The 71,715-nt window shown below is 33.1% G+C and overlaps 6 protein-coding genes and 1 non-coding gene across 10 annotated transcripts; 3 read left to right on the top strand and 4 right to left on the bottom strand.

Annotated features, from left to right (window-relative positions):
* The first annotated feature begins 15,720 nt into the window (after positions 1-15,720).
* LOC115977524 (transcription factor TCP8-like) lies at positions 15,721-18,238 on the top strand. Its single transcript, XM_031099413.1, has 2 exons — positions 15,721-17,790; positions 17,921-18,238. The coding sequence occupies exon 1, from the start codon at positions 16,062-16,064 to the stop codon at positions 17,763-17,765; it is 1,704 nt and encodes a 567-aa protein (XP_030955273.1). The 5' UTR covers positions 15,721-16,061; the 3' UTR covers positions 17,766-17,790; positions 17,921-18,238.
* A 5,518-nt stretch (positions 18,239-23,756) lies between these two features.
* LOC115977523 (protein EI24 homolog) lies at positions 23,757-32,026 on the bottom strand. Of its 4 annotated transcripts, none has more exons than XM_031099410.1 (11): positions 31,800-32,022; positions 31,617-31,682; positions 29,731-29,881; positions 28,512-28,564; positions 27,985-28,119; positions 27,729-27,792; positions 27,448-27,512; positions 27,259-27,341; positions 25,889-25,965; positions 25,655-25,770; positions 23,757-23,859 (listed from the first exon to the last, which is right to left on the bottom strand). In XM_031099410.1, exons 1-11 carry the CDS (start codon positions 31,919-31,921, stop codon positions 23,793-23,795), a joined length of 999 nt encoding a protein of 332 aa, XP_030955270.1. In that variant the 5' UTR covers positions 31,922-32,022; the 3' UTR covers positions 23,757-23,792. The 4 variants fall into 4 exon arrangements, 3 of the variants coding, with proteins under 3 accessions (XP_030955270.1, XP_030955269.1, XP_030955271.1); XM_031099409.1 differs by having other exon boundaries at positions 27,427-27,512; positions 31,800-32,020; XR_004088561.1 differs by lacking the exon at positions 23,757-23,859 and adding an exon at positions 26,177-26,263 and having other exon boundaries at positions 25,756-25,770; positions 27,427-27,512; positions 31,800-32,026.
* Positions 32,027-42,184: 10,158 nt separating this feature from the next.
* Positions 42,185-44,546, top strand: LOC115963462 (cx9C motif-containing protein 4-like). Its single transcript, XM_031082465.1, has 2 exons — positions 42,185-42,308; positions 44,166-44,546. Exons 1-2 carry the CDS (start codon positions 42,223-42,225, stop codon positions 44,269-44,271), a joined length of 192 nt encoding a protein of 63 aa, XP_030938325.1. The 5' UTR covers positions 42,185-42,222; the 3' UTR covers positions 44,272-44,546.
* A 2,557-nt stretch (positions 44,547-47,103) lies between these two features.
* LOC115977520 (COBRA-like protein 6) lies at positions 47,104-52,645 on the top strand. The gene is made up of 6 exons (XM_031099407.1): positions 47,104-47,458; positions 47,578-47,657; positions 49,495-49,954; positions 50,513-50,666; positions 51,327-51,604; positions 52,155-52,645. Exons 1-6 carry the CDS (start codon positions 47,401-47,403, stop codon positions 52,436-52,438), a joined length of 1,314 nt encoding a protein of 437 aa, XP_030955267.1. The 5' UTR covers positions 47,104-47,400; the 3' UTR covers positions 52,439-52,645.
* Positions 52,646-55,355: 2,710 nt separating this feature from the next.
* Positions 55,356-63,375, bottom strand: LOC115977522 (uncharacterized protein At4g06598). Its single transcript, XM_031099408.1, has 5 exons — positions 63,160-63,375; positions 60,116-60,851; positions 57,834-57,909; positions 57,597-57,723; positions 55,356-56,134 (listed from the first exon to the last, which is right to left on the bottom strand). Exons 2-5 carry the CDS (start codon positions 60,829-60,831, stop codon positions 55,932-55,934), a joined length of 1,122 nt encoding a protein of 373 aa, XP_030955268.1. The 5' UTR covers positions 60,832-60,851; positions 63,160-63,375; the 3' UTR covers positions 55,356-55,931.
* A 1,978-nt stretch (positions 63,376-65,353) lies between these two features.
* LOC115978498 lies at positions 65,354-65,456 on the bottom strand. The gene has a single exon (XR_004088769.1). It is a non-coding gene; the product is annotated as a U6 spliceosomal RNA (small nuclear RNA).
* A 152-nt stretch (positions 65,457-65,608) lies between these two features.
* Positions 65,609-71,481, bottom strand: LOC115977519 (magnesium transporter MRS2-4). Its single transcript, XM_031099406.1, has 4 exons — positions 70,943-71,481; positions 69,103-69,545; positions 66,880-67,167; positions 65,609-66,198 (listed from the first exon to the last, which is right to left on the bottom strand). The coding sequence occupies exons 1-4, from the start codon at positions 71,247-71,249 to the stop codon at positions 65,920-65,922; spliced, it is 1,317 nt and encodes a 438-aa protein (XP_030955266.1). The 5' UTR covers positions 71,250-71,481; the 3' UTR covers positions 65,609-65,919.
* Between the last annotated feature and the right edge of the window lie 234 nt (positions 71,482-71,715).

The raw sequence follows: 71,715 nt of genomic DNA, 5'->3' as shown, positions 1-71,715 counted from the left end.
TAATTTTTTTTGGCAACTATTATATAGTCCATTATAATATATGGTTTCAATGGTGAGTCCATACGAAAGTAACTTAGTAACGTTACAATGTTGTGAACAAAAAAGTTACATCCTTAACATTTTTTGTTTATATAGCATCACTTCTTCCCTCCTCTTTTGTGCCTTTGACAACAAAGCGTGCACCTATTTGATTGTAATAAAGTTAATTAGTGGTACAAAAGTTTTTATAATTTTTTTCAATATTGTTGAGGTGATTTTTGTGATTAATACATAATAAAATTAATATATGTAATAAGTTATGGTATGTCCATATGAAAATGATGTTATTTTAATCATAACTTATCGCATTAATTTTACTCAAGACAAAATTATCTTAACCATGAAATATATTGTAAAAATTATTTATTAATCTAGAGGTGCCAGTTAAGCTACAAGTCTTATGATCATTTATTGATCTCTTAAAAAAAAAAAAAAAAAAAAACGTTATTCATCAAGTTCATATTTGAAAAAAGAGACAAACATTATTCATCGAATTGATATTTGAAGTATTGCTTCTTGTAGAGACTAACTGATTAAGACATTTTTATTGGTGGTATTTACCAACAAGAATTGGTTTAGTTTGATGACAACTATAAAAATTTTGGTGAATATATATATATATATAATTCTTAAACTCCAGTATTGTGAAAATGAGGTACTTTGACAATTGGCAATTAGAGCCGGAGGATATACACAGTTTCCGCTTGTTATTATGGAATAGTTTAATATATGGTCAGTTTATTGACAATTAAAGTATGACTTTTAATTAATTAATCTATATATATATATATATATAAAACCGAAGTCTTTGCTGGCACAACAATTTTCCACGACAGCATAATATTTAAAAAATAAATAAATAAATAAAAATTATAACTCTTCAAAACCCTAGCAACCTTACCCCTCTCTCAACTTAAGAAATATAAAGTCACGGTTTCTGCAAACTCTCTCTTTCTCCAGACGTAGGAAGCCCTAAAACATTTAAGATCTACAAAACCCTAGCAACCTTACCCCTCTCTCAAGTTAAGAAATATAAAGTCATGGTTTCTGCAAACTCTCTCTCTCTCCAGACGTAGGAAGCCCTAAAGCATTCAAGATCTACAATACACGGTATAGATTTTAGCTTATAAAGTTCAGCTTTTGTAAGATTAGTTTTGTTTATATATTGATTAATACATAATACTTTGTTCACCATTGAATACTCATATAATCAATTTCCAATTCAGTGTTCAAGAATTAAACCAAAATTCTAACTGCGCTATCATAAAATATTATTATTAGTATGAATTTTATGGAGTTGCGGTGTTCAAGAATAAAACCAAAATTCTTTTAAATTATCTATAATATCTTGTCCTCTGAAAATTTTATCTCTTTGATTTTAGCATATTGTGTTTCTTAAGCTATAGAGAGATTTTCTTTGGTTTCTGCAAACTCTCTCTCTCTCCAGATGTAGGAAGCCCTAAATAGCATTCAAGATCTACAACTCACGGTATAGATTTTAGCTTATAAAGTTCAGCTTTTGTAAGGTTAGTTTGTTTATATATTTAGTCCTTACGTTTAGGTTTAGGTTTAGGTTTAGGTTTTAAGAGATTTATATATTACTACTATGTGGCTGAATTTCCCGTGACATCAGTTTTATGTTTTTTTTTTTTTTTTTTAAATTTGTTTTATGTAAGGTTAGTTTGTTTACATCAGTTCTTTATCTCAAATATAAGGCTTTTATTTCTACCGTAAGAACTATTTAGGTATGTATCCCTTGCAAGCACACATGAGCTTAAATTGTCTTTTAGTATATGCATGCTTTATTATTTTCTAATAGTTTTCCCGTGCATCGCACGGGTTAGCGACTAGTTTTTTTAATAACGTAACTATACTTTTATCTATTTTATTTTTTATACAGAAAAAAAAATTTATTCTCAAAAAAAAAATTTATATTTAGGTTAGAAGAGACACATGATATGCTACGTTTTTATTTTTTATTTTTATTTTTTTTAAAGAGTTTCAACTTATGACATCCGCTTCTGATAATAACTCTTTATCATCAAATCAAGACACAAATCAGTTTTTGGTGTAAGTGGAGATTGAACCCTAGATCTCTTATACAACCATCAGAGACTTTACTAGTTGAGTTAACTGGAACTCACAATATATGCTTCGTTTTAAGTGCATTAGAAATATTGTAATGAAATATAAATGCACTCTAAACTGTTATGAATAATAATATTATATATTTTATAGAATTTAATTTTTTTTTTATTTTGTGTAAGAACGAAGTTTAGCTAATAATATTTGTTGTAGCCTAAAACTACAACCTTATTCAATATCTTTTTATTGGAGGTGAATTTTGACAAATCCACCGTTGGATTACATCTTTTTCTTATAAACTCCATACTTGCAAAATTTGTAGAAAATTAAAGATCAATAAATATGTCATCAATAAATTTTTTAAATTGCAAGTTTTTGTAGTTTAAAATTAGACATAAAATATAAGTTTATAAATCATATAGTAAGTAATATCCATTTAACACAAAATTTGACATGTGTATTAAGAGAGTAAAGAACAGGTAATTCAACGATTAGATTTTCAAAATATGCAGTAATTTTTATTTTGAGTAAGGTTGTAGCGAAACTTTATTCTATGTGTAATTGGCATTTTATTCTCTAAGACTTGCATGCCATATCATCTTCTTTTTTTTTTCCTTATTTCACTTTTTATTAAGATTAACATGAAAAAATTTATATAATAATGATACTTATAAAATTCTTTCCTCTTTTTTCGCCCTAAAATTCTTTCTGGTCTCTCAAAGACTTGGGTCATAATAATAATAATTATTATTATCACTTTAGTTCTTTAGGCATCAAAAAATTGTAATTCAATTCATGTCAAGAGCTTATAGTTCAACTGACATCTCATTGTGTTTCCAACAAAGATGTTTAGAATTCAAATCTTTTCTCTGCCAATTATTGAATTAATTAGTGGTAAAAAAATCATTTCACACCCTTAACTTTAAAATCTTTGTCAATGTGAACCTTCTGTCATGATTTGTTAACTTTGAACCATAATATTATCCAAAACTTTTTTTGTTTATTGTTGATTATCTTGAAAAAGGACCACGTTAATAAGAATTTCAAATTTGAGGGTGTTAATCGTAAATTTTTAGTTAAAATTTATTTTACGTTCTCTAAGTTTGAAGTCATTTCGAAATCAGTTTATAAACTTTTAGAGTTTTCTATTTACACCTCGAACTATCACAATAATATTAATGCACTCCGTATGTTATTTCATTTTATTTTTTGACATTAACTTATCTAAAAATGTTTTTTTAATCTTCTATCCAAAACAACATTGTTTTCATGTGGAGTAATGGCACGATTAGAATGAATGTTAACAAAAATGGGCACATTATATTCTATATATATCTAAAAGCTGAAGCATAGTATTTATTGTTGCTATATTCCAGTTGAGCCACATCAGCTCCACGTCATTATCTTTTTTCTTTCCAATTTTTCTATAATTGTTTTTAACATTTATTTTTTAAATATTTACACTTCTCCAACATTTCTCATTCCCTTACCCTTTTCATCTTTCCACTACTTCTCCAACCTTTCTCCCTTCCTTACATTTTCATCTCCCTACTACCCTCTACATTAGTATCATTCTTCCTATTTTCCTTCATCTTCCTTTACTTTTATCTCTTCTTATTCACACCCTCTTACTATAAATTTGTCACTACCTCTTCCATTTTATACATAGTTTTCCCTTACAAAAAAAGGGCTCTCTCTCTCAATTTTTTGGTGGATTTTTTTTTTTATTTTTCTTGCATCTCTGCTTTAGGTTGATAATTTTTTATATTCTTTAAAACTCTACTTTGGGTTAATGTGATTTAGTTTTTTTTTTAATTTTTATTGTTGTTGTTTTTTTTTTTTTTTTTTTTTTTTTTTTTTTTTTTTTTTTTTTTTTTTGATTGTTAAATGTTATCCTATTGCGTTATAAAGAATTAAATATAGCATATAAAAATATAATATTATTCTATTACATAGTATGTGTAAGGACTAGATTTAGGTTCCCTAGCCCAAAGGTTGGTGGACTTAGGCCCAAAACGCCTAAAATAATGAATTTGTAGAGAGTGGGTTGGAAAAACTGGGCTTTAATGATTCAAACAAATACTAAGGTAGATTTCCGTGACAAAAGAATGAAAACAGGCGGGTTTATTTTGAAGAAAAAATGTTCTTAGCAAGATCCGAGGAGCACAACTCTTATATATTGCTCTTAGGTTTGATTACAAGATTGGTTCCTGGTTGCTACGATATTTTCCACTTGATTTTCTCGTCCCCCACTCTCCCTGCCTTCTTTCTCTTTTATACTCTTGTTTCCCTTCACTTCGCCCTCCACGTGCATGCTAGATGGCTGGTGTTGATACTTGTCCCATCAGCCCCTTCTCTAATTCTCCGTGTAATAGTTGTAAGGCTGATAACTACTATTCAAGCATCACCTCCACATTAATGTGGCCAGAGAGTTAGTTGGGGAGAAATTAATACGGTGGTAGCAGTTTTTCCCTTAAATATTTTAGGACTCTCCTTCGTACCTTGTTTCTGTAATGTTTATCCGTGCTAGCAGAACTTCCTGGAACATTCCCCTGGACAGCAACCCACGTATTTGGACCTTGGCTTTGGATAGCTGAGGATACATTTATCCTCGGCCCATCCTCTCAAGCTATTATGACCAAAACAAACTTCTTTATTTAGTAACACAATCTCCTTTGCTAAATATTTATCCTCCTCGGACAACCCCTCGTCCCCGACTTGGGCCATGGGCCCATGAAACAACCAGATAAAGAACTCCTGGGCCCAAAATCCCTACAGTATGATTTGGATAATTTGGTATTTATTCTATTACATAGCATTATTTTTTATAGTGCTCAATTTAGATTTTAAATTGTGAGACTTTACTAATTTTTATTTATTTTTTAATCCTTTGTGGTGAACAAAGTATTCTTAATAGTTGTATTAGAAGTACTCTATAATGCCATTTATTTAGAGAAAAGCAGAGGTTAGCCAAACGAAAATAATCGGATGATGAAAACTTTTAGCTTTTGCAATTTTATTTTAATTATTATTATTATTTTATAACAATGCATATATAGAAATTTAATTCTTAGATTTTGCTAATAATTTTTTATTAAATAACATGTTTTTGGTCGACGAAATTACATATTTTGCAAAAAAAATAACCTTAATAGATTATCAACAACAATTAATTTTTTAGATTTCTTAATTGGTCCAATTAATCATTGTTAAATTTTATTAATTTTTTATTTATGTTTTTCGGTGTTTTGGATTATAGGAAAAAAGAATAAGGTTTGAGAAAGTTTGTTTAAAACTAAAAAAATAATTTTCAAATTTTATATTCTTTTTAATGATTTACAAAATGTTATAAATAAATTTTATTAAAAAATGAATATTTTCTTTGACTTGCCTTTTGAATTTCTAAGAAAAATTGTATTATTTACATTAATTTTGGTACCACAAAATTTATATTTATAATTTATGATTGTTCCTATATTACATTTATGATTATTCTTATAGATTATGAAATACATTACTCATTGTTAGATTAGTTTAAATTATTAAAAAAAATTAATAAAACTATCATAAAAATAATTATCACGCACAACGCGCGGGTTTGTGGCTAGTTGTTTTAATAATCAAAACTTTTAATTGCAAATTTTCATCATCAAATGGCCAAGGTAAAAGTAGCACCAAATTTGGATGGTGGAAATAGTATTTTAACCTAATTTATATAGTCAAAGAATCAAAATGACAACTGTGTGGGGTCCAAGGACCGAGGAGTAGTTAGCCGAGGATCAACTTACCCAATCCAGGCCCAGAAGGGTAAACGAGCTCCGAGGACTCCACCTACCCAAGGAGAGTAAGAGAATCAGGACAATTGATATCCTGTGAAGGCCCAAGGAAAGGAGAAGAGATAACAATGGGGGCAAGGATGGTGAGAGAAAGTTTCCTGAAGGATATATCTCTCACCTTCGCATTTAATACCCTACACCAACCTTATCAGCTGCATTAATGTGAAAATGACCCCTAAACAATAACCTCATAGTTGGCAACCCCTTCTATCACCTTCAGCAGAGTCTTGATGAAACAAGTATCTTGAGAAGTGCCTAGAGACATACAGGTGGAGAGTTAGGATGCGTGAAAAAAGGATACAAAAGGAAGGGACCCCCCCCCCCCCAAGAAAAGAGGGTGGGGATATTTTTCTAAGGACTAATAGAATTGGAAAAATATATAGTGAATTGTCTTGTGTAAAACCGGAACGAAACATATATATAAGATATCGATCCTCGAACTTGCCAGAAGAAGACACATTATCCTCAATTGCTGTTTAAATTGTGCTTATTTGTTACTCTGGGCTCTTCAGCCTTAGACTTGGACTTAGCTTAGAATTGCACTTGAATTAGTTTCTTACTCTCTTTAAAAATTCTATTGTTTGGGTCTAATTTGAAAGATAAGGTATCACTAATCTAAGTGGACTTGGACCTTTATTTTTAGAGTCCCTACAACAACATAAAAATTAGAGGAACAAAAAATTATTTTAAATTTATTTTCCCTTTCAACTTAGAAAAGGTCATGGAGTTCATCATAAAAGAAGAAGGAAGAAATGGTCATGGAGAGTAGGTTTTTTTTTTTTTTTTTTTGGGGGGGGGGGGGGGGGGGGGGTTTCATTTCCATAATTGGAGAAGTGAAATTTCTTTGAGCTCCCTATTGCTTCCCTAAAAATAGGTAAGCTATATATATTTTCTTAAGATTGTGTGAGAATCAATCAATCTATAGTAAAATTTTCATACAAAGAGCTGCAAGAAATTTTTTTCAAACCAAATGATTATAACCATCTATTTCGAAATGATTAGGACACAGCTACTACGGCCCTAACAAAGGTCATAAAAGCTGTCCTACACAACCGTACGTGTACCTCATGTTTAGCTGTTGTGCATGAAGAGCCCTACAATAAATGGTTGATAGTGACATGAAAGTGTGAAAACTATTAAATTTTTTTCTAAATTTTGGGCCATTGGACAAATGTATCAAAATATTAGGGCTGATGCCATAAAGTTTGCATCATCTAGTTTTTAACTTTTACCGTCCGCCTTATGTGAGGGACTGAAATTGAGAATTACCGAAAAAGGCAAGAATGCAGCTTTCTTTGCCATCTTGGGGTAGATGCTCATTTTGGTTGCAGCTTTTTTTAGTGCTTATTATTAGCTTGCCAAGCCAATATTAACTCTAAATTTATTCAACTTGTTTTAGTACAATACTTGAGGCTTTTTTGTTAGGTTCTGGTTAATATATGTCTTTAAAGCATTCTTTAATTATACATTTTATGAAAAATTTGATAGATTATCAAAAAAGTTAGTTACTTTTTTATTTTTTTTAATAAAAAGTTTTTTAAAATTGTTTACTAGAGCATATATTAGTAAAACCTTTTTTGTTATATATTTTAATTAGGGTTTGAAGTATTTGAAAGATAATTATGAAAGAATTTAATGATCGGATATGAATTTGGTGCGATTATTGTACCACGCAATAACTATGTTGTTATATTTTTTATGGGTCCAGTTAATGCATGCCTTTAGGGTACAAATTAATCATTCATTTTAAGAAATTTTTTATAGAAAATTGAAAAACCTGTAAAAAAAGTTAATTACTTTTTCATTTTTTCATTAAAAAAAAAATTCCTAAAATGGTTTACTAACATATGCCCTAAGGGCATACATTAGTAAAACCCATTTTTTATTAGTAATTGATGCACTAAGGGTGTTAGTTTATATATATATATATATATATATATATGTATTTTTTTTTTTTGAGAAACAGTTTATAAAATTTTTTAAAATACTTTTTATGGGCAAAAGAAAAAAGTTACTGATTTTTTGACAGTTTTTAATATTTCTCATAACAGTAGTTTTAAAACTTTTTAAAAAGAACTAATCAACAAATGTCCTAAGGGCACCCGTTGACCGAACACTTAGTATTATGGGCAATGTTAGTGTCAACACTTTTATGATAAGGGTTTACAAAATTTATTATGATTTTTTTTTTTTGAGAAAATTATTATGATTGACCTGAGTAATATCATTTCTTACTCTTTTTTTTTTTTAAAGAAAAATGTCATTTTTATCTTTTTTTTTAAAGATAATTATAACATGCTGCTAACCCTGCAGCTCGAACTCTTTCTTCCCAAAAGCTCCAACACTTTATGTATGGAGAGGTGTCAATTTAGTTACAAAACTCTTAGCATATCATTTCTATCTATGTATATTATCGATATTACTTTTAAGTTGTATTAAAAGCTATACACATTTGGCTTTTGAGTGGAGTTGTGATTTGTCTTTGTGTTAGAACCCCTTTCTCTCTCTCTTATATGTGTGTGTGTGTTTGTTTTTTAAAAAAAAGAATGGGTAATTGTCTCACATTACTTAAGAGAGTGTGTTGTGTGTAGTATAACTTACCTACCCTCCTTGGTGTGTGTGTGTTTGTTTTTTAAAAAAATAAAAAATAAATAAAAAAGCTATACACATTTGGCCAAACTGTCACAAAATTATAAAAAATATTAAAAGCTATAACCTTGTTGGAGTATTTATAGTAATAACAAAACCATGAATCGAAGAGAAAGTAAATTAGTGGAGATGAAAAGGTTAAAAAGGTAAAGTCAACGGGAACAGAAAGAAATGAGGATTACCAGTTCACCACTGCACTAAAATATCATTGTTGGTGGGCATAGTAAATATAATTTGACAGCAGCTCACAATTTTAAAAATAAAAAGGACCAGTTATTCAATGAGTCTTTATTTATTTGAACTAGTCCAAGTGGGGCTGGTATTTCTGACAGTACTGTGACACCATCATCTTGGAATGTGGTGTAGTTTTATTTTTATTTTTTTGTTAGTTGGAGTAGAATTTAAGAGAGAAATAGAGCAAAAAAAAAAAAAAAAAAGAAAAGCTTGGACAGGTCACTATCAAGAATCCCTTTATTTATTTATTAAATATGGAGAACCAAACAAAGAGGGTATGATTATAAACACTAATTCCCACTGTGACCACTGTCCTAGCCCAGCAGGCACTACAGTAAAATTAATATTGCTAATATCACTGAAATTACATATCCACCCATCCATCATATCTCAATCTACAATTATACCCATCACTGAAATTTAATAGCATGCAGTGTTATGATTTCGTCTAAAATAGGCTATCTGACTTTTATATAGGCTCATTATTTTTTTCCACCGTACGGAGTCTGTTAGATGTAAAGTTGTAACATTTTATGTGGTCTTATTGAGAGAGAGAGAGATCTTATCTATTTTTTAATTATCGTGGAAGATCATGTTAATTGATTTTGTGAATTGAATATTGTTGATAGGATAGAGATAAAGATGTGGGTAGGGTTTGTGTGGTTACTGGAATTAATTAAGTATATTAGATGATTATCACTTCAAATTATAATAGTTTTTAAATAGTGAAAGTGGGTCATGCCCGGTTGATTAGTGATTTGATATTAATATAAATATATATATTGTTTGGTTTGAAGTTTAAGAAAAAATGAAAATGATATGAGCAACCCTTCAAAATTCTAGATTTGCCCGCTCTAATGATGAGAGGACCAATACTTTTCTTAGGGCCAAATAATAATAAGCAGACTAAACTGTACCTTTCTAGTCAATAGTTAAAAAAAGACATACAAAATCATGATGCTCAGAACATTTATACAGGACAATTTCAACTCAACAGTGACAGAGATTTTGAAAATGCTTGTAATGGAAATGGTTCGAATTCAAAACAATCAATTCTTTCCTAGGTTTCTTTTTTTTTTTTTTTTTTTTAGATTGTTCAATCAATTTTGTACGGGGGTAGTTGGAATACTTGCTGAGGTGAATTTTAGATCCTCCAAAAGTTCAGTCTATTTATTTATTATTATAATTTTTTTGTGAGAATCCAGAAATAGAGTATTGGTGTAGTTTTTTTTTCTTTTGGTTTTCATATGGAGTATTTATAGGCAGCAATTAGTAGAGCTAGTGGACACTTTCCCATGATAACCCCTTTATTGTCCCCTCAAGACTATTGATGGATATGAACAACAGGCTGAGGTCCCCTCTTCTTTCACTGTTATAACTATCAAATTATATATATATATATATTTTTGTTGTTTCTAAAAAAAATTATATATTTGTTATAACTATCAAATTATATTATATTTGTTGTTTCTAAAAAAAAATTACATATTTGTTATAACTATCAAATTATATATATGTATATATATATATATATATATATAACCCTGCTTTAAAAGTAATGCAAAACTTAAAATTACATTACCAACTTTAATGTTGCATACAAATACGGACAATAATCCACTTTAGTTTTCAAAAACTCTCTTCTGTTGGAATTTGGTGAAAATTTGTCTTGCAGTGGTCCATATTTCATAATGATCAAATATGAACTAGTTTTCAAAAAAAGGTAAAGCATTTGTCTAGTTTATAATCCCGTGCTCATTTGTATTCACTAAAAGAAATGAGGGCTATAGCCGTGTTTCAAAAATGTGGCTATAGGCCCCAAAAAACGCAGCTAGCAAAAGTGGAATTGAGGGGACTTTTTTTTTTTTTTTTTTATTGGGACCTGAAGCTGCATTTACCAAAACGCAGCTCTAGACATGGGCTCAAGCCGCATTTCCTAAAAACACAGCTTCAGGTGTGCCTAAAGCCGCGTTAAATAAACGCGACTATAGGAAATTGTGCGCGCCAGAAATGAAATTATTGGGCCTAACTTCACTTGGGCTCACAACTTATTTATGAGGTGGGTTTTAGGATTTCCTACTTTGGGTCGTTCTCAGCACAAAGACTCAAAGTAATATTCCCACTCTCTTTCTCTCTCTTGCTTTTCCCTCTTTTTTTCTGAACCCCCTTTTCTTCCCCAACTTCTTCTATTTATAGTTCTAAGTTAGTGGAGAGGTCATGATTACTGCCATTGTTAGTGCAATCAAAGGTCCAATATTATCTGTTGTAAGTGGGTGTTTAGGTGAGAGTGGAATGCTGAGATTATGGCTTTGGAACTTGGTTCCAACTCAAGCTAATATGCCTGGTAGTGATGTTTCCTGGGAACTGCCGAGCACCCTATGGTATGTCTGGATAAAAGACTTTCTTAGTTGTTCGGGAAATTTATGCCGAGCACCAATTAAGGGACGAGATTAAAACTCACAGTTTATGAAGTTAGTTTAAAGCAGAGATTTGAAAAATGGGGCCATGCTATTGGGCCTGAACCCAGGGCCCAATTGGGTCTGGGTACCCCGGTGCTGTACAGAAATTATTAAAAAAAAAATTTATATATATATCGGCTGGACATATAGCCGTGTTTTCTAAACTCAGCCATAAGCCCTACACAATAAAAGCCGCTGCAAACATTATAAACGCAGCTACATATATAGGATATAGTTGCATTACGAGCAATGTGGCTTGAGTTCTAAAGCTTTAGCCACATTTATATCAAACACGGCTACAAGGTGGCTATAGCCACGTTTTTTACAAACGTAGCTAAAAAAAACGTGGCTATAGGTAGTGTTTTTTGTAGTGATTACACACAATCCAAACCCTTTAAATATGTATATATAAAAATGGAAGGCTTACTAATACTTACGGTCTTTGCGCCACATCTCTAAACATACCAAACTAAACTAATTTACATAATTTTAATCATATAGAATAATAGTTAAATTTATTAAAATATATTTCTTAATAAAAGATATCACCTTTGTATTAAAGAATTCACACACACACATATTTGTATATTGAGAGAGAGAGAGTCATGTCCAAAACTCCCAAAGTTGGGGCTATAATTGATGATTATAACTTGATTTTTTATTGGTTAATTATACCATCATACTTTAACATCTCAGGAATGATACTTCACCCCAAACTAGACGAAATGACTCTATTCACGTTGATGTTTGAATAAATGCATTAAATAAGTCTATGCTGTCTCACATTGTGATTTTCCTAATGTGTATGTGTGTATATGCACACTACTCTTTTATACAAACCTCAAAGTGGAGTGTAATTATGTCTTAGTTAAGAGTGAGTTCCAGTTAGTTCAACTGGTAAAATCTCTAATGGATGAATAAAAGATCTAAGGTTTAATCTCTGTTTACATCAAAAATCGATTAGTGTCTTGGTCTGATGATTAAGAGTTATTATAAAAAAACGAATGTCATAGGTTGAAATTCTCTAAAAAAAAATGTCTATAATTTGGGTATGAATATTTTTTAAAAGAAAAGTAGAATATTCTACTAGGGTAGTCAAGTAATTACCTATTAGGTGCATTTATACAAATTTAAAGAGGAAGATGGTCATTTTGTTCATAGTGTGGAAGGTGTCATTTGGCGATTTTTTTGATACGTTTGGTTGATGAAAACTTTATTGTGATTGTTGTGTTAACTTCACTATTATATTATATATATAATTCATATGTAAGGAAAATGAATTGACAATGACAACTAAAATTATTTATCTAGTGCCATTTTTTCATGTATATAAATACTAATCAAATCCTATATCACACCCTGATTCATCCACTTTATACTACTCTACCAATAGTAGTAAGTCACAAACCTTTTGTTTTTTCTTTTACTTATAAAGTAACTAAAAAATTATAAATAAATAAATAAATAAGATTCATGACATACTACAAAAATAGTTTTAATTAAAAAAAATAGAATATTAGGAGTGAGAAATGAGATTTTTACTCCATAAATATTAAATACATACGGTTAGAATCAAAATCTTTTATCCCACTAAGTGTGTGATTATATTTTTCCTAATTTTTTTTCCCTCACAACAAACACTGTTGATATAGATATTTTCAATGGTCACTGTTGATATTGTAGTGAACAGGAAATTTGATTATGTGTGACATCAAAATCCAGAATGGTATGCCAAGAGGATCCAAATCCAATACCCGGTAGCCGGTAGGCCACACTCCATTCCAATGCCCAATTTTGGAATAATGCTAGTACGGTTTTCACAACATTGCCGAAAAACATTTCTAGATCTCATCAAAAAAAGAAAAACATTTCTAGAGATTTTTTTTTAAAATATTAATTTTAATTTTAGGGTACGAATAAGTCGTACTCTCCAATTTAATATTGAAATACGTTCTATGCTAGTACTTTTTTTAAATTTCTTTTCAAAATACCAATTATTACTCCTTACTTTCCTTGCTTTTCCCTCAAAGAAGTTTAAGTCTTTAACTACTACATAACGAAGTTATGAACTTTTTTTTTCTTTTCAATCAAATGTGCATCACATTCTTCAACTTTTCTTAATGTAAGAGAATTTTTATACATACATATACGCACACACAAAAAAAAAAGGTACAATGTAAGACAATTTATTTATGTTTTATGCTTTTAATTTGTATTTTTTTTTTTAAAGCAAAAATGAAACTACACTTGCCTTGAAGGCTTTGAAGTATTAGGAAACAAAATGTTTATGAATAGAGACTATTTATGCCTATGTAGGCTACGCTTTATTCTTAAATTAATTGGGAAAAATTACACTCTAGTTCCAAACACATTGAAACTTGGGAAATTTTCCATCACGAATATATTTTCTAGAAGTTTTTTTAGAAGGTATTTTCTAGAAGTTAAACACAGCCTAACCTTTATATATTTCTTAAAAAAATAATATATATTTTCCTTTGTTAAACATTTTCTAAAGTTAACAAACAAATTCTTGAAGAGTTAAAGTTGCATTTGGACCTATTATTGAAGGACAGTGTAAAAATATAGAAAGAATTGAACTTCTTCAAGAAAAGAGATTTAAAGCAAGAATTAGAAATGTCTAAAACATTTAAAATAAAACTTGTTAATTCAGTTGTTATCTTCTCCACAAGATGCAAGAACCATCCATACAATAAGAAATCTAGCTTGTTTGCATATTTGAGTTAAATATATAGGTAATTATCTTATCTTTCTTTTAAATTAAAAGTAATGTTAAAGACACAACATTTTTCACGACAATTTTTTTAGATATAAAGAAGTGGTGTCTTAGCCGTTGGCCAGACCATTCCACCCCTTTGTCATAATATACTTTGGAATTCTCATAAACTAATAGTGTGGTGAATTGAGCCTAGAACCAATGAGCTCACAACTCAGATACCCTATAAGGGTATTTTTCATAATTGTTAATATGACTTATTTGTGATTTAAGAAATATCATTTTCACCTAAGTCAATTATAGAAATCACTTGAAAGTTCCTATCATATATATTATATTAAAGCAAAAGCACAATTATAATCCAAATTGAATTCAAATTAGTTTCTATAAGTTATCTAATTTTGTACACATGTTCAATTTCATTTTCTTAATTTTAATGTCAAATAACTCATTCATAATACTTAACACGAAATCTCAAATAATCACCTCATTCAATTAGATAAAATCACCCCCATAATCACATGTTTTCCCGTGTAAACATGAGTTACTAACATAGTACAACTTATTGCTGAATCATAACATGCCATTGCCACATCAAAGATTGTGAGAAATATTTGTATCAACAAAATCTATTGTCAAATTCAAAACTCTTTCTAATACATTTGACTATTTGTTTGGCATAATTGATCTTTGCACCCTTTAACTATTTCCAATGGTCCTGGCAAAGTAGTTTTCAAAATTATTTCCACAAATTTTCTGGCACTTTTGGCTTCTTGCTTCCATTTTACATGGCACATTTTGTCTCATTAGCCTAGTTGATAAAAATTTGTGAAACGTGTGATTATTAAAATCAGTGAGCAAAGGGCAATAGAGTCCTCACCAATCCCAAATCCTCCAATAAACAAAAGTAAAGGGTGCCCCAGTTGACTACAACCCAAAAGAAAAAAAAATTTGAAATAAACAAATGTGAAAAATTAGAAAAAGAGAAGCAACAAACACAGTGTGGGGTTGGGTTGGGATGAGCTGTACTACTGCATTAGATGCTTTATCTGATGCTCTCACCTGTGTTGTCTAGCTGCTTGCTACTCTGGACACGTATATTTACCAATAAGCCACTACTCTCACAAGCAAAACCCAGTTCTTTATTCACATTTTTTAACCTTAATTTACATAACTAATTAGCATTTGCTAGTCACTGTTCAAACTTCAAAGTTTACCACATATAATGCTTTTATGGACTAGGGTTTCTACATGAGAATAGGAAAAAGAAAATCCTTCTGTATATTATGGACTGCAGAAACTGTTGCACCACGGCATGTGAAAGAAAGAGTAGCTACTGTAAAAAATTGCAGTATGTTTTTTGAAATTTTCAAGGTCATTTTTTTCTGGACATGAACATCTATTTTTGTAAGTTGGGGCACTTCATGTAACTTAGAAGACAATATTGACCCCAATTCAAGAGTTTTCAGACGACTTTGGTCAAAAAGCATTGAAGGACAAGTTTGGGTTTTCATTGATGAGTTTCTGGATTATACATGTAAGAACTAAAAAGTGCTCCAACAAGTTTTCTACTTTTCTCTACTAGGTTTTTACTAGGGTAGTAAATAGTATATTTGTGTTGTGTAAACAAACAAAGGCCAATTTTTGACATTCCTTTTACGAGACCCCACGAGTGGGCTTCTGGCTTCTGCTACTTTTTCCTCTCCAAGTTCTCTCTCTCTGTCTCTCTCTCTCTAAGGCCTCTTATTACTTAACCTACTCTTTCTCTCTCTTGCAGCTCAGGAAGACAACAGTCAATCCCAAACCAAGAAAGAACCCCACAAACTCTTAGTCCTAGTAAGGTCCAAACTCCAAACCCTGCAAAAAAAATTTAGACCCTTTTTCTTTCTCTCTCTAAAACAATAGGGTTATTAAGAGAAACAAAGAAAGATAGATGGGGTTGATGAATCACACTTGAACCCAACCAAAAAAAAGAAGACCCATCAAACCCCACCCCTTATCCCCACTCCCCCACATCCCCACCAAATGGAACTAACAGATTTGCAAACCAACAAACAAAACAACAACAACCCTCACCACCATCACCACCACCACCACAACCTCAATCAAAACCAACACCAACACCACCTCCATCAAAATCAGTCCTCTTCTCATCTTCCAATATCTTTTGATGGCAGATCAGGAGGACCACCCTTCATGGGCTCAATCTCCATCCAAGCTGGACTCACCTCCACAACTCATGGTGGTGCCTCTTCCTCCTCTTCCTCTCTATCCACTTCCTCCTCTTCCCCTTCCTCTTCTTCCTCCTCCACTTCCACCTCCATAGACGCTTCCCTCGCCATCGCCACCAGATCCGACTCACACCCCTCAACCCGATCCGTTCCCTTACTCGACTCCATAAAAAAGAACCCATCTCCATCACAACAGCCTCAGCAACAACAATTGACAATTGCAACAATTGCTACGACCGCCACTGCAACGACAACAACAGCTATTACAACAACCATAACACCAACAGCCAAGCGATCCACAAAAGACCGACACACGAAAGTAGATGGCAGAGGACGCCGTATCCGAATGCCAGCCACCTGTGCCGCGAGAGTCTTCCAATTGACAAGAGAATTAGGCCACAAGTCCGATGGCGAAACCATAGAGTGGCTGTTACAACAAGCTGAACCAGCAATTATCGCCGCAACAGGTACTGGTACAATCCCAGCAAATTTTTCCACTCTCAACGTCTCGCTTCGTAGCAGTGGCTCTACTCTCTCAGCTCCTCCTTCAAAATCAGCACCTCATTCTTTTCATGGCGCTTTGGCTCTTGCCCACCATCCTTACCATGAAGAAGGGTTTACTCATCCAGCTTTCTTAGGCTTTCATCAACACCAACAGCAACAACAGCACCAGCAGCATCTAATGACAGCAGATCAAATAGCAGAAGCGCTTCCGAGTGGTGGTGGTGACAGTGGTGGAGGTGGAGATTCTACTGAGAATTACATGAGAAAGCGGTTTAGAGAAGATCTATTCAAAGAAGATACTCAACCAAATGAAAGTGGTGCTAGTGGTAGTGGCGGTGGTGGTGATGATGAGTCTCCAAATAAATATTCCAAGAGTGGCTTACAAATATCCAAACAGCAACAACAACAGGATTCTGTTACGGCAGGATCTTCGGGGTTGCTTAGGCCTTCGAATATCCTGCCGGCCACTGCCATGTGGGCAGTGGCGCCAGCACCAACTAGCGGTACCGGCAGCACGTTCTGGATGCTGCCAGTCACCGCTGGTGGTAGCGGTGGACCATCCGTGGCCACCGCTACTTCTGGTGCTGGTCCATCAGAATCTTCTCACATGTGGACTTTCCCAGCAGCAACGAGTGGGAACACATTGCAAGCGCCATTGCATTTTATGCCGAGGCTTAATTTTCCGGGTAGTCTTGAATTCCAGCAAGGGAATAATAGTAATAGAGGGAGTCCATTGCAATTGGGTTCTATGTTAATGCCACAGCAACAACAACAACAACAACCTTCTCAGCATCTTGGACTAGGAATGTCTGAGTCAAATTTGGGAATGTTGGCTGCTCTTAATGCTTACTCTAGAGGTGGATTGAATATGAATTCTGATCATCAGCAAAATCATCCTTTGGAGCATCATCATCATCATCATCATCATCAACAACAACACCAGCAGCCTCAAGCTACTGATAGTGGAGATGAAGACCCAGAAAATTCTCAGTGACAATTCTGAATTAAATACGAGTTGGGTTAGTTGCTCTTATACTATTTATTATGTACACCAAAAAAAAGAAAAAAAAGACAGCTTGGTTTTCTTTCATTTTTTTACATTTCATTCTATGGGAGATGGAGCTAGAGGTTGTTGGCTTTGTTTTGCAGATTTGGAAGTTGGGTTTGTTTTGCAAATGGATCATCGTCGTCTGTGAGTGAAGAGAGATTCCTAGTTCTCATTGTAGTGTTCTTTGAATTTTTTGAGTTTTTTTTTTTTTTTTTTTTTGGGATTTTACTAGATTGATGTGAAGTTTGAGATGTAATTTGTTAGTTTGGTCCAAAGGGACTAGAGGAAACAGGCAGAGAGATTGTATAGGAGGATCAATATTTGTTCGTGTTTGTTTACTAGTATTGCTATTTGCTTTGTTTGTATGAGAAAATGGTAAAGAAGCAAAATGAAAAACGAACAAAAGGAATTGAAAGTTATTTGAACAAAAATCTTTTGAGTTGTATTTTTAATCTTTTTGAGCTGTATGGGAAGATAAATACTAAATAGAAATAAATGCATGTGAAGTATGAACTCTCATAGAAATGGAAAAAGAGCAGATATAGGACAATGAAAGAAACTCGGCAGCGAACTAATCCTATATATGTATGTGAGAGAGAAAGAAAGAGAGCCATAACGTACAAATATTTACCATCACTTTCTCACTGTTGCTGTAGAGACGGTCCTAACTCCAAAAAGCCAAAGGGTATGTCTATTGGCTTTACCTCCTACTTTTTATTTTTCACCCCTTCTCCTCCGCATCGTAAAGAGTAAAAACTATTCTCTGCATGTAATTTTTTGTACTTTGTTGGAGTATTATATATGGTAGTATTTTGAATTTAAAAAAAAAATATATATATATATATATATTTATATATATATGGTAGTATTTTTAGTTTTTAGGCTAAACCTAATTTGGTCATTCAGCCATTAAACACAGTTTAATTTGATCTCGCATTTATAAATTATGTTCAATTTTGGTTTCTCAAATTTTGAAATCAGATTAATTTAACCCGTTTAAGTACTCATCTTTGTTAAATTTTGACGGGATTATTTGTGAGCCCTTATTAGTAAAGCAATGCTCCAAAAAGATATAAAGTAACCTGTAGTGTGGATCTAACTCGAGTAAGAAGTATTGCGCATTTGTAATGTGTTTTTGTGTTAAAACTGCTTTCCCTCTCCTTTGTAGATATGTGTGTTTGTTTTTCCCAAAAAAAAAACTCAAGTAAGAAATCTACTCCAAAAGACTAGGAAAAGAAGAGCGTTTGATGACATGATCTACTATCTCTGACTGCGCATCCCATTGGAGCCTAAGAATTAGGCTAATTTCATCCATTTGTCTCATTTTCGTTAACACTTTGACTGGAATGTTTGATCATAGTATTGATGAAAGTAGTTATAAAGTGTGTGCAACTAACATGTGTTCCATTTGTCAGGTTACAAAATACTGTTAAAGAATTTTAACGGAAAGTTCAAACGATGAAATTGACTTAATTTTGAGAATTAAAGATCAAAATCGACACAATTAATAGTCAAGAACAAAAATGGACTAACTTGTTTGTTGAATGAAGAAAGTGAATTTTGCTTAATGGTTGAATGACTGGAGTTAATAATATGACTTATATTTTTAAGTTGGTAGAAAAGTAGTAGAATAGTAGTAGTTGATGGATGGGAGAATTCAGTCGTTACCTAATAAATAATTGAAGAAGACATAATTACAGCTTTTCAATTTGAATGACTAATATAAAATCTTGTCCAAATTTTAAGGATCAAAATATATTTTATCTTTGTGGTTTTCAGTTAGCTCAATTGGTAAAGTTTTTTATGGTTGAATAAGAGATCTAAGGTTCAATTCTCGCTTACACCAAAAACTGATTGGTGTCTCTTTATCATCAAGAGCGGACATCATAAGTTGAAACTCTCTAAATATATATAATCCTAACAAATATTATATCTATACTAGAATATTTTTGGCCCCTTAAAATCATAAAAAGGAAGAATATTTTTTGGCTGCTTTCCTATTCCCTAATTTTTTTTAGGCATGTACTGATTTCTTTTAAGGCAGACTCACATATTTTAGGTATCTCCCTGATTTTCAGCCTTTTGGAAGATTACATCGTTACAATACTTGGACGGTGGATTGTTTAATACTTTCCACCATTTTTAAACACAGTTATTAATCAACATAAGAAATTCTGAAAAATCTTTTGGATTTTGTAAAAATTATATCAAAAATAAAAATAAAAATAAATTAATGAAGTGGATAATAACTATGTGTTAAACCCAAAAGTCAAGTCGATATTCAAGTAATAGCCCAATAATAATGTTATATTTTGCAAGATTGTAATGTCCCATATTACCAATTTTTATTGCTTAATCATTATTCTCATTTATATATGTTTACATGCTCCTTCGAGTTGTTGGTACTGTTTCTTGAATTTACACCTTGGTCTCCCTATTTTGTTTTCTTTCCCCCTTTTTTTTTGGGCACCGATTTTCTTTCCCTTGTTAAAGCATCCATCACATCAGTGAGAAAAAGATTGGGTATCTATATAGATAAGAAGCATTTATTATAGGGGCATCAATGTAGATAAGAAGCATATACTATAATATAAGGGGATTCCTTTTACCAAATTCTTGAGCATTTTAAAACTTTAAAAAATGGAAAGAATTTTTATATGTTACACCCATGCCACATCTAGTTTTGGGCAACTATGATGGAAATCATTACATGCTACTAAAATTTCTGCATCTTGTAGCCAAATTTGGATACTGATATGATCTTAAATCTATATACAGCTTAATAACCAGTCCATTTACATGTGCATAAAAATCAGATCTAAAAGAACTTAGCTAAGTGCAAAACAGGTATATTCAGATGCTTCCAATAGAGAGGTTCTTAGTTCTAGTTATGTTCTTTTTAGTATCAAAGATAAGATTTTGTATTGAAAATTACAATGATTCTCCCTTTTTAAGTCTTGTATTGATTTAAAAGGAAAAACAACAATCCTTTAAGAGTGAGGCTTATAGATATCTCAACGAAATAATTGCATTTGTTGTTTTCTGTTTCACATCGACCAATAATGCTGCAGATCTTGGATTTTTCTTTCAACACTCACAAAACCTTCCCTAATTGACAATAAGTCACACTTGTAAAAGCACCCTTCAAAGCTTCTAAGTTAAAAAAACAAAAAACAAAAAATTGAACATTATAGATTATAATTAATAATTATATGTAAACTAAAATAAATATTTCAATAATTATAATTATAATTATAATTATAATTGAATAATAAAATGGTTAGTTAAAATAAAAGAAAAAAAAATACTCTAAATTACATTAACTAAAAATAAATGTATTATACCAGTTGGTTTAAACTTATTTAAACTTTAAAGGGTTTAAAGTTTAAACTTTAAGCTATACATGAAGGCATGGACTTGGACTAAATTGCAAGCTTAAGTCAACCCACCCCCTATTTTCATTTATAGGCTCTAGTTTTTGAGTTGTATAATAGACAAAACATAACTTTCATATCCTTTTCTCAAGAAAAAAAAATTATATATATAAAAAAAAAAAAAGGATTTGTGTCATTGTGCAAAGCATATTCACATATTTAGTTCATAAACCTTTCCCGCCTCCATTTTTTTATGACATCGGCTAGTGTTCCACTAATCCGCAATTTCCGCGACCAAAAAGCTACAATTGGGATTATTATATTCTTTAACTTTCTAATTAACAAAACAAATATAATAAAAGTACACATTTTGACCTTTATAATAATTCTAATTATATATAAAAAAATAGATGCAATTATTAAAAGCCGTATGCGCCAGGAGTACAAAAATTTCACAACTGAATTTAAGTGATAAGTTTCTCAAAAAAAAAAAAAAAAAAGATTTTAATTGACAAGCTTTCATTAATAAATTAAAAAACGATATTAATGGTGGATCCAGATAAAGCCAATAATAATTTATCACTATAAAAATATTGTATTTGAGTAGCGTTTTAAAATATTATTCTTCCTTTTCGTGTGTGTTAAAATAATTAGTATTAAAAAAAAAAAAAAAAAACTGATTAGGGAAAGGACATATAGAGGTGGGTGATGATGATGATGATTATGAGTGATCTGTAAAGTGAATTGACGGCTAGGATGATTCTGTCTTGGCTGGCTCCATGGTCATGAGTCATGAAGCTATAGTATTTAGATATACTTGATTTTGGAATAAATAAAAGTTCCACGCGCTTCACGTGCTCCAATCATGGAGATCATAAGTGCGGATTTGGTAATTGTGGACAGCGATAGAGCGCGTGGACTTCAAAAAAAAAAAAAAAGCACACGCACACACAGGTGACATTCCCATACTATACATGCACCTTCATTCCCTCTCAAAATCTTTGCCCTCACTTTTCAAGATTCTTTTTTTTTTTTTTTTTTTTTTAATCTTTTGGATGTTAAATTATTAAACGCGTTATTCTGCAACCACGCTATTTGTCACAACTTAATATAGTAATTGATTATGATTTATGAATGATATAAAATCTATTTTTACATGGACTAACAACTTTCTCTTTTATTAACAAATAATCATTTTTAAATTAGTGGGTTTCAATTAACTCAATTAGTAAAATCTTTGATAGTTGAATTAGAAATCTGGAGTTTAATTTTTACCTACACTAAAAACCAATTGATGTTTTAGTCTAATAATAAATACCTATCATTAGAGACAGGCGTCATAGGTTGAAACTCTCTAAAAAAAATCATTTTAAAATTGTGACGTAAAAATAGTGTCTTTAAACATTTTCAATTATTAATTGGTAAATATGTGAACGGCTAATTAGTGTTTATATATATATATATATATAAATATGTATCATTTGGTACATGACTATTTTATAAAATTTATTAAAAAAAAATATGATTATATTTGTTACAAACTTGAATTTGAATTATTTATTTAGTTATTTACTGTTAAGGTAGATTACAGAAACACCCAAAAGATTTGGTGTAAGCATATTGTTATACCCTATTTTTTAAAAAATGACATTGTGAATCCCTACTCCCAAAAAAATTGACACTTCGCACCAACCCAGACTCTTGAAGGTTACTCCCAAAGTAATTGACACTTTGCACCAACCCCAGACTCTTGAAGGAGAATCAGATGATTAAGAGGGTGTTTCTATTTAGAGACATGGAATTTTTAATTAAGCTTTGGCAAATGGAAACTTACTACCAAGCAGAGGACGTATATTAACTTATAGAGATCGCATTATGATAATTGTTTTTTGTTTTTTTTGTTTTTTTTGTCGACACTGATAGGTTTTTTGAAATAGGCAAGATTTGAACACAAGTTCCTATTCGACAATTGTGGACTATTTCTTGAGCTAACTGAAATCCATAGCGTTAAGAAACTAAGAAAAGACAAAAAAGGCACGGTTTGAAAACAAAGATAATTGCAATGAGAAAGCAATGCTCGTAACACCCTGTATAGTGGCAGAATTGCAATTCGGCCATCAATAGCTATCATTGAATGATTTTTTTCGCGATTAAATTACTGTACATATGAAAGCTAATATACACAAGATACAGAATTAATTATTAAACCTCTATGCTGCTCCTATACTTTACCTCAAATTTCCATGCTTAGTTTATACTTTATATACACATTAGGCACAAAATTATCTGTATCCTGTCACACCATAACAAAATGAAATCATGGAATCCAGCTATTCTCTTGGAGTAAACTTTGGAGAGAACCAGCTATTAGGCATTTTGATTAGTCTTTTTCCCCCTCTATACGCAAGTTAGATGAACAATTTGCATCAGCATCACTGCATGCCTCCACCAAAGTTTCCTCTTGACTTTGGTTCACTATTTTTCTGAAATGGCAAGTTAAAACATACATTAGAACACATTCTATATAAGGAAATTTTCTTCAGATATCAACAATAAAACTTACTGTTCATAAATTGTCTTAGCATTAGGCCAGAACTTCTTAATGTGCCTTAATTTCTTGAGTTTTGTCTTGAGGTTTCAAAGGCAAGAGAGACAACACCCGCAGCCTGCAGAACAAGGCCAATCAAGACATGCGGAAAACATTGGTCTCATAATATAAAGATTCAAACAATGCTGAATTTCCTTTTTGAAGCACTACAGAATATCAAATCAATGAGAACGAATCTCGTTGCACTATGAACAAGATAGTAGCTTGAATTTCATCACGTACTTTGCAGATATATGATCTTTCAGCACATTTGCACTAGTCTAAAACTATAGTCTTTTGTATCTCAAAAATCAATGTTTTCCCAGGTACTTCTATTTATTTTCTTAAATAATACATGTCATATCTAAATGAGTGTTGTAAGCTTCCAGGAATAATTGGCCCAGGCCAATAACTAGACCCATATTAGCAAAAGTATAGAAGTTTGAGTAATATGACCATAACTAAAGAAGAAGAATCAAGCAGCAGAGTACCTAGAGCTTCAGTATTTGTAGAACAGTCACTTGGTAGGAAAACTTTCCTTTTAGTTTGAAAGGGCTGCTCATTTAGTTGTGTTGGTAGATCTACTTTAATTTTGTTTTCTATTTTATTCTATCCAAGCCATAAATACTATACAGAAGAATAATTAGCTAAATAAGGACGCATGAGTGTGTGCGTGTGAGAGAGAGAGAGAGAGAGAGAGTCTCTCGAAAATGGATTGAGCCACTCAAGCCTGGCTTATAATTGGGTCAATTAAAGGGTTCTCAGATCGGTCATTAGATGATTGGGCCATATGGCCAATCTACCATATGATCACTTTTTAAAAAAAGTAAGGTCTTTGTCCCCTCTCTCTCTCTCTTGATTGGAAGCTATCAAGATAAGTCAATCTAGACTTGACATGGTGGCCAAAGTAGGTAGCAAGCAGAGAGGGACGGCATATTTGGAGGGAAAGGTAGTATCAGATTAGGTTTTGAGGCATATGCAAGGCTTCAGAAAATTTTCAGATGTCCTGATTGAAGGATTCAAGGAACAGGCCATGTGCCTGTTATGCAGAAATAGCACAAAATTGGAGAAAAGGGGAGAGACCAGGGGTTAAACAACTAGGTCTGGGTCCTTTGACCAGGTGTACCAGAGAGCTTTAGAATCAGGCATCTTCCACTAATTATGATGCTAGAAAGGAAGGGGTGAACAGGAGGAAAGAGAAGGCTTGGGCTTTTTAGATAACCAAAATAATTTATGCATTATTTCTTGCAATGCTAGTGGCGTTGGATTATTTCTTGGTAACAGTGCCATACTAATGAATGAATGGTGATATCAGATAAAAAGAATCCACTCCATTCCAAGAATATCACAAATCAAGATAATTATGCCTAAGAAATTCTATAAAGCCCACAGTATTTTAGAACACATTTCCTAATGTTCCATCAGTTCATCAGAGAAGAATTCCATTGACAAGACAAACTTATCCAAATAAAAGCGGTTTTTTCCATCTACAGCACATCAGAAAATAAAGATTGTTATAGAATTTTGTACATTCACACAATACTTTATAATTTATTCTTTTGCTCCTTTGAGGTAGGGCAGCTCCCTGACAGAAATTATCCACCAAATTGACTAAGAGACCTGACAAAAGAAAATTTTCTAATCTAGTTGCCTTGTTTACATCATAGGTAAACTGCAAAATGGAAGTCTATAGACTCTATACTTCTAAAAGAAAAAGATATAAATAGTCAATAGCAACTATTTATATTGACCCACAAAATAGGAGGTGATTATGAGGTGCTCAAATAATATCTGAACTGGACCATTGTATCTATAACAAATCAAAACATAACTTTTTTTGAGCAGAGAGACAACAGATAGAGAGGATAGCTTACGACAAACTGTCAGCTGCGTAAAATATTGGAAGCCTTCCCAATCCAACACCTCTCCATTTTCTTCTTGGAAAAGAAATATCCTGCTCAGCGCCTGAGCAAGTTGCAGCCAGAACAAACTGAAAAACACAACAGTCACACGCATTAATGAAGAAAATATAGAAGCACATTTGGACTTAAGTAAAGAGGAAAATTCTTTAAATTTAACAGTTAACAGAAAAGGAAAGTGAATTGTACCAGCGGAAAGAGTACAGCCATAACCCCATAGCTCACAAGAGGTGAGACGAAGAAAATAGCCAGAACACAGGGGCTTCCTGGAAAACAATTAAGGAAAATAATGACCACAATCCTGAACATGCAAAAGAAAAACAAACAGAAAGTATGTAGGACCTCTTATGTTCCCACAGCATTGTTTGGTGCAAACAATGAAATTTGAGACATCACCGAGATCACTTTTTGAATGCATAGATCTAATTTGCTTTGTAATGCACTAAACATTAACTTAGAAGTTCTTATAAAAATTACTTTTAGATTTTCCTTTTTCCATCAACTCTGCCACTCACTCCTTTAAAACAACCAGAATATCCTCTTCTTCAATCACTGCTCCTCCAGCTCATGAGTCATGAAGGAGAAACAACATTGTTCAAAAAGGGCCACCAGAGTCAGATTCAATATATTGTATCATAAAACTGCAAAACACCTGTATGATGTCCTTAGTCCTCACTAACCATCAGAATCTCATAGGTAAATCATTTATGAGACTAACCTAGCCAGGTGAAAAGCTTTGTGTTCTGAAGCTTATTCTTTTGAAATAATTTAAATCACATGTCAAATTTAGCATGGACTTTACCAACAGATCAAGAATATATTTGTATATATCTAAAAGAGTTCCTGATCATTGTATATTTCTACATGTTTATTCCTTCTATCTTTCAAACGTATACATATTCCATCCACATCTCAAAATTACCAAATAAGATCTGTCCATTTGGAAAGAAACTTCACTTAAACATTATATGAAGTAAATATATGTGTTATAATACTGTTGGACAAACATGCACGTGTTAGGTAGTTCATTTTTCACAATTTGATATACCCTCAAATATTTTTATTGCTAACTAGAGAGTCTTTCAAGACTCAAGTATATCTTACAATACACAATAATTTAAGTCATGGTGTGCAGCAATTCACTACAGAAAACAGTGATAATTAAAAAATTTATTAGATTCTAGGATTCCTCATACCCAATACTTGGTATTGATGACATTAACCAGTACATAAAGATTTTGATTAAAGCACACCATCATTTCAAATACTTGACTAAACTACTCATGTCAACTACTCAATCTTCCTTTCTCAGCATTGTGGAAGCTGGTGCATACAGTTATCAAGTCAGCTTCAATTTCTAACCATTAAGCCACATTACTAAGAACTCGGGGTTTGCTTCTAAGATCAGTACTCAAAAGAGTTTTTCATATCAGAAACCATAAAGCAAGCAAATAAAGAGAACCCAGGTGTACCTGAGCAACATATTTTGCCATGTGAAACTAAAAGGTGCACTAAAGCAAATCAAACTAAGCAATTGATTTGACTGAAAAGTAATTTACCAAAACCCGCAAAAAATGCCCAGTTGGATTCAAAGTAGTCCAGTCTTTTGTCCAAAGCCACTTCAGAAAAATTCCATTTGTATCTAAAAGGTACAAAAGCTTAATTAGTAATTATCTAGCCAAATGCGAGTACAAGATATTGAACAACTGATTTAATGCATCACATACTCAAAACAGTAGTAGGCATACATCCAGGACAGGAGTAGGAAATTGATCGCTTTCCCTACATAAGGTATAAATCCTGTGGCAAAAACCTGCATATAGTTCTCAAAAACTATCATGTCTGTAACCCAAAAAGTAGAGAGATAACAAATTGAAATGAGTTGTTGTAGATTAAAAGCATTTCCAATGATACAATATGCTTAAAGAACTGCAAAACAAAAAAATGCAGTAACAGGTTCATCAACAGGCAATAAATGTACAAAAACAGGCACACGCAAAGAATATAATGATGTAAAGATATAGTTTACCTCTAGGAAGAAAAAACTCAAAAGAATAACTGAAAACACCTGCTCTCCTATCCCGACCATGACACTGAACAAGAATAAAAAAAATCTTTAAGATTTTATTGTAAATCATTTGTGATTTGTAAATAAGTTCCTGCAATTGGCAGCAAAGAATCCATTTTAAAAACCAATCCATTTGTTATTTGTGATTAAGTGCCTGCAATCAGCAGTAATTAATAAATTTAAAACACCATTAAACAGTGACTAATAGGAATTTTACCCGCCCAGGCCAGCTAGTCTTTCCGTATGAACTGTACTTTGTGCAGTCAATGTCTCGCTTGGGCTTGACGGTTCCACTACAGAGGACCCAGATCTCCCCATTGCGGCAAAACCAAACTTGGCAATGTCATTGTACCTGGATGAAGAATAGTACAGTTTCGGATTAGGGAAGACAACTAATTAAGCCTTAGAGGGGATGCATAGGGAAAAATGAATTAGGGGGAAAGAAACTTGCTCTGGTATAAAAAAATTAGGCTGAGAAACTAATATTAACTCAGATAATCTAATTCTCTGTTTCTACTCAACTGATGATGTAACAAGTTGTGATTAGAAACCAAGCAAAATCCCAGATTCCTCGTAATGAGATTAAACATTTATATTCAGTTCATATAACAGTGCATGACCATAAACATTCAAAGATGCAAGGTGAGGCATATCTAGGTCCAACTCATAGCTATAGGCACCAAGCTGAAACAATCAGAGATATACATAAAGCAAAGAACATAGCCATGACAAGGGAAACAGTACCAGAGACTGCTTAGAATTAAGCTGAACATGTATAATGGGTAGAACCAAAAGACCTGCAAGTAATAATTACATAAAATGATCAGGGCCACTGAAAGCAATGGAAGAAATTGAAAGAGAAATAAGTTCTTTCACATGGAAACAAAAGCTACAGATAAACATGTGGTGTCATCACCTGCATATTTCAACAAGTTATGTCCAATATGCTGTTTTATTCTAACCTCCTTATTAAGGAAAACAAACTTTAAGAATACTATGACTCTCTTTCAAAATAGGGGAAATGGGTTGGGGGTGTATAGCCTCATTAGAAATTTGGAACACAATAAATCTATGATAATCATATCTGAGAATATATATATTCGTCGGATAAGCAGGGTTTTATAGTTTTATAAGAAATTCAAAGTATTAGAAGGTAGAAAATTATAAAGGGAGGAGAAATATCCACAAGACTAGAGAAAAGTGTGACAGCAAAAGTCAGATCAGCACTGAAACCAATGGGATGGCTTAGACTAGTTTGTTTTGTTATTTTTTATGATCAAGTCCAGATGTAGTCATTTTAATTTGTTAGAAACTTGTTTGTCAATCAGAATATAGGAATAGTTTCTGTGTAACAATTACAGCCACTTTCAACTTTGTATGTAACCTTTAACAAACACCTAGAGTAGTAACAACAATGAAGATCAAAATATAGTTTGGTAGCTTGAAAAATCTTGAGTTTCTGTGATTTGTCTCAACCATGGTGGGTTTTTTTTTTCCCATGATTCTTTATAAAATTATTAGTGAGAATTCCAAACCTCTTTCAAAGTTCTTCTGTGAGGCAACATGTCATTCCTGGTCAATTAGAACCTCAGCTTGGGACTCTAGATAGTGCATGGGAACTCTATTTTCATGTGCCCAAAGCTAAGAAAACATGTTTCTAGAAACTCATTTGATCAATACAAGAGTGGGCTGTTAAGAAATTTGAACTGGCTCATGCAGCCTATATGGGATTGTGCTTATTGGTATCTCAATTGGGGTTTTATGAGTATTATAGGCATTTGATTTGGGTTTCCAATATGTGTTCTTTTGCTTTTATGAATGATACGAATTAATCCAGCTTCCTGATATAAAAAATTTAATAAATACAATCGAAAATGCTCAACCAGTTTACATTCCTGCAATGATCATTACAAAAGTTACATGAGTGAGGGAATAAAATGATAATTATGTTACTTTCACTTACATAAAAGAGTTGTATCAGTCCAAGCCGCAAGACAGAATACAATTTTAAAATGCCGCCAAAAGAACATGGTACTTGAGTACTAATCTGTGAGCACTGATCAGGTAATATCCAGAAGAGCATTGGGATGACAACAGAATTTAGGACGATCATGCTGCACAGAGATATTGAAGATATTTAAATTATTCGATCGTAACATGCATGATACACTGCTACAACCAACAAAAGCATTAATACATAAACTAACACAGTATATTGAAATTGGGAAAAAAATGCTCAAACAACTGGAAATGGATATGAAAAGCAAGTTAGAAACCACCGGATAAATAAATTTCCACTTAAGAGCACCCACACTAGATGTGGGATATGTGCCAAATGCTAAATATTTGGCACATATCCCACACCAAACCCAATTTTAGCCCATTTAGTAGATGTGGTATATTGTTTTTTTTTTGCAACATTGAACAGTATTGTGGCAAATTTGCCACGGTACGGAAGAGATGTGGTATATTATTTGTGGTTTGTTTATTGTGTTGATGGATAGTAAATATTATTTTAATGTGTAGTAAATATTATTTTAATGTATAGAATTGAATTATAAAACATCTGATAAATGGGATGTTGTAAAATGATGTGGTAAAATAATAAAGTAGGCATTTGATGTGATAAAATGGCATAATTTTTGAAACATCTGCTACGGATGCTCTACCAATTATCAAAAATAACACGAATATGAAGGCAACAAGTGGAACTTTTTTATTAGAGGCTACCCTCCACCCCCAAAAATATATAAAGCAATATTCAGTTAGATTTTTTTATTCGTAAAAAGCATTTATTAATTATTGAAATCCCCTAGAGAGAAAATTTTAATGCCTAATACACATGAAATTTCTTGTCAAAGAGTATGAGGAATTTTTAATAGAATTTTCCATCACCTATGAAATGCTTGTGTCCAAAGTATTTTTAAGTTACAAGGGTTTGCTATGTTTTCATTCATGTAATCAAGCTTGGGCATTGAGTCATTAGGATTTAATAAGCCTAAAAATATAAGTTTTCAGTTTCCCATGACTGACAATTGCTGCTTCTTCTTTTTCCGCTTTTTGTGTGTATTTTCTTGCCCCCTTTAGATAGAACTTGTCACCTAAGTGATGATCAAGTTCCATTTACCTCATGGGATGGCATTACAGCACAAGAAAGGACAGACCTTGTGAAGGGATCACAATTAGGGAAGATTTAACCTATATAAAAGCTACACTACTAATCCCAGATATCTCTAGTATAAACTCTTTTGGGGGCGGGATTTCCTAGTATACTTATGTATACTTGAGACAAGAGCCTCATAGCTCAACTAGCACCTCCTGATGTTTCCAACAAAGATGTCCACGGTTCAAATCCCCCCTCTCCCAACTATCTATTATCAAACAATGCTTTATGTATACTTGTCTTTCACCCTCCCTTCTCTCTCTCTTAATAAAAAGTCTTCTTAATAAATGGCATTAGAACTTGGAACTCATAAACCCAGTCACACCTCTAAAATTAAGAATACAAATGCAGGCTAAGACATGAATACGATAACACCTTGGAGAGACTCCAAAAGCACAAACCTATGTGTTTGGGCCAAATTATAATTATTTTTCCTCAACTACCACTTATCCTGTCCTTTAGACTAATCCAAGTTTGGAGCTTTATGATAAATTTTGTGCCATAGTTAATACAAAAACAACCCAATTGCTCAGCTTCTATTTTATGCACAAAGTATCACCCATTGTATTAAAAAACAAAAATTGAAACCAACCCAATTGAAATTTCTAACTAACTGAAATAATTGAATGCCCAAAATCAAAACTTTTATACAATTAAAGTATCTAAAGAGACTCAAAGAAATTTACCTTCCTAAGAAAATAAAACCATTCAGTAGAAAACATTGCCCTGTTCTGATCAAAAGCTTTCTCGACCTGCCAACAAACTTTTGCTTTTCAAAAATAGAAAGAAACAAATCCATAGACAGTAATTGAATATTTAAAGGAAAAAAAAAAAAACACAAATTTGAGAGAGAGAGAGAGAGAAGGTACCTGAGGCAGAGAATGACGACGCGATGAAGATAACATGCTTCTTTGAAACCTTCGAGCCATAGCAGCGTCCCTTGCTTTAGTTTTGCGATACAAAGCTTCATTAACGGTTTCATGGCTTCCATTGAGAGAGAGAGCTAAAAGAGTTTTGGTTTTTGAGACAACCTGGGCTTTTTGTTTTGAGTTTGAGTGTTTGACACTTTGACTATTAAATAAGTTACCTGGGGCTTGGGGTAGTGATAATATCACTGCTGAGTTCACTGATCTTTCAAAGATATATATTGGTGGTGGTGGTGATGATGATGAGTGGGCCACGTGGACATGAGCAGTTCTAGGCAATTTGGTTTATAATTTTGCTACAAGGGATGATTATAAAATCCAACCCAACTCAACTCAATTAGTCATACTTATAATTTAGTGTGCTTAGGCCGGTCCAGTTGTTTAATTGAACCAATAAAACTTAGTAAGGCCTAAAGGTTTTCTTGCAACCTGTGCAACCCAAATGGGTAATTGTGATCCATCCGATTTTGTGATTTTAAATAAAATTACATTTATAGGTTCATTGTAGTACCTTTCTTTTTTATAAAATTTTTAAAGGATAATGAAAACAGAAATTTTATAATAAAATTGATGTTTGACTTCTCGATAAATACCAAGTTTCAAGTTTTAGTTCACATTGTAATCCATGAGATTAGATCAACTAATGAAATTGTAAGATATGTTTTTATTCCTCAAATATTAAGAAATATAATGCAATAAGATTTTATTTAGCAAATACTTTAGTATAATATGACATCCTCTAATTTTATGTATATTTTTAGTGATGTTAACTTGTGAAACCTAGAGTTTGAAATATATTAGGTGGCTTACTTTTTACGACTGTTGATGTAACAAGCCTGCCCCAACCGTGTAGATATTGTCCGCTTTGGGGCCCATGCCCCTCACGGTTTTGTTTTCCCTCAAAGCACACAGCAGTGAGGGAAAATGCCTCTACACATTAAAGGGAGGTCATTTCTTATAAACACATTCTCATGTACTTCCCTTGGCGATGTGGGATTTCATAGAATGCAAGATCCTCCTTTTTGGGTCATTACAGTTAATGTAGCAAATTGTTTGTGATAGATAAAAAAGTGACGTCAATGTGTCAATGGTAGGCTCAAATGAGAACCAGTAAAAGCTCACCAACTTAATTTTTGTGAAAAATGTTATGAAATTTATTGTGTATATAAAATTGTTAAGGGGCATACACAATTTAGTGTGGCCAATTCGGGGAGGTATTCTGCCACACCTACTATCTCCCCATAAGCTTGAGCAGACCACACAGTACGAGTGGGGGACTAGCCTCTACTTATGGCAATATATATATATTGTGTGTGTTGGGGGTAGAATTTATATTAGGTGTTGTACATTAGATTTTCCAACTAAATTCTAACATATAATTGCATTGGCCAATGAAATACAAATAGTGTCAATTAAGGATAATTAAATTCAATGCAACTAAGTGTTTGAATTCAATTAGAGAACCTAATAAATTGCATCTAAGGAATTGTATTTAAGTTTACCCCCCCTCTAATCACCACACACCCTTGGTGTGATGGTCACTCCACAAGTAATAAAAGTGCTTGTGGGTTGTGAGGGTAAAGGCAGGGGTTCAAGTCTCTAGGAGGGAACTTCACACACATATACACTTAGATTATGCTAGAATATAAATTCTATCTTGTATAAAAAAATAAAAAAAAAATCAAAGTTTACCCCCCCTCTCTCTCTCTCTCTCTCTCTCTATATATATATATATATATATATATATAAAAGTTTGGGATACAATGTCATTTTTTAAGGTTTGGAATGGGTTGAAAAAAATGTTTATTCAGAGTTTAGGTCCTAAAAATACTATTATAGAGGTTTTTGAATTGTTTTGTGAGCTCACCTTGGGATGGCATCATTCGGTTTCATATGCATAATTTTAGAACACATTGACGTTCTTATTGAGACAGAGTCATCTAAGACTACCCTATGACTATTGGTAGAAAAATGCTCACATACCATAGTTAGGTATTTTGTGTAAAAGCATGTATACTTCAATATCTACATATATATATATATATATATATATATAGTGTTCAATTATTTTTAGGGTTGATTGGAAGCTCTTGTTGTTGTAGGGGGAAACATGTCAAGGTTTGCGAGGACACAACTCTGCACATAAAATATGAAAGACTAAGGAGGAACGCACACGCGCACACGTGCACCCACACACGTGCGTGCACGCACACACAGACACATATATATTCCTTGAGATTTTGATTTGTATATAACAAATAACCCTTTTTAACCAATATAATTTAAGTCTAAATACATATGTTTCAAATTTAATTCTCATCCACAATAGCCTTAAAATAAATTTTACTAACCATATTGGTAATATGATAATTTAAAAAAAAAAAAAAAAAAAAAAAAGCTATGTCATTTATAAAAAAGAAAAAAAAGTTTACAATTATTATTAAATAGGAGAGCTTATCAACTTTGATAATTTAAATAAAAGACAGTTGATTGTCAAAATAAAGGCCCAGAGCTATTTTAATTGAATACATTATTAGTTTCTACAATTAATTTTTAATAGAATTTTTTTTAATTAGTCAATGCATTAATATCACGATTGTGGGGCCCAACAATTCGTGGACCAGGCCCATTTATCCTTAGAGCGTCCGAAGGCCCAATCCGAGGAGAGCTGTGGCCCAAGCTCTACAACGCAGAGCACAAAACAATTTTTGGGAAGCAGCCGAGGACAGTTTAGTCCTCGGCAGATCCATAATCCCACCAGAATAAAGGGGCAAAACTGGTATAGGGACGAATTAGTAAGGAAATCCAGAATATCTTGGGGAAGTTATCCATACTACCCTTCTAGATAAGGCCCGACGCCTGACAGAGCCGTACTCTGCAGCTTTATCAAACCATCCCCAACAATTCCGGGATTGGACTGATGGGACAAATGTCAATGTTCGTAAAGATTGACCCTACACGTGGACGAAGGGCAATGAATGCAAGCTAGTATAAAATAAGGAAGTAAGTAGATCTGAAGGAGGCCCCTTTTTTCCACCTCCGAAAAAAGAGAGACTACATGGGAAAACATCTCAGGAACACCGGACTTCATGGAAGAAAGTCCGTCGTTGGGCAACCGAGAGAAGACCTCAACAGGTCCTCGGATCAACTCCGAGGAGCTCCATCCCACGGGGTACGACGCCTTAGGGCTTAAATGTTCATACCCAATTCCCTTTTTCCACGTAGATTCCTCTAAAGCCATGACCGGACAACGCCACTTGACCAACGGCTAGCTTTTCAAGCCCACTCTCTACAAATCATATTGTGAGGGATCTTTCGTACGCGAGCCCAACATCCTTATTGGGCCGCCAGAGAATTGTGTCCTTACAACGATAAAGAGAAAAAAGAAAAGAAAAGAAAAGAAATAAATGGAGTATCCGAACTAATGTAATGCAATTTAATTGTTGTTAAAAAAAATTAAGAAAAAAAGTTAACAAAAGTAAAAAGTAAAAGTTTAAAAAGTGAAATGTGAAAAAATTTTGTGAGAGAGGAGGGTGAATTGCACTAATGTAATGCAATTTAATTGTTGTTTCCCATCTCAAGGATTTGGATCTAATGATACCCATGAGATTATGTCTTCAAAACCTCTAACCAAAATAATTATATTAAAAGAGATATGTATGGAAACTTCATTTTATTCCGCTCAAATGAGTAACATGACAATTCCTCATCCACAGCAGTGGAGCTAAAAATTTAGTTTTTTAGCTCCACCAAAAATTACTTTATCTATTATACTTACATGCTGCAGCAGTAGATCTATTTTAGCTATCAACGCAATAAAATAATATAAACATCACAATAAAATAATATATCATCTACAATAAAATAATATATCCCACTACCCAAAAAACAACCAACACCATCCACAACCACCTCTACCATCAGCCATAGCCACAACCACCACTACCACCACCACCAGACATAACCAAACCCACAAAGAAAATAAAAAATTAAACCACCATCATAGTCACCAATCCACCACCATAGCCACCAAACCCACAGGAAAAAAAAAAAATCAAACACCGTACCACCAAACCATAGCCACAACAACCACCATCGCCACCACCACAGCCACCAAACCCATAGGAAAAAAAAAATCAAAGACCGTACCACCAAACCATAGCCACAACAACCACCATCACCACCACCACAGCCATCAAACCCACAAAAGAAAAAAAAATCAAATATCATTCCACCACCACAACCAAAATCCACAAACCCACTGTCAAAATCATCCACCACCACTACCATAGCCAAAATCAACCACCACCTCCACAGCCACCAATCCCATATGAAAATACATTAAAAAAAAAAAAAAATTCAATCACAGCAAAGAGAGAGGCACGGATTGGGCGATGGGGCTTGGGGAGATTGGCGAGTTGGGTCGGCGATAGGGCTTGGGGTGGGTCGGCGAGCTGAGAGAGAGAGGTGAGAGTGACTGAGAGAGAGAGAAAGAGGCACGGACTGGGCAATGGGGCTTGGGGAGATCGACAATGGGGCTTGGGGTGGGTCGGCGTAACATATTAGCGATGAGGGAGCTGGCTGGTGAGCTAAGGGATGAGGCAGCGGTGGGTCGAGCTTCAGCTGGGATGGCGTCGGTCAGCTTGAGAGATGGTGAGAGTGAACCAGATAGTTTTAGAGAGGTGAGATGGAGAGATGGGAGCTTGAGAGTGACGAGAGAGAGGACGGTGAGATGAAGAATAAAAGAATGAAAAAAAATAAACAACAAGTATTATTTTAATCGGGAGTGCTAAATAAAAAATTATTATTATTTTTAGATGACTGCTACAGTGCACATCTATCTATAGATGTGCACTGTAGCAGTTTAGCTAAAAATTATTGCTATACCTCCATTGCTGCGTGGCCCTTTTTGCTATTTTGGTGGAGCTAAAATAGCATTATAGCTATTTAGCTCCACTGCTACAAATGTTCAGAAAACAAAAAAGACTTTCCCAAAAAAAGTGCAATTTGCCTGTAATTTAATGGGCTGTATTTTTAGGTGATTGGTGAAGCTTTTTGCAGTGAAATGCTCTTCTGGATGACATATACATTGGTGATTTATGCACTTGCATCCAGCTGGGTGATCGCAATTGATAAGAGCATCGCAGTGTTCATACTCTTGGTTGTACAACCATTCTTGCATCAGCTATGATATGAAATTACACTTTCCCACCTTAAATTATACCATATGTTATATTTTGCACCTAAACTTTTTGAATGAATGTTTTGCATCCTAAACTATGACTTTTGTTACACTTTGCACCCTAACGTTAAATTTGGTGTTAATTTGGATGGAAAAGTATGACACTATGTGAAAAGACCTAATTACCCTTAAAAACAAATGAAAAATTACATTTTACCACTCTAAACTATATTCCTTATTACACTTTGCACTCTAAATTTTGAATTTTCATCCAAGTTAACACCAAACTTAACGTCGGAATACAAAGTATAACAAATGGGCAAAACATGCACTCGAAAAGTTTAAGGTGCAAAGTGTAATATATGGTATAACTTAGGGTGGTAAAGTGTAATTTTTTATATTTTTTAATATGCTTGGAAAGTTCTCTCATATAGTAGCTCCTTCACTACACTTTTACTAGCTAATCACTTTTTTTTTTTTTTTTCAAATTTCTCAATGCACTTCAACCACATCATTTAAATTACTGGATCCTATAATTTACACATAATAATAATAATAATAATAATAATAATAATAATAATAATTGTAGGGCCGGGAAACTTATGATCCGGCCCACGCGCTATCCGGGCTCAGGGCCCGTGCCGAGGAGGTAGTGTGCCGAGGACGAGTGATCAAAGGCCGAGGGGTTAAGGGGAACAGCTGAGGACGACCCTGTCCTCGGCACTCCAGGGCTCTGATGAGAAGAGCAACGTCTTAGTGAAGGCCACTCCCGAATAATCCCCTGAAGGGGATGTGAGTGGAATAGGGCCCACATGGAGGGGTGGTGCAAAATAGGTTCGAGGAAAATACGTCCCCTCCATATTAAATGCACTGGCCAATGTTCTAATCATATTAATAAGAAAAGACGCTTGGACGGTATAACCTTGATCCTCACGACTAAACAGAAAAGTAAGAGGGGACAGCTGATGGGACAGGTACAGGACTAAGAACCTGCCTGACCTACAAGTGGATGGTTAGGATCAACCAAGAAGGACTATATAATGTAAAAGTGAGTGTGCAAAGGGGGCTGGCTGGGAAAAATGGCCAAAGACCGGAGCCTCCCAGCCCGCCTCCAGGAGAAAAACTCTTAAGGCGAAGACGACCTAACCATGTATGCATATCACGTAAACCCATTGTTTGGCGATCAAGGCCTAACCTTTCAAACCCACGCTCTACAAATGATATTGTTTGGGCCTTTTTACGTGCGAACCCAACACTGTTACGGTCCGCCACGAATCGTGTCCTTACAATAATAATAACAAAACTACTTATGGCCTTATACTAATAGGGCAAAAAAACCTCTATGTTAAATTTTTTTCTCTTCCATTAATTTTTTGGACGTTTTTACAATTACAAATGATGTTGTTTTGCTATAGATCCAAAAATTTAAATACTTTGAAGAATAAAGATATTTTTTTTTCATATATATATATATTTTTAAGCAATCAAGGTGGTGAGACGTTTAACAATTTTTTTTTTTTTGGTCAACTACGTATAACAAAATTTATTACTATACTCATATTAATTTTACATTGATTTATTTTCTCAATTTATTTTAAGGAACTAAATTAGATGTTTAAAATTTATGTATTTATATTAGTCTCTTATATTAATTGTTATTAATAATGAATTGATTGTTTTTGTTCATTTATTTTGATGATATGAAATTAAGAAATGATTATTTTCATTGTTATTTTATTTGATTAACAATTATTTGTTTTTTTTAATATTAATTAATATATTTTAAGTTAATTTCATATTTCAATCTTGCTTTTTTAATCTTGCCTCCCTAGACTGAAATTCTAACTCCGTCACTGTCTGCTCATACGTCACATTGTTATTGGTGCTTAATAAAAGTAGTATTGGTGGTAGACTATGGTAAAAGTGAAGTTGTTTTAATCACATCTTAAAATTTTAACAAATTGTAAAAAAAGTTATAAAAGAAGTTGTCTTTAGTATTGCCTATATCTCAATGTACGGATGTTAATGCATGCATTATACTAATAGTGAACAGTAACACAGTTAACAAAAATGTAAAATTTCTTACTATAAGCAATTAGCAAGAGCGCAAGCAAGAAAGCCAATTTCAGGGAAGTCCTGTCCATATCTGTTTGCTTGGTGTGTAGAACTTTGATTTGTAATGGAGTAATGGTTGTGATGTTTTGTTATTTGCTTGGTCTTTCTACCTTTGGAAATATATAGGTGAAACCATCAGCTAAAAAAGGTAAGAAAATCTGATGTAATTACATAGGTGAACCCATTGGATCAAAAAAGGTCAGAAAATCTGATCAAAAAAGGCAAGAAAATTAATATGTCCAAAAATATGATATTTTGGTAATTTTATAGAAGTAATGTTACAGCCACAAACTATTTTACAACATTTTTGCAAACTGTTGATGTGTTCTTATTGGTTTTCATCTAAGCCTACTATTAACATCATTTTTCATTTATCAATAACCACTCACCATATCAGCAATTTATAAAAAAAAAAAATTTGTATCTCTAGCATCGAACCCTTGACATTTCTGTTATAAACACCTGAAAGTATTAGCATGTGTTTGGTTGGGGTGATTTGTGGGAGAAGGAAAATTGAGAGGGAAAAATATGAGGGAGAGGAAAAGGGAAGAGAAAATGGTGGACCCAATAACAACATTTTCACTTAGGAATTTTTGTAAAAATATTGTATACGTAATATTACTCTTTTTAAATAAGTTTAAGGACACCAAAATTTTTACAATTTTTTTACAATTGCTCATATGACATATTGTTATTGGTGCTTTATAAAAGTAGTGTTGGTGGTATATCATGGTAAAAGTGATGATGTTTCAATCTCAACTTGAAAATTTTAAAAATTGTGAAAAAAGTTATAAAAAAAGTTGTGTACTTAGTATTGCTTATATCTCAATGTATTATATCTCAATGTATGGATGTTAATACATGCATTATACTAATGGTGTAAAATAATACTCCTATAAAAAAAACAATAATAATACTAATACACTTTCTCCTCTTTTCAGTGCTATTCATGTTCGGGTTAGTGCCTGGATACACATTTAATTTGATATCACATGATTAATTCTTACAAAATAGTTTATGCAAGAACAAAAGTGAAGATTAAAAATATAATTTGTCCTAAGTATTGATATGTAGTGAGAATTGTGATTCGCTAACTCTCTCTCTCTATATATATTTCCAAATAAATAGTCAAATTTTTACAAATTTTTTTGAAAAGGTAAATCACAATAACGTCCTTTTAAGGTTTGGATAAGAGCCAAAAACTACCCCCTTTGTCTTAAAAAAAAAACCATTCCTCCTCGTTTTTATTATTATTATTATTATTATTATTATTATTTATTTTCTTACCGTATAACCAATCTAGTTACTAAGAATTATTTTGAGATTATTATGGTTGAGATTTTTATTTTTGATACTATGATAATTACAATAGAAGATGAGTAATTTGAACCCTAAATGTTATAGGATGAAGTTATTCACTCCTACGAGAGGAGTCCTCCCTCCTCACATAAGTGTAGGTTCCAAAATAAATATTTGAAATGGTTTTGAGTTAGGTCGCATTTTCTTTTGTGAGAAGAATAATACTATGTGGTTACTTGCTCATAACTATTAAGAAATAAATGAAAAATCATCTCCAAAAGTGCATACTTGAACATGAGTTGAAGGTGGTAAAACTAAAAACATGATCCATGTTGAAAAGTTTATTAGGTTTTGGTATGTTTATATACATTATCTCATTAGACATTAGGTTGGGCCTTTTGGTGTGTTTATATACACGATTGAACCTCATCGGGCCAGGTTGGTGGGCCAGAACACCGATTGCATTTCCTGTTCATGTAGGTAAAGAACTTTTATATTTCTGTCAATTGGGTTATTGTGCACTACCTTTTTATTTTATTTTATTTTTTTTGCTGGGTAAATGTTTATGCAGGGGATAGAAGCCCTGAGCTTACAGTCACTAGGATGACTAGGTACCACTTGGGCCAGCAAACCCGATGGTTATTGTGCACTACTTTAGTAAAATGGAAGCTCTCTTTGATATAAAAATGGAAGCTACTTTGGAAGCTACAAAAATGGTAGCTCTCAGTAGATTTCCAAATCATAGTTGATGTAAGAAATATTGTTAAATTTCCGTTCAAATCCACAGATAGATGCCCTCAGCTAGATAGATGGCATTGCAAACACAACCGTTGTGTGTCAACCTTAAGAAGAGGATTTCATTGCAACAAGCTTGCCAATCACCTAAATATGCAAGAAGAAATTCCATTACATTAAGCTGCAGGCAGATTGACCAAGGTTGATAACATCATCTACTTACATTCAGGACGAAGTCATGATTTCAAGTTAGAGAAGTTAGAAGTATAAACATGAAATATATAAGTTGATTATTTGTTGTCAATTTTTTATTTTTTATTTTGTAAGAGGTTTTGTTAAATTTTTTTTTTACCTTTTTTTTTTTTTTTTAGAGAGAAACTTAATTTTTTTGACGTGATCGTGGTTGTTTAGGTTAATTTGTGGAAGGGGGTCAAATTTTATTTTCCTTCGGCTTAATTCAAATTAGGCCTTAATATATCAACAAATATTTATTTTGTCCTACAACTTTTGGGGGCCAGGCCCATGGGCCCTAGTGTGGCTCCATCCTTGAACTTTGGGTGCAAAGCAAATGTGCAATATATTAGGCTTTATAATTAAATTTTGCATATGATTATATTGGCCAATAAAATAAAAATAATATTATATTTTTCCAAAAAAATACTAAGTGTGCAATAATTTGTTTGAAATTATTAATAGAGTTTCAATCTATTTTTGATAATTTTACTTTTTATCATTATATCAAGATATCAATCAGTTTTTGATGTAAGCGAAAATTGAACTCCAAATCTCTTAATCAATTAATAATGACCAAACAAAACAATGACTAATGACTTATGAGCAAGCAAAACAATTTTTATTTGCGTCTAAAAAAAATTAATTAGTATCTTGATTTAACGGAAAAAAAAAAAAATGGATATGTCAAAAAACGGCAAACCGTATTCGCCTGTTGTGTCAAACTATTATATCTTAGACTCTGTTATTCTAAATAGCGTAAACGACCCGAGAAAGATTGAGAGAGAGAGAGAGAGAGAGAGAATGGCACAGGCAACCAAAGAGCCTTGCAAGAAAGAAGCTTGCGACATCCAAGCTTGTCTCACCAAGAACAACTTCCTCCCTCAAAAGTACGCTCTCTTTTTATTTTTATTTTTATATTTATGTATTCGTCAACCTCTGTTTGGTTGCTGAGAAAGTATGCGAGAAATTTAAGTTTTTTTTTTTGAGAAATAAAAAAATTGTCCTGTTTTGATAACTCGGTTTTTTGGTGGGTTTTTGTTCCTAACTTGTAGCTGTTTTTTTTTTTTTTTTTTTTTAATATGAAAATTCTTTTAGTGATGAATTGGTGGATTCTGATGATTTAGGCAATTATGGCTTACAATATTGATTCAATTGCTTTGAAAATTTTTGATGATTTATATTGATTTCAATGGTTGAATCTTTCTGTGCTTTGATGATTTATGTTATTACTATTTTGGAAAGACTAGAGATTGTCTGTGATATTTAGACCAGATGTTAAATCAGTTCTAACTAAAATCAAATTTGAAGTTCGTGATACACAAGGAAATCCTTAAGATGGAGTTGTGAAGGGTAATTGTATTGGGGGTAGAGTTGCTTCGATAGTCGATGGGCTTTTGCAACTTAAATGTTGCAACCAACTTAAAATGTGGTGAGGCTGTTCCTTAGCTTTACCCATGGTTGGTCACTTGGCTTGCTTGTCTAAATGTGATTCATTGCTTGAGGATCAAGTAAACATGTGCTTCAAAAAAATTCGACACTTTATAATCTGTGATTTAGAAAGGTGGCAACTTTAGGCACGGGTTTTCTATCTGATGATATCTTATGATTAATTGATTACTTTCTAAACCATTAGCAGACCAAACTTGTCCTATACCACAAATGGGCAAAATGGGGTTTACTATAATTGATTTGTGTGCTTATCCATAATTGAAGTCTCCTCTCATGATATGCCGGCATATTGCACAATTGGGGTCACATAAATCCATCATGATTGATTCTATTCTGAAGTCAAAACACTCTTGCAACTCTCTTATTGGCTTGACTCTGTTTCTGCTTTATGTATGAGGTAATGCAATATGTGGGGTTTGTGTTTCTAAACCTTCACAGTTATTTTGGATTGCAGATGTTTTTGAGTTGTAATGTAGAGCAGAAATCGTTGCAGGCTCTAAATTCTAATACCAATTTGATGTAGGATCTTTGGGAATTTGGCACTAAAGTAGGTTTCTTGATAAGTTCATCAAGGCTTCTTGAATGAGGTCTGATGTTTAAGGACTTAGGGATGGTTAGATTATAAAAAAAAAAAAAAATTGAATCTTAAAATAATTTGATGGCTGTTTGGTATTAAACAATGAATTGAAGAACAAAGAAACAGCCTAGGCCATCATACCTAGGTTTCCTTAAACAACCATGCCACATAGGAACGAAAAGGCAATTTACACCTTTAAAGTTACTGGGCATTCATTGAACTCATCTCTCTTCAAATTCTGAAAGAATACATTTATATTGGATATTCCCAATCCTTTTTCTACGAAGACTGGGGTTCCTCAATATAATAGAAATCTTATTAAAAGAACTTCAAACCAAGTAGGAAGCTTTTACAGAAAAATAGGAAAAGAATAATACTAATAAAAGAAGACTCATGGCCTTTAGCACAACTCATTCCAACAAATCTTAGACCTGCATCCATCTTTGTTATCATTTGTTAATACTTTGCACTGTAACCATTTTCTATAACTTTGAGAGTTATCTTTGACACTATATACAATGTATCAGCAATTACTGTTGGTTTTCTTTTATATGTCAAGAGCGTCCCTTAAACCTCTAGATTCCATTCTAGGTGGTTTTATGTAAGGAGATGTTAAAGCTTCAGTTGAAATCTCAATCTGCGTAATGTTGATGCCATTGCAATATTTTCTTTCCTTTTTAAGAATTGTTTATTTAAGCAGTGTTTTCAAATGGTGTAGGTGCCTTAAAGTCATTGAATTGCTGCAGTCCTGTTGCGAGAAATGTGAATACAAATCAACACATTGTGCTTCTGTCTCTGGACTTTTGAAGCAGAAGCCCAAGTAAAAGTTCTTACCAGACAAGTTTAGACAATAATGGCTAATATAGCTCTTTGTTCTGCCATGTTTTGGGCAAATGCTGCAGAATGAAAACACTGGATGCAGTTATTGAAATTTTGGAGTTAGCATTGCTCATTGGAGAAGCTGATTCCAAACTAAATGCAGTGCTTGATTGGAGAGGCGAAGAAAACAGTAGCATAATTCTCTCATTTCAACAAACCTAGTGAAATTATGAGATGGGGATTAGTATTACTAACTATTGAAATATGCATCATTTTAGAACTTGGGTTTTTTTCCTTCCCCCAATTTTTTAAATATATCTCTTATAATAAGTGATATGAACTTCACCAACAATTGTGATGAAACCCAATAACAATGATGGTTTGGAACCCCAAGATCGTGTAGACAAGATTTGTTGAGCCTTGACCCGTCACCTAACCAGATGAAAACCAAGACTACGATAGAATTGAAATGCCACACCAAGAATTCCTAAGAATCTCTCAAGAATCAAAGGTGATAAGTTTGGTTGTTTGAACGCCACAATATTAACTTGATAAGTTCAAGAGTTCTTTTAAGAACCAAGAGGATCATAGGACTCACAAGGAGAATAATTTTCTGAATACCAATCTGTTTTCTTTAAAATTCGTACTACCAGATATATACTTGGAACAACCCTCCAAGAATAGGTAAAAATCATAATTACAACTTCAAAAACAACACAAAAATTAATATAATCAAGTTCCCACGTTTTTTAGTTTTCTAGGACTTCCAAAGGCAGTCAAAATAGCTAAAGGACTAGAATTAACATGCCCAGTCAATACCAAGATGTCTTCCCATTTAATATCCTTGGAACTTAACAAATTCACACCCTTTTATGGTCATACCACGCTAACAAGACATCTTCTCATTTAATATCCTTGGAACTTAATAAGTGTCCAAGAGTCATGCTTATCCCATAATTAGGATAAGCATGACTCTTGGACACTTGTCACTTTTCTTTGACTGTCACCTTACCTTAAATGCAACAATTGCTACATACAAGGTTGCAACAAATTTTCTCCATTTTCCTTAATCAAATTTAACAAGTAATTAAGTTTCTCAAAAAAGAAAAAAAATGTTAAATGTATTTTATTTCACGTATTTTAATTTTTAAGTATTAACTAATGTACTTTGCTCATTAAAAAAAATAAAAACTAACTAAACAAGTATACTTTTGCCTTCAGCATTTCAACAGCTTTATCTTGTTTTCGGAATTTGTATTTTCAACTATTAATCGACACCAAGATGACAATCAAATGCAAAACAGGTCGTTAGCCTTCCCAAAACCCATGTCAGATTGGTGGATTCAAAGAGATAAGGTCACACAATCTTTATTTAATTTTCATTAATCATCGAATCAAAGAATCCATTAGAAAATATCTTCCATTTTATTTCAAAACTTAGTTTTTTTGGGTACTATAAATAAGTTGGTAGATTATTGCTTTTCCAGTCCTTAGATGGAATCCCAATCTTATTTTTTATTTTATTTTTTGGATGAAAAAGGGAATGCATTAACAGCAACTAAGAAGCAACAACAGGTTCAAGACGAAGCTTGTCATAATACAGACCAATAGAATCTGAGCTCATAAGCTTTAAAATATCAACAGGCGGACTATCATATAAAATAAAGTCCCTATCATGTCTTGCACCCAATCTAGCCAAAACATTGGCACACCTATTATTAGCTTTACAATAGCAGTGACTGATCTAGACTAGGGGAATATGGGAAATCAACTGCTTGCAGTCATCCACAATGGGGAAGGCAACATTGTTAGAATAACGAGGATTAGCAAGAAGACCAACGATAGATTTAGCATCAAGCTCTATATCTACAGTTGTTAACTGAAAATTTTTGCACATAATAAACCCATCCTTTAGGGCCCACAGCTCTGCAGGAAAACTAGTAGAGATCCCAATGTTTCTGGAATATCCACCAATCCATCCTCCTACCTCATTTCGAACTATGCCTCCACTACCTGCCATAGGCCGGTTTTGAAACACGACATTATTCCTGTGTTTCCAGTTCATCCAAATGGCAAAGAAGAACACGGTTTTTTGTTATCGAGAATTATAAGTCATTTGTATATATTAAATAAATAAATAAAAATGTCATAGTATTAGACTATTAGTCATGCACAGAATTATTTGAATTTGAATTTTACTTTTTTTTTTTTTTAAAGCCGGCGACTTGACCTTAAATAGTGAAAACAAACACAATCAAGTTTGAGATTTATTATCATTTTTCAGCTAAAAAAATGTATGAGATGAGATTTATTTTTATTGCGTTAGTAAAACTGGATTTCATTTTGGGAGGAGTTTTCACATTTTCTAAATTTATACGTGATAATCATTTTTTTTAATTAAAAAAAAAATCGTGGAAGGCATTAAGCATGAGCCCCATGGACCATGGCGCCTCTGGTCTTCAAGTATTGCCAGTTCTAGATTTTTGTTTAATTAAAATTTTTAATGTGTCACAACCATTTATCATCGAGTCTAGTGAAAAAAAAAGTCCAGTAAAAGAAAAAGGAAAGAAGAGGAAAAATAGCAGATATAATTATTTTAAGTGAAAAAAAATGTCAGACTATTATTGAGAATATAAAATTGTAAGTACCAAAAACACACACACAAACAAAACTGCGTGAGAGAGAGAGAGAGAGAGTCAAACGGGCAAAAATGCCGCGGATGACAAAACGCGTGAACTTTGAATGCGTAAACACTCATTCAACTATTGACATACGTAATTTTAATTACTCTATTAAGCTTTTAATTCTGGCTGCATTAATTGTAATTTACTCCCTAATTTGTTTTAGAGAGAGAAAATAAAACAGTGTGATACTGACATAAACAGTCCACAGTCACACCCTACATTACTTCAGTTTCTTTCTGTCACCTCCTTTAATTTCTCTCACTTTCTTTTCATTAGTGATAAGAGTGATATAGTGACAAACAAACATGCATGTATGAAGACTGAGGACTGAAGAGTTTCTTTATATATGTGTCACCACCTTTATGATTTGGCACTGAATTCTAAGGAGAATTAAAAACTTTGTTTTGGGTTTTGGAAAGGAACCCATTTTTGTTTGCTTATCAAAGGTCAATGGGTACTGTCTTTATTTTGAGTTTCTTCTTTCTCATTATCTCCATCTCACCTTCTTGTAAGTACCTGAATTCTCTTTTTCTCTTTTCCTGTTTTTATATTTATTTATTTGTTTTATCAATGAAATGAGATTCTTTGTTAAGTTTTAATTTTTTTCCAAATTTGATTGAGGTACAGATGGGTATGATCCATTAGATCCTCATGCCAATATAACCATTACATGGGATCTCATGCTTCAAAATGATGCAACATATGATGTAAGTTTTTTTCAATTATGTTTTATTTTAATGATTTACTATCATATATTCTCTTTTATTTCATTTCACTTATTTGTGCATTCTTTGTGTTTTTTGATTGTTAAGACTTGATAGAGAGCCATTATTTAGGTTTAGGCAGCAGAAAGATTAGATGTTATTCTTTCATTCTTTGTACTTTGCTGGTTTTCTTGTCCCATCCCCATTCCCATAACAATTTTTTTTATTTTTTAATAAATAATTTTGTTTTTGATATGAGCAATATCTTTGACTTGGCCTTCATGTGATTTGTGATAGTACTTTGTTGTCTTTTTGTCTGCTTGGAAATGATCAGCTGAGGCATAACCATAGTAGTTTACTCTTTGCTGTTGATTTTCTGTCCAATCACTGTGCGCCACATCATATCACTTAGGGCATTATACAGTCTTTTAGAGTTCAGACCTTCTTTTTTTTTTTGGATGTATTCAGACCTATTAATAGAGGCATGTTTGGTGAGATAATAGAGGCCCCAAAACATTGTGCACGTTTCATCTTGCTCGTTGCTCCAATCTCTTTTTTTTTTTTTAGATCAAATCACAGCAAACAAACTGAGCAATATTATTATTATTATTATTAAAAGGAAAATTATATGATTATTTTTTTGTCAAGTTATATTATGGCACGTGGGAGCTGAAGTGTTGAAGGGAGCATTAAAACTAAATTTATTTTTAAGATTTTGTTTTGAATTTGAAATTGAAATTATTTTTGAATTTGAATATATAATTTAGTTTTAATGTTGAGGGTTTTAACTTTTAAGGGATTTCATTAGGCTATTTTCGTAAATCGACATGCCATGAGTATTTTATCAAATACTTACTTCAGGCTAGTAGACAAGGGAGAAGAAAATTCCATATTAAGTATTTTATAAAATTCAACCAAAAAAGTTCATTTCATTCTATAGTATAAAGGTAACATAAACTTGATTACCAAATAAAAATAGAGAAATACTAGTGCCATAAAAAGTTTCACAATTTTTATCACAATTTGTCATGTGGCAAATTGTGAGTGGTGGAGATGTGGACCCCCATAGACCTACTAATAATTCTCCACCACTTACATGGCAAAAATTGTGAAATGTTTTGTGACACTAGCAATTCTCATAAAAATAAGAAGAGATTTTCATTGATATCTTACTATATTTGCTCTCTAATCTGAGTAGGAAAACATTAAAATCTAGAATTCTGAAAATTACATAAACTATTAAAAATTATAGTATGCTTGATCATCCAATCTACATCAACATTCAAGAACGTGGACTAAAGGACATTTCCAATTGCGAGCTTTGTTTAGGGACAAGTGGTAATTCAAACTTGTTGAGCCATTAGGATTGTTGACACCATTTTAGTGGTTTCTAGCCATGCTAAGGCTTCACCTTAAACCATTTCTTCCTCTTTTACTCCAAAAAGTGCATGAACTTAACTAAAATTTTTTTAATAGGCCTTAACTAGTTGTTGAATTATGTGATTGGAGGAGAATGTGAATACCATATCTATAATGTCATCACACTATATATCAGCTACGTAGATTATATATTTGGTTGTTTTGTTATTTGTCCTACCTTTTATTTGATGTTGTATGTGATAGAATCTTTGCTTTGCTAAGATGATGATTAACTAGTATTTGAAAAGCATACTGCATATTTCTCAAATTTTGCTCCTGCATCAACATAATGTGCACCAAAACATCATTCTTTTTTGTCTCATATATAAAAGGTCGTGCCTAGTGCACTAAGCTCCCATTTTTATGGAGTTTAAGAGAGGTAATTGGCTCATATGTAACAATTTATTTTCCACATTTGTAGGTAAGGGTATCACTCTACAACTTCCAATTATTCCGGCATGTGGACCGGCCTGGTTGGAAATTGAGTTGGACGTGGATAAGCGACGAGGCAATATGGGATATATGGGGAGCAGAGGCCACAGAGCAAGGAAATTGCTCTAGATTTAAGGGTGGAGTACTTCCACATTGTTGTGAGAAGCAGCCAGTGATTGTTGATCTCATGCCAGGAGCACCATATAACAAGCAGTTTAACAATTGTTGCAAGGGAGGGGTGCTAACCTCTATGACACAAGACCAAACTATGTATGGTGCTGCTTTTAGGATGAATGTTAATAAAGCTACTATTAACAATACAGGCAATCGCTTCTTCATTCCTTTAAATTTCAACCTTGGTGTTCCTGGATATACTTGTGGAGATCCATTTCAAGTTCCACCAAGCAAGTTCAAGGCAGATGGAAGCCGCCGATCAACACAAGCTCTTGGTAAGTATTGAAGTTTCTAAAAAAATTTCTTATAACATTTTTTGTAAGTGAGGTTGATTGAAAAAGGTGTATGTAGAAAAAAGTGAAGTTTTAAAAAATTTCACTTAAAAAAATTGTAGTTTGAAACTGTTTCACCAAATAGGCACATCATTTTCATTTCCTTTGGTGAAAATTACAATCACATTCTCCTCCAATCAGTTATTGAATCCTGGGAAAATAATTTCTATTGAATACCATATCTATTAATCCTGGAAAATATTTTCCAGATAAAACCGAGTCTTTTTTTATTTTTTTAAAATTTATAGGCTTGTTGTCTTGTACATCTTCTTTACAATACACTATGATAATGGTATCTGCAAGACTGCAACATCCAATACCAATCTTCCCTTTCCTTTCTTTGTCAGTCAAAACAAATAGAATTCAAGTATGTTGATTGAAGGATGTGTAGGTACTATCATTGATAAGTAATTTCTGAAATTGCTATATTATTTGAGATTATATTGTATGGTTTAATGATGCTCTACTTGTTCATGACATAATTTTTTGGGTTTATGCTAGAGACTTGGAATGTAACCTGTATTTACTCGCAATTTCAAGCATCACTTACTCCAAAATGTTGTGTTTCCTTATCTGCATTCTACAATAGTACCATTATTCCTTGCCCCCAGTGCAGCTGTAATTGCGAAGGACTAGGTGGAACAAAATGTGTAAAGTAAGCCCTCCTTCTCTTTCTAATATATTTCTTGTTGTGCTTGGAAACAACATCTATAGAAGTTTAACAAGGCAAAACTAACATATTTGTATTAACTTTATATTATTTTGGTAATATAGTTCCTAAGCAATCTGATTAAGAGAAGGGGAAGAGATTCAAATAGTTCTTTGGGCTAATTGCAATTTTCCCACCCCTCCCTAAACTATGGGGTCAAATTTAATCCCCCTCTAAACTATGAAGTCAAGCATTGTCACCCCTAATAATTGGTAATAAGCAAAATACCTCTGGTTATTAACAGTTTTCGTAAATTTCAAAATTTTAACGAAAATTGTTAAGGGTAGGGGCATTTTACTTATTATCAATCAATCAGGGTTGGTTGCTTGATTTTATTGTGTTTGTGGTGAATTGAACTGGACTCCATAGTTTAGGGGGTCGGGGGTAAAGTGCAATAGTTTTTTTTTCTTCCCCTCCTTTTTTTGTCTAGTAGTTATATTGTCAATTTGGACATGTGAGACATGATTGTTCAATGACCATTTCAACTTTCCAAGTGTCTTTTCTTCAAGTTGCTTCCAAGCACCTTAATTTCTTATGTCTTTTATTATACCACCTTCTCTTCCTTCATTTTCAAAGTACCCGTTTCCATTTTGTCCCGACTTGCAGGTCTGATAAAACTCCTCCCTTGTTGGAGCTACCACATGCAAATGATGAAGAACCACAACCTTTGGTGAGGTGTTCTAACCACATGTGCCCCATAAAGGTGCACTGGCATGTGAAAGAAAGTTACAGAGAGTACTGGCGAGTCAAAATCACTATCACAAATCTTAATTATGTTAAAAACTATTCCCAGTGGAACTTGGTGGTGCTACACCCCAACTTGAGAAATGTCACTGAAGTTTTCAGCTTCAACTATCTGCCCCTTAATCCGTATGGAAGCATTAGTAAGTCAAACCAAAACCATGCCATTATTAATTTATTATTATATCTTAAATACATATGGTCCCTAAACTTTAAGCCATGAGCGATTTTAGTTCTTGAAGTTTAAAGTGATCACTTTTAGTCCCTTAGATGACGTTGTCAAACTAAAAAAAATGATGTGTGATCACTCTATTAAATACAATAGGGACTAAAATGGATCACTTTAAGTTTGTTATAGACTAAAAATGATTCCTTTAATCATTTGAAGTTTGTTAGGGACTAAAAGCACGATCACTTTTAATTTTGTTAAGGACTAAAACTAAAAGCCATCACTTTAAACTTTGAGGACTAAAATTATTCATATGCTAAAGTTTAGGAACCAACATTATATTTAATAACTAATACTACTAGATGAGCTTCATTGAGGCTTTTAAGCAGTCAAGATTTAGTAGTACTACTTAGTATAGTGTAATGAAGTTAAGATTTAGTGACCCAGTTATTGTATTTGTTTTATTTTCTTTTCTTCCCCCCCTCTTCCCTTACCATAATGAAGTCTTTTGGTATATTTTTCAGATGACACAGGGATGTTTTGGGGGATTAAGTACTACAATGACATGTTACTTCAATCAGGACCAAGTGGAAATGTACAAACTGAGATGCTACTAAACAAAGATCCAAGTATTTTTACTTTCAGAGAAGGATGGACTTTCCCAAGAAAAATTTCTTTTAATGGTGATGAATGTGTCATGCCTCCTCCAGATGAATACCCTAGGCTCCCTAACAGTGGTCATAGTGTCACAGAAAAGCCTTCCCTAATTTTCTTCTCTTTGTTTTTGCTTATAGTACTGGTGCTTTGAACAATAGGTGTCTTGCATTAGAGATTAGGACTTATAATTATAAATATATATATTCATTTCCTAATGTATCACTTTAGCTCATAATTTTGAAACCAAAAATATGAGATCAAGTAGACATGGTATGATTTATCATTGAAGAATAGCAGTATTAACAAGTAGACATAATTAGTTTTTTATTATATTGTATACAAGTAGATTTCTGATTCACCATTCCACTTGTCCTCTTGGAAACAACACAGAATTCTCTGAACTGTATGAGTGATTTTCATTTACATTTACTCCTTAAAAGATAATTCTAGTTTTCTAGGATGGAGTACAAATTAGTAAATTACTTTAGAATGTTCCTGACATGATTGCTGCTGTTTAAAGGTGGGTGAATTAGGTTACTAATCTTGGACAAAAACAGAAAAGTGGTGGCGAATTCAAAGTTTTAAACACTAGCAAATTTCCTAAGTGGAGTAAAACATGGTAAGTCCTGTAAGGCATTCACTGCTTAAATATATTCAAAACCAGATTTTAATGCGACCAAACCATTTAAATAATGATTTTTTTTAGTTATGCTAAAAAATCCTACACTACTACTCGAACCCGATCCCCCACCCCTAAAAGGGTTCTAATTTCTAAGGCTTTAGGAAGTACATCCTGTCTAACAAGTGGGTGGTGGATAATCACCATTTAAAATAGGGAAAAATTTACAGATGTCTTAAAAATATTGGTTTATGAAATATTTTTAAAAATTTTTTATAAAAAAGGAAAAAAAAAACAATTGATGTTTTAACGGCTTTTTATATTTTTCATGAAAATTGTATCAAAACTTTTTTTAAATTGTTTATTAACAATTTTCAAAAAACGCTCATTAATAAGACCTTTTAAAATAATGATTTGCCAACCAATACAATAGATAATAGTTGATAAAGTGGGTAAAAAGGAATGGCACTACAAGAGCAATTTTCCAAAACCATTACAGTGTCCTCCACTCCATAGACTCCTATATTCGTTTTTGACGATTTAGATAGCGTTCAACATTTTCTTTTTCATCGAAAACTATTGCAGATTAAGACAAGTGAAAAAGGTATATGCTTATTGCTCTAAAAGAAAAGAGAAAGTTGAAGGGACTTTTCAATTTTTTATCGTCCATCTTTGTAGTTGTGGTTGTCTTTAAATATTAGATTCGGAGTAAGGCAAAGCAAAGCGAGCATATTCCAAGCATTAAAATCAATCAACAAAGTTAAAGAAGATACATACAAAAAAAAATGATGCTGAAATAATGGCAAAAGTGGCTAAATAGTTTTAATTTTTAAACTATATATATATAGTTAAACAATCTATTTTTCAATCTATGTAGCAAAATACCATTGTTTTGAAACTCGATATTAAACATTACTGATGTCAAGTTTCAAGCCGAACTCGACATTAAAAGTATCGAGTTTTATGCGTATTTTGACACTTAATTTTTTTTTTTTTTTTAATTTTAAATTTTGCTTAGAACTCAACATTGCTAATGTGGAATTCCACTTAAAAATATGCATAGACTCGACATTGCTAATGTCGAGTTTCAATCAAAACTCAACATTAACAATGTCGAATTCCAAAAGAGTGGTATTTTGCTAGATAGTTTGAAATGAGAACTATTTGGTTACATAGTTTAAAAATTGAGCCTATTTAGCCATTTCCTCTTCAAATAATTTGATAGTTAAGTTATGAAAATTTGAACTGTGCCAATTAAGTTACAATACTATGATGCTGAAGTTAAAACTTATACAATTAACTGTTCTACTAATCCATTAAAGCCATTATTTTCGTAGGGCATACGATCATACAAAGCTTCAACATTTATCAGGACGTGTCAAATAATTTGCTACAAATTGAATTTGACTTTTTTTTTCTCCTCAAAAAAAAAAAAAAAAAAAGAAAAAAAGAAAGAAAGAAGAAAATAAAATAATTCACAAGCTGACTTTATAAATGCATTGGCATCATAAATAGTTAGGAAAATCGGCCAGCAAGGATATGTTGGGGACATTAAAAAATTTCTCCATATATATTAATGGTGATGTAGTGGATGCCACCCAGACCCAGCACTGCATTAAGTATATAGCATTTAGGACCAAGACTTTTGAGTTTTGTCACCTGCTCAACCGACATCATATGTTATTTCCCAACAACCCCCATATCTTATATCATTCACCCTAGGAATTCTGTCTCATCTGCCTGTAGTACCCTCTTTCAATAATATAAATAACAATTAATATAATTAAGGTTTTAAAAAAAATTAGTATCCCAGATATATATATTTATATATATATATATATATATATATATATATATATATCTTCCTTCTTATGTTTAGCGTCTAGGTGTACGTATATCCAGTACATTAGAAGAGAGAGATATTTGGTATCAAATAATTTCACGTCAGCAATATCAAAGTCTAATAATTAAGAAACTTCTCTCTAAAAATAAAAGGTAAAGCTTGGGTCCAGTTAAACTGGAACTATTGAGAAGAAAACGTATGGCCAAAAATGGACACGTGTCACAATCTCAACAAGTCCAGTACACTAAATGTACTGAACCTAACCCAAGTCAAAAATAAGCTATCTTACTAATAAATGAAAGATATGTGTTAATAGATAATTATTTTTGTACCTATGTCTCTTATTTATTGAATTTTGATATTGATGACGTAGTATCATTTGATACAGTATCAAATAATTTCTCCAGGGGGAGGGGTGGAATGGAAAAAATAGAGGATCGACAACCAGCCTAATGAAAATTCAATTGATTAATGTTCTCATCATACTAAAACAAAACCCTAGAAGTGTAAACATGGATTTCATTTAAATCAGTTTACAAGTACACTCGTCTTACCACAATGCAGACTATGCAGAGTAAAAGTAATGCACATCCAAACAGCACCATCTTTGCACAAAGTTGAATTCCACAAATTGTGGAAACTTCAACTGAATAATTTTCTCATCATACAAAAACAAAACCCCAAAGAATAAACATGGATTTGATTAAAAGCATGTTACAAGTACACATTTTCTTATCACAATGCATTGAAAGTAATGCACATTCAAGCAGCCCTAAACATCTTTGAACTAGGTAGAATTCCTCAACAGTGGAAACTTTAATGGGCAAAAAAATGAAGCATACAACTTTCATGATTATAATAATCTCTGAAACATACAGGACAGGACAGACTGAATCATCGGATCTGTTTTGAGTTACCACCTCCGGTAAGTCACCCGCTAGAAATTGAATAACTTTCTGGCGATGACTACCAGGTGCACATAAAGATATTAGCTTAGCAAACGGGAAAGAGAATAAAATGGTGAAAAATCAAAACGCACAAAGCTGCCAGAGAAACGTCACCAAGATTGGAGGAGCTCTGCTTTATCGCGCACAAGGGAAACAACAATTTTGGTCATAGACATGGCAATGCCAATTGAGGAAGAGAAGGGGAGAAATAGACAGTTCTGGACCGATCACAAATCTAAATGCGGAGTGGACCAGTCACAGGATCACGGCCTGAATTAGCATCCTTGTGTTTCAAAGAGAGATTTGCAAATTGGGAATCTAGGTAGTCCCTGCTTTTAGAGCGTCGATGGCTAGAAGATGGCTGCTGTTGTGGCTTTTGCTGCTGCTGATACAAGGTTCGTAGCCTCCCAATCTCCCTTTCCAATACTTCTTGCTCCACTGAACATGGTATACCACAGTTTAGTCTCATTCCATGAAAATAGCATGTATATATGTAACAATTTGCTGCCCATGAAATAACAGATCAGTGATCTCCTTCTGGATATATTGGTCTTTTAATCATTGAATTGCCTTTCAGGGTTAATTGATAGACTGTTGATGTGTTGGTACAAAATTTACCCTGAAAATTTCAGAGGGACCCAATGCATCCAAAAGGAGACCTATGCTCTGAGAAAATCAATTTCCCAGGGACTGCTTGTTTTGTGGATTAATTTCATCAACACCAGCTACTTATTGGCGCTTTCAAAATGCAAATTATAACCAGTAAAAGGTAGCATGACAAGTCTGCTAAGTGCTAAATGTTTCTTCTTGAAAAAATTAAAGAAAAGTAAGTCATACAACATGGTTGTTTATTAGTAAGTAGGGAATTCCAAATGCAGTATAGCAGGTCCACCACATTCGGCAAGTCATCTAACCAGTAAAAAGTAGCATAGCAAAACTAGAATGCAACATCATAGCCAGCAAAATGTAGCATAGCATGCCAGATAAAAGCTTTTAATAAGTAGCATAATATAAAGCTAGAAATTCACATTCAGATTTTATGGAAAGCTACTGTTAAATAATTATTATTTTTTCATATTTTATTTAATTATCCATCAGTCTAACATATTCTTCTGATTGTTGCCAGACCCATCAACATAGACAGAAGAAATTAATTGTTAATTCCTACACCTAGACCAACATTTCCACCTGTTGTCTAAAAAGCATACAGAATGACATGGCTAGGATCTAACTCGTAGACAGAAATCACTACAGGAAAATCAAAGGCATGCTTAACTCATACTCATGCTTGTCATTGAAATGAAACTTGCAATTTATTTATTTATTTTTTTAAAAGAATCAGTCCGGAAATTTTGGAAAGTGCAACCTGCCTTAGAACTCCTAATCTCTGACAGCATTTTAACCTCCTTTCCCATTTTTTTGGGATTCATTCAAACCCTAGATGTGCTCCACCATTGGTCTTTTTTGCTTTTGCCCAAAGGCCGTTGGCCCTCTTTGCCATTTTAGAAAATAAGCATAACTGTCAACATTAATTTCCCATATGTTTTAGGTTTCTAATTCTCCTCAAACTGCACTTACATATCAAGTCCTAAGTTTGGTTTGGGTCATGTCTCCTCACCATATGCTTCTGCTTCAAATTGGACATCTAATATGGAAATACTCATTTTTAACACTCATAAATGTCAACATTCACATTGGCCATTGACCTCATAAATAGAAAATACATTTTTATTAAAAGGTGCTAAAGGGGACAAAACTAGTGCAAAGGAAGAATACTAGTGAAAGCCCTAAAGAAGGAAGAGTGAAGAAAGCTAAAAATGGAAATAATTTCAAGCAATTAAAACCAATATCCATTTGCAAGTAACAAATGAGTCGGGTAAGGATGGAATATCAAGCTTACAGTATTTGATAAGCTGCTCCTGGGCTAAATTTTCTAATCGCTGCTTAAGGGCTTTGTTCTCCATGCTCAAAATAAGATGCTGCTGGTTGAGAAATTCAAGTTCAGCTGAAACTTCAGACCCTTCTGCCTGTAAAATAAAACGTAGAGAAGTAAGATTTCAACTCTTTAGTACAGCACAAAGTCCACTTAAACACCAAATCAATTTTATGTAGTATTTCAACTTCTGCTGATACTTGCCTGTAAAGCTTGTACATTCCTTTCAAGCTCAGCTATGTATTGAAGCTTCCGAACCCGTGAACGTTGAGCAAATTGCCTGCACCAAATAGCAATTCACATTTAATGATATATAAACCCCTTCCAGATACAGCAACTTTTTCTTTCTCTTTTGCATGCATTTTATCCTATAAATAAATACCAATTCCATTGTTGTTAAAAGATCCTTACAATTACAAATACCCGATTAGATTGTTTATTAGCAAAAGTAACATCAATGAAACATAAAACAAAAGTTAGCTGTATGTCCCAACTTAAGAAACAGTCATGCACAAACTATGGATATAAATATTGTGCACCCATGTTCCAATCAATGCTTCAGAATTAGAGAAAAAACATGTGGGTGTATGGATAAACAATTTCAACCAACATATCTCTCATCTTTTTTTTTCTTTTTTTCTTTTTTTATAAAAAGAAATAATAATTTTTTAGAAGACAATTGAACAAGTACACAGGATGAACATACTAAATCCTCTCAAGATTTACAGCAAAAAATTAAAAAAAAAAAAATTCCAACAAAGAATCGGAATGTAAACTGCTCAAAGTGCACAGCCAGTTGAATACTGAGCAAAGGAAAATAATTTTCAGTGAGCTTTCACTGAGCTCCATGCAGTTAAAAATGCAGTTACAACTCATTTCCCAAGTTTTCCGCATTATACAAAGATAAATTGTACCCATATCACACCTCTCTTGACAACTAACTGCCCATTTGGCACAACTTATTTTTCAGCTTTTAGAAAATGGGATGTTTGAAAAAGCTGTATGTAGAAAAAACTGGGGGGTTTTTAAAAGTTGTACCATGAAAATATGAGGTTTTAAACTGCCCACCAAATGGATTCTAAATCTCCCCTTCCAACTAGCAAATTCTTCCATCACAATCTGAGGCATCACCCAACACACCCAAAATAAAGACAAAGCTAATGGCCAAAAGTGTCTTGATATGGCACAATGTAATAGGAGATAGTTTACAGTCTCACCACAATCCCAGTACATGCAACATCCATCCATAATGACTTCTCTTCTTCTTTTTTTCCTCAAGTTGTCAATTATCAAAATCTTACCCAAAGCAATTGTCCACCAAAAAGCACTACTTTTGACACCAGATATTCTTCCATGGAAATTCAACCATTAAACACTTTCCACGAGCCTCTAGAATGAACTAACCTCAAACCTTTCTTTCTTAGAAAGCTCCAATACATACTATATTCACCTCCACCCGATGCGAAAATAGTGCGTAATAAAACAAAAAAGTTATCAACTGACTCTACCTCCCAAACTTGCAAAAGGGTCTCATGAATCTAATGTTCCAATATCCTGTTCCTTCACCTGCCATTCCCATATGCATATATGGGATGCAACTGGAACTTCACAGTAGTTAAGAATAGGTCCAGAAATTTATCCTTTAATGCCATTGCATCCATACCTTTTGGTGTCCAGTTCCCATAATAATTACAAGAAGAACACAAAACAAAAGGTTGCAGACTTTTCTATAAGTACCAAACTATTTACACCTTTCACCCATCATAGAAAACACAAATTTATCAAAACATTACCACAACATAGTCAATGCTAATTATAATTCTAAACAACAATAGCTGCATTCTGGATGAAGTTAATACAATACAACAAACATTTAGGAACCATTAATTTTTATTATTGTTAAGCTACACATGCACCTAGTGGGTCTTGAGCCCACAACCTCACCCTTCACCTAACATTTGCAAGGGAGGAGGTACCAGACCAGTTGAGCTAGACCTCATTCGCAAGAACCATAAAATATTAGGCCAAATAACTATTTTGGTCCCTAATTTATGAGTCAGAGTTCAATTTTGTCCCTAAACCTTTTTTTTTTTTTTTTTTGTCAATTTAGTCCCTGAAGTTTTGAAAATCATACATGCTATCAAAGTTAAGTGCAGAAATCATACAAATCATGCATCTTTTGAGCTCTTTCATCTTGTATTAGTTACAGTCCATTTTAATGACAAGTCAATCACTAAATTTGTAAAGCAATTTCATAAAATTGCTCAATTTTTTTTTTTTTTAAGAGAGAAAAAGGGTTTTTTTTTAAAAAAAAAAAAGAGAGAAGAGGGAAAGGGTAATATTGAACCATTTTAGAAACTTCAGGGACCAAATTTACATAATTGATAATTCAATGAAAAAATTATAGAATATATATATATAAAATGTAACATCAAGTAAATCAAATATATCTTTCAATATAAAGAACATTTAAATTGGCTACATACTGTTTAGCGCGTTTTGTATCTGTCTCAGAAGCAGAAGGCTTAGCATTTGAATCCCTTCTTTCAGAAGTAGCTTTTGGATCTTGTGGACATGATTCAACTTGATCCTGCTTTTCGCTTGCAGTACATGAAACCACATCAGCTTCATGTGGTGAGCATGATGATCCTGAACTCTGATGAACAGTGTTATCCTTGACAGAACGGCTGCTTGGGCTAACCACAGCATTCAAAGATGGATCCCATGCCCTATTCTTCTGCTTTGCCAAGTGGACATCTGCATAGAATGAAGCATGCTGCACATCTTTGTGAAGATCAAAATCCTGAGATCCCCAAGAAGGTACAGAAACCATATTTTTATATTTGAAATCATCCTGAGCTGCATAATCAAAGTTAGAAGCATTTGCTACATCTATGTAAGCAAAGGAATCACTTGATGAACGCCTATGACCTCCTCTGCGTACAGGTGTCTCTGGTTCATTAAGAAGATCATCAAGCCAAGAAGGTTGCTCCTCTATGAGCTGGCTCTCAGAGGAAGTTCGTTGGTGGTGTGCATTTCCCTCTCTAGTCTTCTGAGCAGCTTTTGGTCCAATAGTAGGACCTGGGACATAATCAACATACGAGGGGGAAACAATAGGAAATGGACTTTTAGGAGGAAGCAAAGCGTGTTTTCCTGAGTAGATCAAATTTCTGATGTTTGATGACCCCTTGGAATTTGCCATGGCCTAAGCTCAACCAGTCCCTGTCAAAATTATATGGAATGAAATGACATAAAAATAAGGATAATATAACCATCAAAAAACAATATTAAGCAAGAAAAGGAAAAATCCCAATCAACATTGTTGCAGAGGCCTCTTCATCAATAAATTGTTTGGCAATAACATCTTGAACCAACAAGTAGAAACAAGTAAAAGGTCCAAAAGGCAGTGCTGAAACTTGAAGGTAACATAGTTACTTTTTATAATCAAACAATACCATAGGATAAATATTTAAAATGGTATTGATATTTTTACTAGGTACAACACTTCAAATCAATGAAATTTTCTAAAAAGCAAACAAGTCCAAAGCATGTACATGCATCTGCACCATGCAACCACACTCAAATCCAGGTAGCATAGCAAGACACATAAGGAACTGATAAGAAACTAATTACATATGTAATCCATGTGTCAAACTGGCATCTAAACAACAATAACAAAGCCTTAGTCCTAAAATTTTTGGGGTCGGCTATGGATTCTCAACATATTAGTCAAGGTTGACCACAAACTTGCATCTAAACATTATTGCAAAAAAGGGATCCATTAATAAGTTATATCCAACTAAATTGAGAGGGCAAAGGAAAAGGAAAAAAAGTTCCATCTACACAAATTAGGCAAGGCCATTGAGCTCCAGTGGAAGAATGGTTGGAGGCTGAGGTGGTGTGTTCATAAACCAGTGCGTGCGTAACTTACCAATAAAAAAAATCATGGACAAAGTTTGGCTACAAACTAGTTTGTAGCTTTGTAGCCAATGGTTACAACTCCACTCAATATATTGAATGTTAATTTTAACAAATCTACCATTAGATTACATTTTCTTCTTATATCTTCCAAACTTGAAAATTTCCAAATGATCAAAGATTAATAGCTACGTCATCAATCAAATGTTTAAATTTTAAGTTTTTGTAATCTAAAATTATGCATAAAAAATAATTTTATGGATCAAATAGTAAATAACATCCGATTGACAGAAAATTTTACATGTGTTAAGAACATAAAAAACATGCAATCCAATAGTTAGATTTTCAAAATATGTAGCCATGTTAATTTTTGTAGTGGGGAGTTGTACCATCAGCTACAACCAAGTTTGTAGCTAAACTTTGTCCAAAAATCATTTTAAAATCAGGCAAGTACTTCAAACAGGTAGACTTGGCAAATAGGGTCATTCCATCATGCCGAAAGGAAAACTGAAGCATTACAGCTTCTATGGCAGTATGGCACATTGCAATACAACAACAACAAAAAAAACCTTAGTTCCAATTTTTTTTGGGGTCGGTACAAACAACACTTTATTGGTTGCAGGTATAACTTACTAATACACACGCACCCAATGGAGCTTGACATCGTTCTTCACCTTACTCATACAAGATGAGGAGATGCCAATTGAACCGAAAAAAAAAATTAAAAATTTTGAAGACTAGTAATAGATAAATACATGAATACATTATACATATTCCTAGAGTCTTTAAATTTTTTATTTTGTTCTAGGAATATATATACATATACAAATACAAGAATACATTATACATATTCCTAGAGTCTTTATGTTTTTTTATTTTTTCTACCGAAGAGCTCTACCTCAATTGGCACCTTACAGGGTGAGGTAGTAGGTTCAAGAGCAATCATGAACGTGTGTAATTTACAAATAAAAAAACAATTGATTTTTTGTTCATCAAACCAACTCATACTCAAAATTCAATGAAGCAAAAATTATCCTACAATCTAATTACCTAACAAAATAATCATCAAGTTCATAAATTTAATCAGAAAATGAAAAATCAAAGAGACAGACATCAATAACCCCCTAATTTCTGTTAGGCAAACAAGAATTCTTTTTTTTTTCTTAATAATAAAAAAAAAAAAGTTGAATAATACCATATCCCTGAGCTAAGTTCAGACAAGCTTTTTCTTCTCGCTTTTCTTAGCTCCCAAACAACGCGGAAAAAAAAAATCGAAGATTCCAAAAAAAAAAAAAGTTTTGTTTTTCGGTTTCCTACATTTTCTCGTCAACCAAATGGAACATATAAATATAGAAATAGAAAACGCACACAGCACCTGAAACAACAACAAAAAAAAAATAGGGAAAAAAAAAAAAAACAGTGATTCAACGAAACGAATTGTAGCAATGTGGAACTGATTTAACCAACTGTGATATACGGAAATGAAAACAGATTCGATATTCGTAACAAACAAAAAACAAAACAGAATGTGAATTATTTTTTTTATATATATAAATTCGCTTACCTTTTTTTTCTGTTTTTCAAAAAACAAATAAATAAATAAAAAACGTACCGGTTGTGGAACGACGAATCGAGATCTCACAATGGAAATGCGAAAAAAAAAAAATTGTATGAGAAATAGAAATCGAAGCTCTATCTCTTAGGGTTTTGATTGTTTTTGTGTTTTTGTTATTTTGATTTTGGTGTTTGAAGATATTTCTTTCCTTTCTTCTTCTTCTTCTTCGGAAGCTTTGGTTTTGTTTGTGTTTCTCTCTCTACTTTCTCTCTCTTTCTGTCGTTGAACTGTGTGTTGAATAAGGAGCTGGAATTCATCGAATTTAATAACCATTAAATGTAAAAATTGTAAAATAATTAAATTTATATTTAAATTTAAATTGTTTCTGAAGGTTGTATTTATCTCTTATACCACGTTATATTAATAAGCTAGTATATTAATTTTATATATGTAGAAAAATACCTTTCTTTTTTTTCTTTTTCTTTTTTGTATGTATATATGAGTTTATGCTATGACATTGACAGTCATAATTATTATATTTTTCTTTTACAATTAGTAGATAAGCAAACTCAGTTTACACTTTAAAAGTCTATAAAACTTGCTTCTTTGTAATATTTTAATTTTTTTTTTTTTTTATGAATTATAATCTTGTGTTAACTATAGTAAAGGTTTTTTTTTTTATCATTTTTTTATTCTTTGAAGAATAAACGAGTCTTTCTAAAGTTTCAAGTGCTTTGATTATAGATTTGGTTTGACTATAGCTAAGTTAATTTTAAAAATAAATTGAGTCAAGTTTTGATTATGTTTGGTGTGTCAGAAGTTTTGTAATTGAATTGACATCTCCTTATTTATTAAGTATTTGAGAGTTTATGGAGGAAATGGTGATAGTTTAAAGAGGAAATGATTCGAATTGTGGGATTAACAATATATTGTAATTATCTCTATAAAAAAAATTGTGTTTGGGGTAATTCATGTAGATTAAATAGCCAATATGTATCTTAAAAATCATAACATTAGTTTTATTCAATTTATGTCTAATTTTGAGTTTTTTTTTTTTTTTAAAGACAATTCCTTAGTGTTGAAAAGTTTTACCAATAAATAAATAAATTATCAAGTTTAGTTTTATGATTTGTATGACACCCCAGCTTATAAGATTTTATCATATTAGGAATTTTTTGAAGAGGGAAAAAATAAAAGGAAAGAGAGTGAGGGGTGAAGAGAGATTGGGGGGGGGGGGGGTGGAGAGGGGGTGCCAATTTAATTTGACTTCATGGCATAACAATGTTACTACTATTATTAATTTTTTTAAAGTTTTTTTTTTATTTTTTATTTTTTATGGATAGAATATAAAAGTGCAAATGGGTGGAATATTTTTCTATTAGGAATTGACAAGTAAGTAATTACACGCAAAGTAGCAATGTGGAGCAACTTGTCTATTGATTATAAATGATGAGTGGCATTTATAAAAAGATGTGGAGACAGAGAGAGAAGCAAATAAAAATAAAGTGCAAATTGGGACAACTAACTCCATATATAAAGTGCACAAGAAGACAACAAATTCCATTCCTATATTCCAAGACATGTCCACAAGATCGAGCCCACACAACAGCATGAAGCTTCCCATCCTAGAAAGCTAGTATTTTCAAAAACCTTTTTTAGCTTGATTTGTTTTGACAATGGATTATCTTTTAAAACAGTGTAAACATAAAAAAATGATGTCTTCAAGACCTTCCTTTTTTTTTCTTTTCTTTTTTTTTCTAATTTAAAAAAGATATAAATTCATCCAAAACATCATTTTTGTAAAGAAGTTAAAAGTAGTCGATGTACATCCATAAAGCTAAATTGGGAAAGAGTTATAACTAGTTATTATGAGGGTTGATTAATTTAATTTAATCCATTGTTAGAAAGAGATTTTTTGCAGAGGGGAAAGTGATTATTTTTAATGGTGGATCTAATCTGATAATTAGTGAACACAGTGGGTTCTATTTCTAGCACCCAGAAAAAGAAGAAAAGGGACTGCATGTGCATGCAACAATGGACATACAGGTCTGATAGATAGCAACAATTATACACCCTGTAAAAAGTTGGTGACCAACTCATCTGGGACATGAACACCCCACTAAGGACAAATCAACTCTGTTTGTAGCTCTTGTAATCCCATTTTCAATTTTACAATCACTCAAAATACTTTTATGTACAAATTATGCTGCTTAGATGAGTAGGGAAGAAAATTGCCACACCATCTTTAATCATCAGAGATTCCAAATTCTCTATTTACGCGTGTCATCCTTGCACGGGTCATACTAATCTTCTCTATATCGTTCCAATTTTATAGGATGTCTTTGCTAGGGGACTTAATCTTAATCATCAGAATTCTACGAGAGTGAATTTATCAGCATTATTGGCAGAATTACTGTAAGCAGTTCAACTTCCAGTAGAAACTGGAAACCATTCCACAATGCAATGACTGTAAGCTCATAACAATGTAAACGCATACACAAATTGATTGAAAACAGAATATTATTGTGATCTCTATGTATAGGACATTGATCTACTATATATAACAAAATTTCAGAACAGGTTGGAGATTTTATAGCAACTCTTATTATGTACAGAAACAGAAATTCCAAAGGAAGTTGCATCATCCCCATCAACTGCAACATAATTTATGTATTTATCCTTACATGTATCAAAAGAAATTTAATAGCCCTCAACTACACTTCAAAGATTCCCATTACCGGGATTCAAAAAATAGATTGTAAAGATGGTGGTGTTCAAATATTGAAAAGCACAACTAAATATGATAATGAGATGAACTTATGAACCGAGCAGCTTCTTCCATCTGGCATATCCTAAGACAAACAGGAAAATAAATATACATAATACTGTAATACCACCAGCAAAGTACCAAAACACCCAGTTCACATTGTACAATGGAAAAGGGATGTTCATCCCAAACCATGCTGCTATCAAGGTTTCAATAGCAACAGCAAATGATGCAATGGTCAACGTCAACTGCAGTTGAATAAGTTCGTTTCGCTGGTTGTCAAGTTGGATGTTAACATAGTCTTCTGTGTCACCAATATACTCCCGAACCTGCCGAATGGGGGAATTAACAGTAAATTTCAAAGACACGAACGAATTAATTGTCATGCCTCTATTGTTTCAAAACGTTTTGAAACCTACATCACACCATCAAAATAATCATAAATTTCAGGTCTTAAGGCCTCAAAAGTTTATTTCCAGTAAGAAAAGTACCTTTGAAACATGAATAAAAGACCAATCACATGCTACCATCTTTCCCAAATAAATAAATTTGAGCTCATTTTACCATCTTAAAGTACAAGAGCTTACCAAGAAGCCCATCAGCATCAATTCTTTATATTGAGATGGGGCTACCTCATTAAGATATAAATTGGTCCATTAACAGACAGGTAGCTGATGGGTTAACCAATCCTTTCAGCAAGCCATTCTTATGCTATTTAAATTGTTTCCAAATTAGAAAGGATCTATCAACTCCAAATTGGACCCTCATAAGTTTTGAAACAATCCGAATTTCCAAACTAAAGCTTTGTGTATAGCATGAAAGATACTAGATTTATCTATCTAGTACCAATATTAAATTTACAAGTTAGTGTTAAGCTTGACCATATTACTGTTGCCTGGTTTAACTGGTAAACAGTGCTAAGGAAACATTGCAAAGGATTAAATTTAGAGTTTTAGTTTAAAAGGCTTATGACATTTGCTTATGCTATAGTCAAAAAGGGTAATACTCACAGACAATATCTTGTTACGAGTTCCATCCAGCTGCATAAAATAGGCTTCAAGCAACATCTCCAGATCCTCTACATCATTATCATCCTGAAAGTTGCTAGTCACCAAACTTCCGCTCCTGGCAGAACCAAGTCGGCGGAGATGGGAATGGGGAGAAGCGGTAACTATGCTATTTGAAGCAGCAGCTCCCAATAAAGCCTCAGGAGGCTGATTCTGGATCCACTTCCTTGTGAGATATAAATGTGCCATATCTTCGTTGTCATCTAATAGATGTTCGATTTCATCCCTTACCTAGCATTAGACAGATATGTTCTCCTCATTATAGATAATATAATGCATAAATAATAGAAGACATGAAAAATCATAAACATCTGTATGGAGATATTTTATTATTATTATTATTATTATTATTTTTTGTGATGTGTGGAACCTCACCAAGGCAGGACCCTTTGGACCCACCCCCAGGGAGTAAACCATAGATATACGACTCCACCTACCACAAATCTGTATGGAGATATATACTCATTTCAACTATAAATAAGTTTCCCAGAAGAGAGAGAGAGAGAGTAACATTTATTTTAATTTATTATTATGTTAGGGTAATAAGAAAAAGATATTTTTAATTTTTTTGATTAATAATAATTTTGAAATTTATTGCTTAAGACATCTAATCTGTTGATTAACATTCAATTTTCACAAAAAAAAAAAAAAAAAAATTATTGAAATATTTTTTAATATAAATAATACACAAAAACATAATAAAAACTAAGCCCCCTCCCCAAATAAAACTTTGAACAAGTTATAATTACTAATTAGTTGTAAATTTTATTTATAAATTCCGACCATTTTACTTTTAGTTCCTTCTACATCCCAACTCTCAAAGCACAAAATTTATATTTCATAAGGCAATATCTTTATTGTTGTGTCCAATAAATGAAAACTATATAATAATTAGTGTCACTCTAACATTTGCTCAATAGCAAGAAAGGTTAATATCTTCATAAAAAGGTTGATATGATTGGTCTCTCTCTCTCTCTCTCTCTCTCACACACACACACACAAAGACTAAAAATCTCATTAAGGAGAGGAGGAGGATGACATAAAACAGACAAGGTACATAACAGGAAATACATAAAAAATCCTATTGCCCTATAAATACATTCACAAGAAATTTACTAAACTTAAGGAGGGAGAGAGTCAGCCAAAAGGTGTATGCTTGAATGCATCTAATGCCTCTAAGAGGCTGCGGAAACAAAGGCATAAGTTCTTTCTTATTCATTGGAGCAAGGGGCAGAGAATGGGTGCCTGTAGTCCAAGAAATAAAGGAACAAGGCAGGTAATTTTAGTGATCATGATTAGTAATGCATTTTACCCAAGTAGTAATGATAACCAAGAACTACCAAGTTTGACACCTTGCAGCATGAAGACCATTCTACTCCTTTTTTTTTCTTTTATTGGTAAGTTACAAACAATAGGTCTCCAACCCACAACATCACCCTCCACCTTGCTCTTGCAAGACAAAGGGGCCCATGAAAAACCAACCCAAGATGCCTTTTCAAACTCAAAATTCAAATGCCACTATGAGTTCTTATCATTTCCATGCAGAAGCAATATGCTATAAAATATTTGTTATTAATTATTTTTATTTATTAGAGCAGATGAAGAGCTATATGACTGACCATTTGTAGGGTTCAAGGGCTTTCCTTTCATAATAGAGGTTACAACAGCATTTTAAGGGATTCTTGACTCTTTATTATCAAGAATAATTGATTTCACCTTTCAAGTTCATTTAGTAACTATAGGGTTTAGTTGTTTGCTTAATTTAGGACCCAAGAAACAGCACTCTTGGGTTTTTCTTCATTAAGCACCCAAGAAAAGGCTATTTATCTGCTTTCCTTTGGGATAGGCTTCAACGGAGATCAAGGCATCATTCCATCTTATCAGACTCCCTGACTACATCGGTAAAGAAATCCCCCCTTTTTGCCCTGATAAGTAAGTTTTAACCCTAAGGGGAGGATAAGGGAAGCCTCAAACTAATGACCCTCACTGTGTGAGATGTGGTTCCCAGCATGCGTCAGTAAAGAGATCAATGGATGCAAAGAAATCTCAATATATCTCCTTTCTTTAAAATTCATCTTTATCATGAGGTGACAAAACATATTACACCCGGAAAGTAAAAAGATTTAAGAACCCAAAGAAAGAATGAAGTAACAGTTAACAGCATACCTTTTGCACACGTGCAAGCAGCCGGGTAAGATTGCTTTTCAAACTTCTCACATATTCAAGATTCTTGGTGCTAACATTCCTGGCCAGTTCATCCAACACAGGGTAAGCATTTCTCTCGAGGTCAGCCACATTGGAATCCAGATATGTACAGACAACCTCTAATGCAATCTCCAGAACCTGAAACTCAAAGGGAAGCTCACACTGCAGACCTTCAGTTGCTTCTGGAACGGGCAACCATTGTCTCCCTGTTGAAACACGCATTTCGTTATCTTGTTCATCTTCATGGCCAGCTCCATGGAATGGGCTTTTACAAGGAAGTTGTTGCCTTAGCTGCTCCACGAATGGAAGAACCTCCGGACGGAGAGGATCAAACAACAGCACTTCTTCGGCTGTAACTATGGCCTTTATAAACTCCAAATTGACAACCATCGCTTTCTCCCTTGCTGCAAATAAAGGAGAGAGAGTTTAGTTAAATTTTTCATCAGAATCAGCCACTAAAAATGCTAGCAACAACCAATAAAGCAGAAAGTGATCTTATATGGCTTTGATACAAACAAACATATGGGTTCTGCAATATGACCTTTAATATATAAACACAAAAGTACCTCAAACACATCTAAGCAAAGTCCAAACAAAAGCCAGACACTTTCAACTAAGATCCTCTGTAAAGTCTAAAGAGTTGGGTTTATCAACACGAATAATCACGGATTGACTGCTATGACTCAGCCATGGGAAATGAATTATCAATCAATCCATGATTTACTCATGTTGAAACACAATGTGAATACCCTTTTTTTTATTGGTAGGTAATAAGTTACACATGCACTAGGTGGGTTCTTGAACTCACGACCTTGTTGGAAGTTGTCCACTTTTAACATACCCCACCCTTCACTTAGTTTTTACAAGGGAAGAAGGTGTCATTTCAGGTACAGCTCATTGGCGATAAGGCAAAGTGAATACTTTCAAACAAGTAGTTTGAAGCTACCCTTGGTGCGACTACAAATCACAAAATTCGAGTTCAAGAATCAACCTCTCTCCAAAAAATGGGGGAAAGGCTACCTACCAATTACCTCTCCTCAACCCCACGAAAGTGATAGCTTTGTGCAGTGGGTATAAATCATAGTCAAATAATTAAATTCACCCCTTCATAAAAGCTTAAACAGTTACAACAATAATTTAACATGTTCACACCATGTCTCCAATCTACCTCACATTTAAAAAGTATAGAAATTCCACAAGTTAAACCCTACTTCTCAATAAGGATTGTTAGTCCACTTATGAGAAAATTGTTATTAATAATAACCAAATTCATCCTTTTTCTAATAACTTAACTTAAGCTTTTGGAACAAGCGATTAATCAATAACCAAACCCAAATATTTTCCCAAATTCTACACACACAAAAAAAAAAAAAAATCCTTTCTTTGCATGAAACCTTTATACTCACAAACAATACACTCAATCCAGAAATTGCAACAATTGCTTTTAAGTCCTACAAGATTGTGGGATCCACATACCATATCAAGTGGGACCTACCCACTCTAAGAGTGAGAATGTATACACCCACTACATAAGATAATAATCCCAAAAAATTTCAATTATAAAAAAATATTTTTACAAAAAGTTTTGTAACGCGTGATGTTTCTATCGGCATTCGTGATGACACCTACGATCAAATCTTCCTTCATATTATTATTGTAACTATCAAATCATCAAAAATACTAAAAACCCATTTTTGCTTCCACTTTTTTGTGATAATTTCTAACAAGAACAACTTCAAGTCCAAAATCAAAATCAAAACAAAGTAGAGAGAGAGAGTAAAAGTGAAAGATTATAATATACCAAGGATATTGGAGGAGTGAGAGAAAATAGGGCCAAGGATTCTCAAATCCCTGGCGGGAATAGAAGCGCGACGAATGATAGCGTTTTTGTCCAACTCCGTCAGCTCGTGCCGCCCACTCCGGTCCAGCCTCATCCATAGCCGAGCTCCACCGGTCTTCTTCTTCCCTTTTCCAACCAAAATACAATTATTGTTGTTTGGAGGCGAGGCGGCTCCTCCTCCGATCTGCGGCGGCAGCGGCGGCGACGACCCAACCTGCTTCTTCAAGCGCCGGGACCTCGGCGATGACGTGGCCGCCTTCTTCCCCATCAATTCCGCTCAAACTCTCTCACTCTCTCAATTTGAGAGTAATGGGTTTTTTTAGGGAATAACCCAAGATTCCAAAAATCCCAAGTCTTCTTCTTCTTCTTTTATTCTTGCCTTGTTCCATAAACGCCTACGCTGGTTTTGAGACTTTTGAAAATCAATTTTTTACTATATATATGGAGAAGCAAACAAAAAGTAGAGAAGAGAGAAAGGAATCCAAAAAGTAACTGACAGTCAGTGAGTCAGTTTGGGGCCACCCTCTCTTGTTATTATTTGCTATTTTTATTCAGATTTTACTTCAAGCCATTTGTCATTTTCCACTTTTAAATTATAGATTAAAATTAAAAATTGCTCTTTGACTTTGTTTAAAAATTTATTTCAATCCAACAACTTAACTTTCTTTCAATTTAACCCCCCTTGTTTTAGTTTCCATCATAATTTCAAATACAAAATAATGTGGTTTTAGGGT

This window comes from Quercus lobata, chromosome 2 (genome assembly GCF_001633185.2).
Source record: "Quercus lobata isolate SW786 chromosome 2, ValleyOak3.0 Primary Assembly, whole genome shotgun sequence".
Lineage (NCBI taxonomy): Eukaryota > Viridiplantae > Streptophyta > Magnoliopsida > Fagales > Fagaceae > Quercus > Quercus lobata.
The sequence above is the reverse complement of the archived record's forward strand: the minus strand, read 5'-3'. Positions and strand labels throughout refer to the sequence as shown.

Coding starts and splice junctions, on each gene's coding strand:
- LOC115977520 (XM_031099407.1), top strand. CDS start 47,401: ATGGGTACTGTCTTTATTTTGAGTTTCTTCTTTCTCATTATCTCCATC. Junction 50,667..51,326: donor GGTGGAACAAAATGTGTAAA/GTAAGCCCTCCT, acceptor CCCGACTTGCAG/GTCTGATAAAACTCCTCCCT. Junction 51,605..52,154: donor TAATCCGTATGGAAGCATTA/GTAAGTCAAACC, acceptor TATATTTTTCAG/ATGACACAGGGATGTTTTGG.
- LOC115977524 (XM_031099413.1), top strand. CDS start 16,062: ATGGAACTAACAGATTTGCAAACCAACAAACAAAACAACAACAACCCT.
- LOC115977522 (XM_031099408.1), bottom strand. CDS start 60,831: ATGGCAAATTCCAAGGGGTCATCAAACATCAGAAATTTGATCTACTCA. Junction 57,910..60,115: donor GATACAAAACGCGCTAAACA/GTATGTAGCCAA, acceptor TATTTGGTGCAG/GCAATTTGCTCAACGTTCAC. Junction 57,724..57,833: donor GGAATGTACAAGCTTTACAG/GCAAGTATCAGC, acceptor TTTATTTTACAG/GCAGAAGGGTCTGAAGTTTC.
- LOC115963462 (XM_031082465.1), top strand. CDS start 42,223: ATGGCACAGGCAACCAAAGAGCCTTGCAAGAAAGAAGCTTGCGACATC. Junction 42,309..44,165: donor AACAACTTCCTCCCTCAAAA/GTACGCTCTCTT, acceptor CAAATGGTGTAG/GTGCCTTAAAGTCATTGAAT.
- LOC115977519 (XM_031099406.1), bottom strand. CDS start 71,249: ATGGGGAAGAAGGCGGCCACGTCATCGCCGAGGTCCCGGCGCTTGAAG. Junction 69,546..70,942: donor TCACTCCTCCAATATCCTTG/GTATATTATAAT, acceptor CTTTATTTGCAG/CAAGGGAGAAAGCGATGGTT. Junction 66,199..66,879: donor CTCGTAACAAGATATTGTCT/GTGAGTATTACC, acceptor CCCATTCGGCAG/GTTCGGGAGTATATTGGTGA.
- LOC115977523 (XM_031099409.1), bottom strand. CDS start 31,921: ATGGAAGCCATGAAACCGTTAATGAAGCTTTGTATCGCAAAACTAAAG. Junction 27,513..27,728: donor TGAGTTTTTTCTTCCTAGAG/GTAAACTATATC, acceptor AACTATATGCAG/GTTTTTGCCACAGGATTTAT. Junction 25,966..27,258: donor GGCATTTTTTGCGGGTTTTG/GTAAATTACTTT, acceptor ATTGTTTTCCAG/GAAGCCCCTGTGTTCTGGCT.